The sequence below is a fragment of the Mercenaria mercenaria genome, chromosome 5, assembly GCF_021730395.1.
Source record: "Mercenaria mercenaria strain notata chromosome 5, MADL_Memer_1, whole genome shotgun sequence".
Taxonomy (NCBI): domain Eukaryota; kingdom Metazoa; phylum Mollusca; class Bivalvia; order Venerida; family Veneridae; genus Mercenaria; species Mercenaria mercenaria.
Genome location: NC_069365.1, coordinates 29,280,967 through 29,353,055, shown reverse-complemented (window position 1 = coordinate 29,353,055; position 72,089 = coordinate 29,280,967). Strand labels below are relative to the sequence as shown.

Below are 72,089 nucleotides of genomic sequence, written 5' to 3'. Positions count from 1 at the left end.
TATGAACAAAGAATGTGTGATGGACATAACCAGAACAATGAAAACTGAGAAAGAAGTCGTTACTTGGGTAAATATGTTGTTAACCTACTACTCAACACACATTTTGTTTCGCATTATAATTATGTACAAAAAACAGAACAGAGCAATATATTATTTAGGATTTGAGTATAACTACTCATCCAGACAACATTATATACAATATATAGTTAAGATACTTGAAAGATGTATATCACATGCATATCATTAATGGTTTTACTATTATAACAGATTAAAACATTAAATCAATAAAGTATTATAATGGAGAGTGATTATGTTAACAAATGTTTAATTGATATTTTGTTACAATAAATAAAACCTGCTAAATAATATAGCACCTTACTGTTATGTGATGACAACAACTAGGTGAATTTATACATATTTGGCCTCTCATAATAAGAACTGTGTATTTATCTTTTTCTCTCACCTCTATATCTTTGGCATATTAAAATGAAATAACATTTATCTTTAAGCCTCTCTTTAACAAATTCCACACAGTCTATCATGACGGTCTATTCTTTGCTGTCAGTTCTTACCACTTTCAACACGCAGCTTTCGTACACATAATACGAAACCTGGTAAATGATTGTCTGTATAATTTATTGCTAATAATATCAAGATAGTGTTCGTATTTATAAACAAGCTTGAAAGTGTTATTAACAATAAGAACTTTTTTTTCTCAAGTCACTTTCCCAAACCTGTGTAAACATCAATTAATCCTTGTTTAAACTTCAGCACAAACTTCGAGGGGTAAGTGCCAGAACCTGCTATGTGCGTTTTTTGAAATTTTAAAGGAGAGCGTTTTTTTCTCTTTTCTTTTTAATAGTAGGAGTTTTTGAGGTATCAAAACTATGGTTTTATTTACTTTATTATTATTTAATACATGATATATGTATTTTGTTTATATCTTTAGTAATTTAGGTCAAATTTAAAAAAAAAAATGTTTTGGCACAACTAAAAGTCCATTTATTTACAAATATTTGAATAACTAAAACATTCCATTGAAAGATATCTGGTTTTGGCATGGACAATTCTATTAAAACTTTCGAAACAGTACTGAGTCAGAACATGCTATAAATTGATAGCTGGTGAAGATGTTGCATGTCATAGTTTTTGTAAGTGTCGAAAACATTCTATAAAGTAATAGAATCTTCTAGCATATGCAAAGTTGACATAAATGTAAGTTTTTTGGCATACAAATATATTCTATAAAAACATAGATTCTTATGGCATGATGCATTCTTTGTCTTAGCTTAAGTCTTTTCAAGTCACAAATGGCCTATATGTATATATCTCTATTTAGCTCTTCTTAGACTGTCTTATCATGTATTAAGAAACATCTACAACGTTTTAGTTAATGTGCTTTATGTATTTCATAATACATTAATGTAATGTAATATAAACACTGCATTAATAGAGATATAAAGTTTGATACACATGTTTATGACTGTAATCTATGTAACTATCATCATTGTCACACACTTGGGAACCACATTGTCAGTCGCATTCAAAATGTAGATGTAAATTTATCTGATCTAACGTGTTAAGTTACTATCGGAATCATTGCTTGAATCTTGAACTGCATTTGGTTCTGGTAAACAATCTCTGGTACTGATTTTGCTGTTAATTAAAGCCTTATATTCAGGAATATTACCACTTTTGCATAGTTTCAAGAGATGCTTTTTCTTTGCGGCAGAAATAAGTAGCTTTGAATGATACTTCATTGGCAGAGATATAGAGAATCTGTCATTGGTCTTCGGTTAAGATCAGAAAATCCCAACCCGAGGGTTGGGATTTCCGATCTTCACCGAACACCAATGATGGATTCTATTTCTCACTTACCACAACAGAAACAATAAAAACAAGCATGAAAATATGAAACTATTTAAAACGCGGGAAATTGACGTCCGTAAGCAGAAGTGACGTCGTGATATTTCAGTGACGCACAATAACAAAGTTCCGCTTTAGTTTTATCGTTTGTAGCGTAACGGTACGTTCTTATCATAAAGTAATGAATTTTGAATCGAGAAATACACTATAAGGAACGGAGAGAAAAGATAAAGGTACCTGATTTTTAATTATTTTACATAAATAATATATATATTCAGTGCAAGAAGTAGTCCGTCACAGGAGTGCGGGATAACCCATGTGAGATAAGATTTTCCAGTATTTCTAAAAATAGAGATTTTTCTGTCCGATAAGTGAGAAATAACAGTATTTGCTTGTTGTCTTCTGGAGGGAAACATTTTCAGATTTTCAAATTTATCATTAAAATCAAATTTGAAAAGCATACATCTGGTTCCTACTTAGTATATCTAAACAATTTTGACCAGAGAACCTTGGTTCCTGTTTCTGTACCTTTATACCTTCATATTGTTACTCCGATAGTGTTTAAAGTCTATTAGGTCAGTGTACCTTATACCGTTTGAAATCTCATCTGGCAATCTCAATAACTCTATTTCAGTTTGACGGTACAAATATCCTTGTACTGAACTACATGGTCTATTTCTGGTGGAAATGACTGGTGATATAACTACCTCTGATGCTCTTCTTTTTTGCATCAACCTCAGACCAGGCAAAGCATGCTAAATGTTTGTAAAATGTATGGTAGAGTTTATGGATGTAGTACATCAGGCTCACCAAATATGGAACATTTAACACTGACTGGAGATCAAAACATGCTACATGACTATTACATTGAGATTAACATTTCTGTTTATCGTTAGCTTTCAGTTCTCTTGATCACTTCTTTCTTTGCTTAGGTTTGTCAAAAGCATTATTTTGTTCATATGTCATAATTCCTTCTTGCTGCGCTTTGTAATACTGATTACATATGTTGCACTGGTCCTTCTTAGGTACAACAATAATCTGTATCCTTCCAATAAAACTAGTTTTGTTTTAATTTTTTCACTCCTCCAGATACATTTTTGGCAGTGTGAGATGCAAATCAAGGAACTGTCTCCTTTTTTCTTCTAGTACATAATGTGAACCTCGGTGGGAAAGATTTAGTATGCTTTTTCACTGCATCTTCTCTACTTTGAGAAATTTTGTTATGAGAGTGTGTTTTCCAGTCTTTAATCACTTCCTGTAAAATGTCCGTCCGTTTTGTTCTTCAACGTATGATCAATATAGCTATGCCTTATCTATTGACGTTGTCTTTAAAAAAAACGTCTTACAGACTGAATACTTTTTATCTTTAATTTCGAAAGAAATTCTTCTTGATACCTGTTTCTGTTTTGGATTTGGCTTAGATATGTTTAGTGTCTGTCTCTCCTACACCTGTACAAACATTTTTCTGTCTATCATAACTTGTCAATGACCAAACTTTTAAAGCATGTGGCCAGATAAAAATAATAGTGGGAAGAAAAGTGACTGATGACTGTTTACTTTTTCCGCAAATTTGAGCTGAAGCTGGATGGATGGATGACTGTTTCCAATTCGTCTGACTTCCGTTACCTCAGGTAAAGTTTTAGACCCTGCCGTCTACATGGAGCTAGGAAAATCGATACATGCACATATTTATTTTACACAATAGTCACTCGTACACAGGAATCCTTAGTTCTATACACATCATAAATAACCAGTTGAAATATACATGCATATGCCTGTAAAGTGCATATGTCTATTTTATTTAAAAAACGTACCCGGGCCAAATGCGAAACTGTCCCCTGCCACTTAAACGCAGCTTTTTGTTTGATTGAATATAGGTACCTCTGGATAATATTTTAACATTCGACTCGCCGATTCATTAAGTTTACACTATATCGCGCGAGGATTTGTAAAGACTTTAAATTCGTCAAAGATAACACTTGGCTATAAATGCCTATTTAGTAGTCTACTATTTTCGCCTGAGAATCGTTTGGACAAAATATTTTCCGTTGTAAAATATTTGTAGTACTACTTTTCAAAAAATCATATATGCAATACAAGCTATTTACTTTAAGTTAGCATTACTAAGATATTGAAAATACGTGTCTACTGTATACGGAAAACGTTTTATCGGTCTTTTCTATTTGAAAATTACACTGCTGACGTATTGTGTTAATAAATAAAAATGGCTATATTTCATAACATATAGTGTACCTTGCAAGTAGATAGTTACTTGACAATCAGCTTTGCTACACATTGTGAATTATAATATCTGTTTCTTTCCATATAGCCAAACTAGTCTGTTATATCCATTATCGGTTATATCTGTTTCTTCTTAAATAAAAATACGATATAACCACTGTCTCGTATTTTGAAGACTCACACAATTATATATATATGTACAAGGGAAAATCTGATACATATTTTTCCTATTCGTCAATAAAAATCGCTGTATTCACAATTATGTCTTGAATGCTTAAGTACCTGATTGCAGATGAAGAATATAACAGAAAACTTTAAAGCGCTAAACATTTTTGTTGGGATATTTTTTTTCTATTTTTGCGCGGCGCTTAGATTATCCAAGCCTGCTAAAATTTTCGAGTCATATATAACATCAAAGACCAAGATACTATGATAATAACTAATATCGTATTTCATAAACGAAAGAAACTTACTTATTTGATGAATAGATATGTTCTGTAATTTAAGTAATATTTGTATTGTTCTAAATAGAAAAACATATGGCACACGGTCACTGTTATGTAATATTACAAAAACATTTCATACATTCTCATTCATTAAAACAAGGAAGTAAAAAACTACTTCTTGCCGCTGAAAATCAATCAGCATTTATCCCAGTAATGGTGAAACAATATATGTAGCAAGATTCTGTTCTTCCTGATTTAAATGTGCCAAGAAATCTAAAATCTTCTCTGTTTCTGCCAGTATTGTATTTCATAATCACTAAATTTATCAAACTTCCTTTAAAATATTTGAAAAAAAAAAAATTAATTGCCATGGCAAACTTACCATGGTAAAATTTTGCCATGGCAGAATCTTGCCATGGCAGAAACTTGCCATGGCAAAATTGCCATGGCAAAAACTGGCCATGGCAATTTTGCCATGGCAGAATCTTGCCATGGCAAAATTGCCATGGCCAGTTTTTGCCATGGCAAAATAAAAAAAACTGAGTTATCGATATGAAACAACATATTTCTACCAATACATTCGTTTGGAAATAGTTAAAATCACTTTTTAAGAAAAATGAAAAAAAATTGCCATGGCAATTTTGCCATGGCAAAATCATGAATTTTCTTGCAATGGCAAAAGACCGATTTGCCATGGCAAATGTAATTTTCTCGTACTGATTAACAAAAACCTAGTTATGATATTATATCAAAACATACTAACTTTAAAATAGGTGGGTTAATGTAACAATTTAAGGCAATTTTCATTTTTATAAAGCGCGTATAAATATGGGCTGAATTTGCCAAATACCGGCGTGGCAAAAAGAAACCGGCGGCTATTTTTAAAGAATTGTTGCCTTTCTTCTCTTGTTACTTTTGTGTCACATTTTTGTCTGCAGTTGCTACAGCCTACTAGCTCAACCAACTAGCAGTGTTGGGCTTTCCATCTGCTGATTTATACTCTGCACCTGACAGCCTGTAACTTTTTTCACATTTATTCCATATTTTTGGCGTTGCTTTTCCTTTTCTAGTATGGAACACCTCAGGCATTATAAAAACTGCTTTTTTCTTGATGTAGCTCTTTTCAGTGGTGTTTATTTATCACTGATTTGTTGCTTCTGTTAGTCAGAATGTCATCTTATAACGGCGAGGCAAAGTAAATTTGAGAGTCTTGATTTTCAAGGTATCCTTCAAAGTGTTCCAAAATTCCATGAAAAGATGTATAGACTTTACACTTATTTTTATCTGCAATGGCAAGTGAATCACTTTTGGTTGGTTTCATTGTGCTGACTGGCTCTTCAACATTATTTGTGTAGAATATAACATTGCGCTTTGAGTAATTAGCCAGTACTAATGGGAAAAGGTCTGCCACTGACACGTAATCAAGCCACAATTGATTCTTCATCATTCGGACGATGACAGTTGAACACAAAGGCAATTTACTCTTCCATTCTTTCTTCAAGAGTGTCGTAAATGTGAGGGATATTTGCCAGTTTGTTTCCAACTAGCTTAAAAAAGCAGTTACAGTAAGGTTTGATTTTTTCTCTTACAAGATCATTTGCTGACAGTAGTAAGTCTACTTCACTTTAAATAACTTCCACTCTTTTTTTCTAAAACATTTAAACAAGATGAATGTTTAACATTCCAGTGCAAAATACAATATCTGCCATACATTCTAAACTTGTTAGTCCATTTTCGTCACCTAATTATTGAAAAAACAGTGACAGTTGACACTACCAAATAAACCTATCGTGAAATGTCTGCTTCTTGACATGAAAATGACATACACTCATACTACAGGGTCTTCAACCAGAATCTTCTATCATAACATAGCGCAATATGGCTGTTGCACTACTGTATAACATCAGTAAGATTTAGGTCCTATCTTTATATGACTTTTTCTGGCTCAGTTGGGTTAATGCATTATATGTAGAAAACTGCTCTGCTAAAACGTGCTATCTTTACATATCATGTTTTGGATTTTTGAAACTCTCCCCCTCCCCCTCAAGCCTTAAAATGCAGTCTGCCAAAAGCAGCTATTAGTATATAGATTGTTTGGGTTCATTTCAAATAAGATAAACTTACTTTGATAACATGCTATGTAATGAAAACTGTTTTTGGCATAAATTATTGATAGGGATTCTGCAATGGCTGGTTTGATCCCAATTAAATAACTTATGAAAGAAATATGATATAATGACGCAGACTCTACCAGAAAATGCAAAAAAGTGAAAAACGTAAAATATGGTACATAGCACCTTCTGGCACTTACCCCTCGAAATATAGTTGCATTTATATCCATTTGCGCTTCCCATATGTAAATTCTTAAAGTTACTTTTCTCTCCACCTATTTATGAATTGATGCAAGATCCGGATATAAACTATGCATCTTTCTATAGGTTTCCGAGTGTGGTAGTAGGGTTTTTCTGGATTTTCAATATATCTTAAATGATGTCAGTGGTATGGCCAAATCTGTACTTTTAAGTTTTTAAATGTCAGTAAAAATACAAAATGTGTGCATGGAAATATTAAAAATAATTAACCTGAAACATTTGAAAATAATTATCTTTTGATCTTACATTTAAATTTATCACGAACGAAACTTGAATGAAACACTACATCTTTAAATTACATACTGATCAATATTAGCTTCAAAAGACAGTACAAGCTGTTTTCATGCAATTATATCTCAATAACCACCATTTACGGTATGTAATTGCACAGTACCTAAACATTCATGTTAAGCTACAGTACATCTCGAAAATGGTAACCACATACAACCTTAAAACTCTATTAAACTTATATATGATTCCTAGAAAAGAAGCACTACGATTGTTTTGAAGCTAGTTGGCTATACGACTTGCGTGCAAGTATCATCTATAAAAACATTGACACGCAAACAAATACCCCTTAAATAGCAAGTATTTGGTCATAAAAGTAATAAAATCTTATTGAAGTACTACGGAGAACATAATAATCATAACACTTACGCACACCAAACTCTCCATCTAGCACCTAGATACTGTCTATATTCTGACTGGAGAGCAATATAAAAGCCATCAGTAGTCATATATTTGAGCAGTACCATGAGAAAACCAACACAGTGCGTTTGCGACCAGGATGGCTCCAGACCAGCCTGGGCATCCTCGCAGTCTGGTCAGGATCCATGCTGTTCGCTAACGGTTTCTCTAATTGCATTAGGCTTTGAAAGCGAACAACGTGGATCCTGACCAGACTGCACGGATGCACAGGCTGGTCTGGATCCATACTGGTCGCAAAAGCACTATGTTGGTTTTCTAATGGCGTGGCTCATTTGTTACAGGATTCAATGAGTTCTACAACATCATAAATCCCTTCAATTCTATATGTCGGTATAGTATAAAAGGAAGCAAAATGTCAGTAATTAACCTGAGGTGTTTTGGAGGTTTAATTTTTGTTTTAAGGTACAGCAAACAATGGACTATTAATAATTAGATGTTTTTGAAAACTCGTGTTGACAAGTTCAAAAGGTTGAACGTCTGAAGTCCAGGAACTGAAACTTCATTAGAAATCTTAATCAATGACATAATCTGGTTCACGAATACTTTAACACGCATCAATGTAATTACTTAAATCAGGGATGCTTATATGGTACTTATATGGTACTTGTGAAGGAAAAGCATTTTATTGGAAATTAAGTTACCATGTTGCCACTAACAAAATTAAGAATAAAAATTGCATAAAAACACTGAACTGACATTTAATTTTAACAATTCACGATTTTTGCCTATCTTGAAAATCTGTTAATCATGTTTCTGTTGAAAGTTAGTAGAGTTGTCTTCCATGCTCCAAAGCCCTTCGGAGGAAATCTGCTGAATACGTTCAATCCACGCTGGAAATTACCTCGACCTCTGAACGATTGTTGACCTCCGCGTTGTACTGGGTGGCTCGAAGTTTCTTGTGTAACTGCCAACCTAAGCGTTTCAATAGATTCAATGTTACTTCCAGATGTACTTTTTCTGGGTTTATTTATGCGAGACGTTGAAATGCCATTTAACTGTTAACTAACATAGCAGCATACTCGTCCTGTAAATATTTAGTCTTAATGTGAAAAAATCCGAACAACTGCTCTAAAGTCTATTGTGTAATTGTGTGACCAGGTTCGATGGTTGACAGTAACTTTGTTGTTATCTCAATGTACCCAATACACTTCGTCAAAACGTTCAATGTTAGATGGTCAGATCTTCTGATGTGCGATCAAAGTTTTTAAGTTGTATTCGCACATGTTTCCAAAGAAATATTCTTTTTCATTACTATCTTAAAAGTTCTCTCCCGGGTGCTGCAAGTCAAGAACGATAAGTTGATGTCACTTTGTGACGTCATGATACAAGACTGTACAATTTATTTGTCGTATGACTACTGTCGTTTTTCTTTCCTTTTTCTTTCTTTTACCAGAAATCAGTATTCAAAGTCTTGGAAGTATTAAAATAACATCAGCTTATCACCTTCTGTTTGTTTAAATATAAAAGTTTGTTTTCCAAATAGGTTTATATTGATTCCGCTGAAGAAATTGATACGTCAAATTGAATTTAACCAATTTACATGTTCATGAAAACTCATGAAAATAAAATAATCACTAGACATTTGAGAGACAAGAAAATAGTTTTATTGGATGATTAATTCTTCTGATTATTTTCAAGTGCATAACATCCATGTTACGCGGTAACGTTATTTCCTGTTTATTCCTCTTTTATGATACAGTGACGCTTTTTAACATTATTTCAGTTTGTAAAATGCACCCTGGTAATGCGTGCAAGAACGAATTGTATTACAAAAAAATGTATAAATGCAGACATTCTAAGTGAAGTAACTGTTTGAGCAATAACAATTGTGATTGACAAATGGCTTTTTATCAGACAGTTCTTGGAGTATTTTATGCGTCTGTTCTTCTTTAAATGAAAATATAATTTCTTCCCAGACAAGATTATTAAACTTGATGAAATGCAAACATTAGGCAGACATTCTGATAACATTTAAAACAATATACAAGTCCAGTTAATAACACGAACCAACAAACAGTTCAGTATCTGCAAAGACTGATATTGAACCATAGAGTCCATTTCGTAAAAATGTTTTGATTTTTTTTTATATATTTCTCGATTCAAAAGCAATCGGGATGCCAATGCTGACACCAACTACGATAATAGCTGTATGTCTAACAATTCATCGAATTGTCTAGATAAAAATATATCATAAAATGAAAATCATGTCACTTGTCTCACAATAAAGTCAGTTGTTAGTTTCAACGGCTTATTACATTTAAACGCTTTAAATTGTCGGTGCTGATGTTTTAGCAGCCGTGATCTTGACAAACGATAAATCAATGGTAAAAACATCTTCAGCTCCGTTAACTCTTCATAGCGATTATGTATATTCCCTACCGGTGTGTCACTGAAGTGGACGTAACGTTTTAACCCGTATGTCTGCTAGTCCGCCATTCCGTCAGTCATCAGTGTATCCTGTGATAACTTTAAAAGTACAATATACGCAGCATTTGGACATAGAATATTTCATAGAAACAATGTGTTATGACATACATGCATGATATTTAATATGTTGTAGCTACATCAAAATGCGCTATCATGTAGTTAAAATAACTCATTCGATAAATTTCAAGGTACAAAATGTTTTGTTTTATTAAACCTGGTACATATATCAAGGCAATGTTGAAAACTTGCATACTATTTTATTGTGTCCGTTCGTTCCTTCGTTTGTTCTTCCGCTTGTGTGCCCGTGAGTCCGTCAAGAAAGGTAGATTCTGCCATATATGATGTTTCCACGAAACCTGGTACATAAACCGAAGGCACTAACATAAGTTAGTAGTTCGAAATTTATTTTGTGTTATTATCTAGAAGTTTTTGAATTATGAAAGTCGAAATGTTTGGTTACTGACTCGAAATTTTGAGCCTCTTTCTCATACTAAAATATCGAGTTGCAATACTAAATGACTCAAAACGTTGACTGTCCTGTATCAAAACTCCGAATTAGTATCTCAATTTCTACTCAATTTATAAAACTCTTACGGCATTCATGCTCTTCCGTAAATGTGTCATTACTCTTTAAATTAATTGAAGATATCTGTTTCTGTTTTGATGCTTATTTCAGTTGAAATGCAAATCATGCAACGCATTTTAATTTCATCGTTTGCGCGAAAACGGAAATCACGTCCATATCCAGCAACGGTACATAGACGTTCGACATAAAATTCCATTTCATTTTATATCTTGTAGCTTTATATACAAAGTTTTCGACTAGTAGTAACATTATTTGAATTGAGAAATATAATATATTATGAAAAGTTCTTCTACAACTTCCATCCCTGTTTAAAAATAGAAAATGATACATAATATATAAGGAAATTGGGAATTTGCTATCATTCTTGATTGTATTTCTTAGATCTTTGTTTTTAGCCCACCATCATCAGACGGTGGGCTATTCAAATCACTGCGTCCGTGGTCCGTCGAACCTTCCGTCCTTCCGTTAACAATTTCTCGTTATCGCATCTCCTCAGAAACTACTGGGGAGGGAGGGGGTTGGGGTTTGACCAAACTTTGTCAGAATGATATATTAGAACCCTAGTTGTGTCCCCCTGAAAATCAGACTTTTTCAACAATTTTTGAGTGAGTTATGGCCCTTTGTTTATTTTTATAATTTACATAGTTTTATATAGGGAAAAACTTTGAAAATCTTCTTGTCCGAAACCACCGGCATCATCTAGTGGTCCTCTCTCAAGATTGTTCAAATTATTTCCCTAGGGTCAAATATGGTCCCGCCCCGGGGGTCAAATGGTTTATATAGACTTATATAGGGAAAAACTTTGAAAATCTTCTTGTCCAAAACTACAGAGCCTAGGGCTTTGATATTTTGTACATGACATCATCTAGTAGTCCTGTATTAAGATTGTTCAAATTATTTCCGTAGGGTCAAATTTGGCCCCGCCCCGGGGGTCAAATGGTTTATATAGACTTTTGTAGGGAAAAAACGTTGAAAATCTTCTTGTCCAAAACAACAAAGCCTAGGGCTTTGATATTTGTAATGTAGCATCATCTAGTGGTTCTCTACCGGGTCCGTTCAAATCATCCCCCTAGGGTCAAATATGGCCCCGCCCCGGGGGTCACATGGTTTATATAGACTTATATAGGGAAAACACTTTGAAAATCTTCTTGTCTTACATCACAGGGCCTAGGGCTTTGATATTTTGTATGTAGCATCATCTAGTAGTCCTCTACCTATATTGTTCAAAATTTCCCCCTAGGGTCAAATATGGCCCCGCCCAGGCCCGGGTCACATGGTTTATATAGACTTGTATAGGAAAAAGTTTAACAATCTTCTTGTCTCAAACTGGAAGGCCCAGGCTTTTGATATTTGGTATGTTGCATTGCCTAGTGGTCCTCTACCAATATTATTCAAATTATGCCTCTTAGTTGAAAAGAGGCCCCCAGGGAGTCCCAAGTTTTACATAGACTTATATAGGAAAAAAAATCTTCTTGTCTGAATGTTCAAGGTATTGCCTAAGATTCCGAAATGAAATTTGACTTTGATTTTGAACTAGTGACTTTCTTTCACATTTCTCAAGCTACGTCCTTCAAATTTGGACCACATGCATAGTTGTGTGCCCAAATGAACTTTTACCTTGAGATTGACTTAGTGACCTACATTCACATTTATGTAGCTACAGCCTTCCAATTTGGACCACATGCATAGGTTTGTGTACCAAAATAACTTTGACCTTGACATTGCCCTAGTGACCTACTTTCACATTTTTGAAGGTACAGGCTTCACATTTGGACAACATGCATAGTTTTGTGTTCCGACGTGAAATTTGGCCTTGATTTTGACCTAGTGACCTACTTTCACATTTCTCAAACTACAGCCTTCAAATTTGGACCACATGCATAGTTTTGTGTACCGAAATGAACTTTGGCCTTGAGATTGGCCTAGTGACCTACTTTCTCATTTCTCAATCTACAGGCTCCAAATTTGGACCACATGCATAGGTTTGTGTACCGAAATAAACTTTGACCTTGACATTGACCTAGTGACCTACTTTCACATTTTTGAAGGTACAGGCTTCAGATTTGGACCACATGCATAGTTTTATGTTCCAACATGAAATTTGACAGTGGTTTTGACCTAGTGACCTACTTTAACATTTCTCAAGCTACAGCTTTCAAATTTGGACCACATGCATGGACCACATGCACCGTTTTGTGTACCGAAATGAACTTTGACCTTGATTTTGAGCTGTAGTCTGTCTTGAAATTTGGAACATTAAAAAATGGCTCAATGGTGGGCGCCAAGATCACTCTGTGATCTCTTGTTATTTTAAAGCTGAGAAATTTTCACTTTTCAAATGTGTCCTGGTTAATCGTAAAGGTTTATGTGAATTTCATACTAGAAATGGGACCCAACCTGCTTCGATTTTGTAGCACTTTATGCTTGTATGCAAACATTTATTAATTCATTTTATGTGTCATCAAAAAATATGTGAAGTACAAGACCAAGAGTCAATCAGAACTGTCAAAGATGTCACGACTGCGCATATAATTGTGTATTACGTTTCCATCATTAGAAGTCCCTTATCCATTTGCTGTTATTTGCTTACGGTATATTATAATAAATGTGTTCTGATTCATCGTAATTGCAGTGTATATAAAAAATCAGTTAATCAGAGGAGGAAAATGATATGTATTTGTGCATTCATCATTTTCTGGAAAAGTATCTTTTGATAAAGCTGTAAGATAACATGGATACTATTCTCATTAAAAACAGGTGATATGTTTGCCACTGTTCTTTTATTATTACTTTTTTGTTTGTTTTTGGTTTTAACGCCGCACCGACATGATTAGTGGTCATATGGCAACTTTCCAGCTTTGATGGTAGAGGAAGTCCCTAGGTACCCCTCCGTGCCTTATTTCATCACGGGTGGGTACTTGGGTAAAACCACCGACCTTCCGTATGCCAGCTGGATGGCGTTTGCCACTGTGAAACTGTGGATAGTTTATTATCTTCACCAGTATGAGTTATGTTATGTTGGCACTTGTTATATATATAATAGGTTATGTCATGAAGATATGTGCCGACTAAATACCTACATCTACTCTTCTCTGCGTTACTACATCTTATAATAATCTTTATTTTCAAGCTATGGACATCTAATGTTATAAAAGATGCTATATTGAGACATGCTGTTTGATTAAAGAAGCGGTATTAAGATAAAGTACAAATGGTGTATTTGGACTTTTAACATAGTTTCATGTTGACAGAATTGCACTAATTATCAGGGAAGAAGTTTATTTGACTTCCAACAGATGTGTCATTTTCAGAGGTGAAAATTAGAGTTAAAAGCAAACACGTAACTGTCCTTAGGTCTCAACAACGTGCAATTAGTCTTTCAGTAATGGTATCTTATCAGGAAAATCAGCAGGTCTGTGACAACATATCTGATTGTATAAAATGTCATTATTGTCTGAAAAGTGGTGATAATTTTCACTTTTATTTATTTCAGTATTTGTCACAGTCTTTGTTGGACTCTCGATGGCTGTTCCGGTTGCCATGGTTTCAGTAGGTATGAAATTAATGTTGTAAGCATTTTTTTAAGATTTGTAGAGTAGAGATCTTATCACTTTTCAATGTCTCTAGTAGCACTTGCTGGTACATTTTAAAAATGAAAAAATACCAACTCAGTAATTTTTTGGCATGAAGGTACAACATTGGTATGTATAAAGTCTTTTTCATTTACGATAAATCTCTAATATTTCAATATAAAATCCGTTCAGAGACATATACACATAGTGATAAAGTCTAAAAGAAGATCGTAGCACAGAGTGTTTCCAAGTTCCAAGAAAAGTAATAGAAGATACAGTTTGAGTCAGTCATTAAGAGTACATCACTCCCTCACCCTATAGCACCGGCTTGATCGGAATTCTATTATACTTAATATGTACTTAACGGAATCAATGATGGGAGAGACTTTGTTATTTGAACGTGACTACCCGTTCATGAAAGGTTATGATATGTGCAGCACCACCAACTCTCCTCTCCCTCCCCCACCACCTTACTTGTAGTGAAATATTTTCCATATATATATATAAATATAACTAAAGGGAATGCATGAATGCAACCTTTTTCTGAAATAAAATTCGTTTTTAGTTGTTCGCTTTCAAGTGGTATCTGTATGCGTGAATACCCTTTAACCCCAATTTATAATTGCAAAGTGTTTCATATGCAATTGACTATTGTTAATAGTACAGCTACTTACATACTCTTGTGTGTGTGTATGGGGGGGGGGGGTGTTTTTGTTGTTGTTGTTTTTTTTGTTTTTTTTTTGTTTTTTTTGTTTTGCATAAAATTTACTTATGTTTTAAACTTTACTTTAGAAAATCGTGCTTAGTGTATTTTATGCAGTCATGCATGTCCGTTAGCCACAAAAAGCTGCAGTAAATAAAGTTATAAAATAGAACTAAACAATAGGCATGTATCTCACTCACGATAAGTCAATATGGCCACTGACTGCATTGAACACGTTAGGTTACTATAATATTAGAAATTGTTAAAGCCACAAATGAAGTGTGTAAAGGTAATTGTTAGAAAATTAGGTACTTCTTTCATTAAATACAGATGTCAATTTAGACCAAAAACATGGTTGATCCCCAGTTATTGACTCTCAAACTATTATCAAAATATTTTGTAACTTTTGTTTTTGTCGACCAGTAAATTTAACTTTTTTATTTCAAAGGTTGTTCATTTATTTGATATTGACATATATTCAACTATAGATAGACCGCATGTGATCACAGGATTAGCCGTTTAATTGATACACATAAAGGCACATCATGCACCCCCTTAATTTTGTTAATAGAAAATCCTTAATAAAAGGTACACGACCTTTGTGGGGAAGGTCAGTTTTGAAGTTAACATCAGACTGAATAATTTGAAATTAGTTTATCCAGATTTAAAATGAATTAATTCATTTCACATACGCGCAATGATTGTTAAAATTATCGACATAATTATGTATTTGACAACATTTTGTGTGTATTGGAGAGAATATAAATCTTATTCCGGACCTTTATAACTAACTTTACGCGATTCAACTGATACGAAATACCTGTTGTAGCATACATGTGCCGTTTAAGTTTGGTTGAAGAAGCAATAAATGTAGATTTTTTTCATATCTTACAGGAGTAAAATATTTAGAAGATTGTCCAAAAGAACCTCGGATTCCTATATATCTGTTGGTGGGTGGTTGCTTTGGAATGATCAAACTGCTGTCTACACTATGGAGAAACATACAGACTCGCCGCTATCAAGATATTGAAGTTGTATTTGATGACCACGACTCAGACGGGGCGTTTGCCAACACTACATACCGGACAATGGATACCATACTATTCTTGTTTCTCATTGGCTGGCAAATTGCGGGCACGTATTGGACGTTACATATATGGACGCCTCATTTTGAACAATTGCTTCATGAGCCGAGTAACTGGTGTGACAAGACTGTGTACATGTTCACTGTGTACCAGCTCTCTGGTTCATATGGCGTTATGGTTGTGTTTATACTGGTGCTTTTTATGCTCATGTGCTGCCAAAGATGCTGTTATAGATAAAATATAACGCCCAAATGCCTAATTTCATATGGTACTTTTACGGAAATAAATATATTTTGATGGTTTAAGGGACCATTCGTTTGATGTGATGCTATAAAAGTTTGCATTCAATATGAATCAAATATTTATAGGTTTAGGCTCCCGCTTTCTGTACGTCTGTATTCCCTCTAGTGAGTTTTAACTCACATGAATGCACAAAATTATATTTGATGGTAGATAGTACTATAAATCTGAAAGCTTTATAATTTAAAGCTCTTCCATGAGATAACTCGTTTTTGTCAATAGATAAAATTGAGAAAAGCATTTGGTTGTGGAAAGACTATGAACACTTTGTTTCTTGTCTATCTGTATGGTATATTTTTGCAATCGACGTTTAGATCGAATTGCTAAATTCCAAATATTGAAACGTTATATATATATTTGGGAACTTTCAGAAACTGATTTTAGATTTATACAACATAGAAATATCAGCTGAATCTTTCTGAGAAACATTGTGGTTGCAATTAATCAACTAAGTGTCTAATCATGAAAACAAATCTAAATTTAAGGCCATACAATTGCGAATTTAATTCTAATAAAAGCTTTTTGATTTAGTATTTTGCATTCCAATGAAATGGGTTCTCACTATGGGTATTGCATGTAGCTTTTTTTTCCAATTAAAGTTTGAAACCATATATCTCCAGATTCATACGAAACATTATGAATTTTGTTTGTATACTGCTATGTGTTAGAAATCATTTTTTATATTTCAAAAAGATACCAATTAATTTTACAATTTCTCGAATAGTAAAGTTTTTACAGCGTTAGCCCCGCAGTAAAAGCTATGCTGTACATCATTCTCATAAATATTAACACAAATAATAGTTATTTATTACACTGAGTTATATCAATGTTTCTATTTAGAGAAATTGACATGTGCATTGGGAGATATTCCTCCTTAACTTTTAAAACCTCTAAAAGAGTGCTTGGCTCTTCGAGACTTGTACCTGATATTCATGCTGTATAGAGAATAAACTGAACGTCAAAATCAGGTAACACTTAATGCCATAGTTACACACCTATTTATAAGTCGTTTGGAAAATGTTATTCGGACAGTACCGCTGAAGACATTTGTACTCATCTCTGTTTTGCACTAGAAAGAAATCAGTTACTTACAGATAATATGTTAAATATTGTACGAAATCTTGGAATTCATTTTAAGTGAAAATGAAATAATGATGAAAAATCTAGTAACGTGGTATACATTGTAACCACAAACATTTGAGAGTGTTTCTCTTCAATCAAGAGTGGACGATGTGACCTATTATGTGTCCAAGCAACGTTTAGGAAGAAGGCAAGCTGTAATCAATTCTTTTTCACAAGTCTTGGTAGTGAATTTTGACATAATGATTATTTCAGTATACAACGATTGTACCGAGTGTACATATTTTTCATAATGGAAGTAAATAAAAACACAAATTGGTACACAGTTAGTAAACTTGTGTTCATCATTGATGTTACGGTTGTACATAAAGAAATGCTAATAAATCTAGTGAATCTAGTCCAGGAATCAGAAACCAATACCTTTGCAAGTTTTGCTACTTATTTAACGTATGATTTATTGTACATGTTTGTGTTTCTTTAAAACTCTCATGTTTCTTAAGAGTATTTACCTGTATTTCACTTTTCAATAACCACAAAAAGGTGCTATAGTGTCGTCATATGCTATTACATTTAATATTCATTACGACATGATTTCGGACATCTGAATTTTCTTCAAATGCTAGAGATCTCTTAAAATCATGTTTCACATTTTTGTTTAAGTTTGTAAAGATATTTCAAGAAATCGATTATCATACGGCCTGTTCATTTCTCTCTGCCTCATAACTATATTTCCATTTAATTTATGACGCACGCTTATTGTATAAAGGAGATACATTTTCATACGTAGAGTCACGTAATATATATTATTTACGATATTGCAGATTGCGTCCCTAATGTGTGGAGAGACTCTCATTGTTTCCAGCAATGAGAGCTTCTCTGTAATGTAATCACAAATGGGTTTCCTGACAATTATTTTAGCAACACTGAATCTAATATGTTTCATTCTTCATGTCGTACGAAGTTTTGATCATTCCGTATTTGCCTTTTGTTTCAAAGAAATGTAACGCAATTTCTTAAAATTAATATTAAACCAAATGTGATCAGTGAGCTAATGAGATTAACATTGCGATAAGTTGCTTTTTGCCTCGCGCGTTGTTCTCTTATTAGCAAATTCTTTTTCATTTTTAACTCGCCACATCAAAACGTGCTCAATTTGGGCGATTGCGATAACTCACCGTTTGTCGGTTTATCCGCCCGTTGTCCGTTATCATTTACTTCGAATATCATTTTCTCTGATCCCATTGGGTGAAGATTGATAAAAGTCCGCATCAAACGCTTTTAAAACGATTGCGCTTTGTTCCATATAGGGGCCGCCAGAGTATATACAAATTACATCTCCTTCGTATTTGTTAGTCAGAGTTGGAAATTATTTCAAAGAAATAGTTCATTGTGACTCCTGCCAAGAATGTTCGTATTGTTTTAATTCTTCGAAAAACATAGCAGTCAGAGGATGTCGTCATTTCTACCAGTATGTATATAGTGCATACTTTAAAAATCCTTTTGCCAGAAACTGCCAGTCTGATTTCAAAATATTTTGGGTACCCAAACTTTTCTGATTCGTACCAGAGGACATGTGTACCATTCCCTATATACATATAGTGAGAACTTTGCAAATCTTCGCTAGAACCTTCTGAAATAGTTTAACACAGAGGTGTCCTGGAACAACCTTTACGAAGTTTGTTCAAATATTCTGATTCGTCGAAAACATGATATCCATAACTGACAATAGATGAAATATTCTAATGACATGTCCTCTTAAGCTGTTGGTTTGATTAAAATCAACAAAAAAGTTCTTTGTGTAATTTACCAAGACTGTAGAAATTAATTTGATTTGTTAAAGCATGGTCTGTATTTGCGTGGTACATTCTTCCTATACTTGGGAAAGTAAAAATATTTTCGTCAATAGCAGCTTGTCTGTTTTTGATAAAAATTCACAAGATTGTTTTGAGGTACATTTCTACAAAACTTGTTCAGAACATGGTTGGCGGTTTCTCATAAGAAACAGTTGGCTCGATTAAGTTTCACACATATGTTCTTTTTTGGCGACCCTATACAATGTATTTTTAATTTGAAAAGATTTAAGCATAGCCGCCATTGGGCATGGTCTCTTTCCTTAAATGTATAGAGTAATAGTAAAAATTAAAAAATCTGGCAACTGCCTGTCTGATTTTGAAATAATTTTACATAAACGTTTCTATTCCACGGTTATCCCAACTATTCTGATTTGTCAAATCGATTACCACTAGAGCTTAGGAAGTTAAACAACGTGTCTTTTGAAATAGAAATAATGTACTTCATTGAATATCTACCATTCAAATGTGTTGTTATTGATCTTTTGTGTCCGAAACATGGCCACAAGAGCTAAAACAGACAAATCTGCAAACACCATCTCCTAAATAATTTCAAAGAAATGTTTTGGCTGATTAACTTAAACTGTTAAAAAGTCATCTTGATTTGTGAAAAAATAAAACGACTGCCAGGGGCCTAGATTTTCCTATGTGGCTCTGAGGAAAACATTTAAAAATCTTTTCCTTGGAATCTTCGGGCGAGTAACTGGGCAGAAATATTTCTTGTTATACCTGTCTGCGCTTGTAAAAGACCGATGAGCGATATAGGGCCACCACTATCCTCTTTTGTTGTGACTACATTTACTTGTTTCAGTGCAAAATCGAGCTATTTGAATATGTGAATTTACAATAATAGATATATTATTATTTTACAAGAAATAACGATAAAATGATTTGGAGAGTTTCAGGAGTCATATCTAAAACTCGCTATAGTACAAAATAGAATAAACTAGAACAAAATAAAAGTTTGTGTACCTTATTTTATCGATTTAAACATCATACCATATCAATTTATAATTTTTTATATTTTATAGATGTTGCTTTTTAACATATTGATATTGTTATGTATAGCTGGAGTCATGTCCCTTTAAACTGTTGCTACCGAGTATGTCCATACCGACATTGTATACATGTATAATTCCAATAACTATTAATTCACGACACTTCATTTGTTTAGCGGAGAAGTTCATACATCGATGAAGCCCTTATTTTTCGTTTTTTTTTTTTTTTTGTATTCGTGCGCGTATTTGTTGCGTCATTACCTAAACCGATAGCAGTACTATTCAAAAAGCGGCGATAACGTGTAACACACATTTTCATAGTTAGATAATTTCCTATCATGGTCATCGGTTCAATTCAAATTAGATAACAAACTGTCTTTAAATTTTTGATACGAGAGCAAAATCTTTAAATTGTGAAAAATCGGTGGGAGTTCATCTTATAGATTAATAACTTGTTGTTTTATGCTCATGTACAAACTCTCTTTGAAGCACACATTTAAAATGCTTGTGCGCGATTTGGGCGGGTTTACAGATACATGACACCAGAAAAAAGAGTTTAATCCTGTAACACATTTCTGTTTGTATTTTGTCTTACTTAGTTGTCAAATGTGCAACGATTCTTTGTAAAATTATTATCAATTTATTACCTATATGTGAACCTATTGTATACCCTGAGGGATTCTTTGATGATGAAATAAAGTAACGAAATAATTCACACTATATTGCTTTTATTTGTTGTAAGTTTGGTTGCATTCTAATTTCAAGTCCTTCAGCAGTAATGAAAATTACGTGTATAAACTTCAAGCAATCATAGATATAAATTGTACAAAACAGGCCTAAATATTCATGGAAACGATAGATAACTTTGGGATTTTCAGAAAGTATTTTTATTAACTTTCAATAGCTAATCGCTATAAGTCCTATTTTAATGTTTCCAGTATATAAATTCCTTACTATAGAGACATGTGCACATTTCTTCAGTACAGGCTTTTAAAACATCAAATATCAAAAGATTGAAGACGTTTGTTTTTTTTGAAAGAGTCATATAAGCACTGAATGGTAACTATAACGGTAGCCGCGTGTTTGGGTCTGTTCAATATGTTGAATCTGTTCAATATGGCCACTCAAAATGAAAATAAATGGAACATAATGTAAGTTTTTAAAGACATTTTGTTCAAATGTTCAGCGAGGTCAGGTCTAGTTTTATACACATCAACGCTCACCGCATACGTAATATTTGCGTTAGCACTTGTCCAAAGAAACATCCCCGTTGAATGATACCTGTTTATGTTTGTCAGAAATATATCAAGTGATAAGTTGAGTATTCAGTGGTTGCTATACAGAGCTAACAGACGCCATGTTTACCTTTTCACATATCCATGTGTTATACAAGTCTTATAAGTCGCCCCGACTTCATCTCAGTGTTGTTATATTTTCTGGTCCTTCGGGATCATTGAGATCTGAGGACAGTCTGACTAAAGAACTTGATCTTCTAAACGAGGATCTGAGAATGACCCATTCACATTCATCTTTCTGTATATTTGGATTTCCGAAACTGGAGATGTACTTTAGTCAGATTGGATTTGAGGAATAAATACTGCTTAAGCCGGTGCTAGGGGGCGTGGGCAGTGTTGCATTTTCCATTACTGCTCATGAACAGACTCGATCAAACCGGGTCTGCAATTTTCACTGTTTGCCTTGTTCTCGGTGCTTCCGGGGGATCTACTTTTCAGATTTTATACTACCTTGTTGTGGATTTGCTAATGACAGTTCCAATGTAATGTCCAGCTGTTTTTCATTATCTAATATTAATAAATTTTATCTATGCATTTTTGTGTGTAGACATACATGCATACACTGCTGAAAGGTTTGCAGTTTGAAGGGACTGCGTTTATAGAACGTGAGTTTTCCAATTAGATATTTCCCTTTTGTGTTCATTTCTCAAGCATAGCATTGAGACTTTCACGTCAAAAACACGATTCGGAGAGGAGCAATGACCAAGAAAAGAAATGATAGATACCATTCGTCATAAATGGAATTCAAACGCTCCAGTCTAGTACTTTACTGTATAATGTGGTGCAAGAATAAATGATATTGTTAATTATGCACGGAGGCTGGTGAAACAAACATACATACATACATACTACAGCTTAACAAAAAATTGTTATGTTGAAGAGACGGCATAGCTTTGTGACAAAGCCAAAATCAGTATTATGAAGCCTGTTCATTGCATGTTAGATCTGTAAACAAACAGGTGTGTGAAGTTTCAATCCATTCCAGCTAGTGGCTACTCAGGTACCTGCGTACATACAAAAACGTTACAAAAATGCCAAATCGAAAAAGGGTCAGAACATTTTAAAAAGAAAGCAAAACAGAATTATGGAGCATGTGCAAGTCAATAATTGTGTTTCGTTTCAATACAAAATATTATCAAATAGGCACGCTAAAACCAACGAACGGATGTGTGCATTAGCCCTGTGTTTTTTTTTTATAAATCTTTTTAGAATTGCAAAAAACTAACTTGTTCAAGATATTTGCTATTAAATTAGCAGTTGCAATGGCGAACTGACGTTCTTAACAGGGTCTACTTTCTATTTATTTAATGATCGTTGTTCTTAAAAGACAACTGATAATTGAGACAGATAAATGGACTTTACAAGAATATGTTTTAGATCAAAATCATAGAAACAGAAAATTGGCTCGTGAACGAACTCATGATTTCAAAAACGAAGGACTTTGATAATCTGAACTTGTTACGCGCTCAAACGTACTTATAGTCCATGTTTTAAAAGTCGTTTTGACCGATGTATCAGGATATATAATGCTTCATTTTATAAATTTTCCTGGAAATAAATCCTTGATTATACATAAGACATTCTCACGCATCAGTAACATAAATGATTTGTTACAATGTTAATTCTTGAATCGTTTATACACAGCTTTTCCTAACTAATGCTCAAAAAAAACGTATATTTAGTTATATGCACTTGTCCTGAAACGTTATTACTCCCTTCTGGTTCAAAACCAGTTTCGGGAACTATATGATTGCGTTTTCTGTCCGTCTCTCAGTCTGTCATTCCTTCATTCCGTCATTCCGTCCGCCCATCAACTATTTCGTGTCCGGTCCATCAATCTGACATCCGTGAAGGGATTTTACTTGGCATGAATGTATCCTGTAAGGAGACGATACGTCATGTGTGAAATTCGGATCTATAGCTCAAAGGCCAACGTCACACTTTGAGATCAAAGGTCAAAGGGTTTTCTTGTTCCTGACCGGTCTGTAACTCAAGCATTTGTCAAGGGGTTTTTATATTACTTGCCAATTTTTAATACTTGCCATAATATTTCCAAGAATAAGATGATGTGTCTTACAACACTTTCGTAACCATGGCTTTTAGGTCAAGGTCACATTTAAAGGTCAAAGGTTTGCATGGCATAACAGGGTCGATTTCATGTCCGGTCGAGAAATCTGCCATCCACTGAGGAATTGCAATATTACTCGCCATGAAAGATTCCAATCAAGACGTCTTGCCATGTGCAATACCCAGACTCCTAGCTCAAAGGAATGGTCACAACCGGCTGGAGGTCAATGGTCAACAGGATTTTTTCATGCCCGTTTCACAACTCTGTCATCAATGAAAGGATTTTAATATTTCTTAGCATAAATATTCCCCATAATGGGAGAATATGTCTTGCGCAACATCCAAACACAAAATATAAAGTCAAGTTCACGTTCATACTCAGATTGCAAACTCAGTACGACTGTTTCCTAGTTTTCTAGTCCATAGCCTTTTCATCCATCGATGGATTTTAATATCGCTTGTCAGAAATGCTCCCCATAATGAGATGGTGTGTCATGGACAACATCCAAATCCCTAGCTCAGAGGCCAAAGACCCACATGGAAGTCAAAAGTCAACAATTATCTTTTCCTGTCTGGTCTGCAAAATAATTTAGGTAACCGTTCTATCCTGGTTGTATTAGATGAGACTACATGTCATGCATAAAACCAACTTTCCTAGCTCAAAGGTTTATGTAACTGTTTGAGGGCAAAGCTCAACGGGCGTTTGTTCTGTCTGATCCATAACTCTGATTCGACGGAGAGATTTCATATTTCTTGACACAAATGTACCTCATAATAAGAAAACGTGTAATGTGCAAAACTTAGACTCCTAGCCAAAAGAGCAACGTCATAATAGGAGTTCAAAGATCAGTCGTTTCTTTATTGACCGGTGTATACTCAAACAGGAATACAAATTTACTTTTAACATTATTTCTTCCGCCTCAAACGTCTGAATAATGGCATTTCACCTGAATGTGTACTACATTTGGGCCTAATTTCTAGTCAAGACTACCAATGGAACATCAGCAGGCTAATTAAAACATCTCAATCCGCATTTTTGGAGTTATCGTTCTTGGAGCACCTGTCAATTATAATTCAAAACGAGGCCCTGACTTCCGGGTCAAATTGTGTATTTAAACACTATTATCGCATTTACACGGATTTTTCTTTGTAAGTTACATTATATGTTTGTTTGTTTGTTTGTTTTTGGGTTTAACGCCGTTTTTCAACAGTATTTCAATTCATTTAATGGCGGGCAGTTAACCTAACCAGTGTTCCTGGATTCTGTACCAGTACAAACCTGTTCTCCGCAAGTAACTGCTAACTTCCCCACATGAATCAGAGGTTGAGGACTAATGATTTCAGACACAATGTCGTTTATCAAATTGTCACGGAGAACATACGCCCCGCCCGAGGATCGAACTCACGACCCCGCGATCCGTAGACCGACGCTCTACCTACTGAGCTGTGTTCATTAATTTCAAGTAAGCAGTGTTAAAATAATTGTGCTTAAAGAATAACTGATTATGACTTATGTAATGTGTATCGCAATTTCTAAATGCAATGAATGCGAAGTTAATGAAATCATCCTGCTGACGTCAATAACGCCGTTTCAAGATGATAACTGTACGCAAGGCTATGTTAGAACCTAATTTCGAGGGGACATTACCTCTGACAGTATGAATATATTAAAATCAAAGTTGCAGTGAAGTTAGTGGAAATACTGCGAATAATGATGCATTTCTTGTTTTGTGTTGTTTAGGTATACAAAAGCCAGAAACGAAATCTACGTTATTTACAAAGGCCGTTTCACTTTAAAGTGGTATCACGTTTTGAATTTCCGGTGAATGATGAAAAATCAAAGAATATTCAGTTCTTTCCAAAAATCGTTATGTTATGATTCAACCAAATAGTTTCCTTTGTCTACCAGAATTGAAAAATTCTTATATCTCGATATTCAATTTTGGTACTTTTATTACAGACAATAAACAAAAACAATAGAAATTCTTACGTTACTTCATTGAGCTCAACAAAGCAGTTTCAAGCACAAATATTAATGTGGAATGTAAAGTAAGTTACACACTACAATGTCCTTCAAATATACTTACAAAAACAATGCATTTGCAGAAAGGAGAGATAAAAATAATTTTTACAGCTCGTGAAAACTAATGCCAAATTTTGACAGGTGTATGATGACTCATGACCTAATTAAAAAAATTCTTTTATTTCTAACTTCCAGTTTGATTTTCTTAAAAATAGGTCTTTTATATTGTAGCTTACATCTCAAAAACTAAAACAATAAAAGAATATATTGTTACCTTACTGTCGTTTTGTCTATCCTAATCACGTAAGAATTCCTATTGTTTCAGTCATTTGTCACTAACTAGAGCAACTCACAGTGTTGCAATCATACAAAACACATCCCTTATATTCACATACATATTGAGGATTTATCTAATGAGCACATGTATCGGAAACACAATTTTAATATCGACTGTGTATTGCAATAATGCTAAACTATCTCAGCCGTGACGTGTTCTTAAGTAGGACAGAAAAAATTGCGAGCATTAGGGCATGTTGACAATAAAACTGTTCCACGAAATGGAATGTTACATATGTTTTATTGTAACGATAACAGACATACTTTTTAATTTAAGAGATATCGTTTTTGGACACCTGTCAATCATAATTCAAAACGAGGCGCTGACTTCCGTGTCAAGTTGTGAATTAAAACATCCTCTGTGTAATAATTTCCTATTTATTACCGCATTTATACGAATTTTTTTTTGTGAGTCTGATTTATTTTAGAATATATATGTTCATTAGTTTCAAGTAAGCAGTGAAGTTACTGGAAGTATTGCAAATAATGATGCATTTCTTGTTTTGTGTTGTTTAGGTATACAAAAGCCAGAAACAAAATCTACGTTATTTACAAAGGTCGTTTTACTTTAATTGCGAGCATTAGGGCATGTTGACAATAAAACTGTTCCACGAAATGGAATGTTACATATGTTTTATTATAACGATAATAGATATGATTTTTAAAGCCCATATTTCCTAAAATGGCTGAAGAACTGTTTCGGAAAACAATCAATTAATTCGAATCTCTTATAGAAATATTTATACTGAGCCGCTTGAATTAACAAAATCACTTTTGTCTCCTGGCAAATTGTCGCATTAAAAGCAATATCTACATGACAGTAACACATTTGACTTAAGTCGGATCTCTCACTGTTATTATTGCAAGTGAAATCGTGTGATAATTAGATATAAAACCAAACCCTAAAACTACTTGCGTTCTAAACAGCATGCAATTAGTCTACCAATATTGAAACTCATCAGAGAAAAAACATAGCAGAGCGATGATAGCTCAGATACTGCATGATTAGATAGATTGTATGTTTTTGTTTGGATTCGATTATTTGTACTTTTCTTTGATCAATGGTTCAGATTTTGCTTCTGTCTACTGGATTCTGAGTCGTTGTATGATGACATTGTTACATGTGCGCATTTTAAATTTTTCCTTTTTGATGGTGCTTTGACGTTGCTGTGCGTTATAAAGATTTTAAACAAGAGCACCGCCTTGCGGGTGCTGACGCTCATCTGATTTTTTTTGTGTAATAGAAATATTGTCCTACCCATGATTTTCTAAGTCTAAAAAGGGCCATCATTCTTGCAAAAAGCAGGATAGAGTTATGTTTCTTGATGTTCAGTGTCCACTTATGATGGTGAAAAACTGTTGCAAGTTTTAAAGCAATAGCTTTGATAGTTTATGAGAAAAGTTGACTTAAACATAATACTCAACCAAGAAAATGATTTTCTAAGACCAAAAGGGGCAATAATTATTGCAAAAAGCCGGATGGAGTTATGTTGCTTGCTGTACAGGGTCAGCTTATGATGGTCAACAAGTGTTGCAAGTTTCAAAGCAATAGCTTTGATAGTTTAAGAGAAAAAGTTGACCTAAACATAAAACTTAACCAAGAAATCTGATATTTTCTAAGTCCAAAAGGGGCCATAAATCTTGCAAAAAGCAGGATGGAGTTATGTTTCTTGCTGTACAGGGTCAACTTATGATGGTGAACAAGTGTTGCAAGTTTTAAAGCAATAGCTTTGACAGTTTAGGATAAAAGCTGACCTAAACATAAAACTTAACCAAGAAAACTGAGTTTCTAAGTCCAAAAGGGGCAATAAATCTTGCAAAAAGCAGGATGGAGTTATGTTTCTTGATGTACAGGGTCTGCTTATGATGGTGAACAAGTATTCCAAGTTTCAAAGCAATAGCTTTGATAGTTTAGGAGAAAAGTTGACCTAAACATAAAACTTAACCAAGAAATCTGATATTTTCTAAGTACAAAAGGGGCCATAAATCTTGCAAAAAGCAGGATGGAGTTATGTTTCTTGCTATACAGGGTCAGCTTATGATGGTGAACAAGTATTCCAAGTTTCAAAGCAATAGCTTTGATAGTTTAGGAGAAAAGCTGACCTAAACATAAAACTTAACCAGGCAACGCCGACGCAGACGCCGACGCCGACACCGACGCCGACGCCGACGCCGACAACCGCTCAAGTGATGACAATAACTCATCATTTTTTTTCAAAAAATCAGATGAGCTAAAAATAGAACAAGCACTTGTAAAATCAGAATCTTCCAGTTTTGTTACGGTAGAAAAGGATTTTACGGTTAAGATAAATGGACCATTTGCCTGTTTTAAAACTTGAAAGATGAGTATAGAATTTAAATTATAGTTAAATGTGTTGGCCTGGAGCGTTTTCTCACTGCATCTTCCAATGAGGGGTAACTAATATGACAGCTACAAATAAATGAAGCATTAAAAATCTGAAATTCGTTCAGCCGAATGATTTTAGGAAATAACATTGCATATGTGAGCCTATAAATGCATTGGACATTTGACATTAGAATGTTCATAATGATTGTTATCCTCAGTATACATTGACCACTATGATACAGTTTGTAATTCAACTAGCTTGACTTATTAAATAATTTCAATTGGCCTCTGTCACCCACTTTATGTTGTCGAGTTTGAGCAAACAAAATAAATAAATTAAAGTATACTATTATATAATAATATATATATATTAGAGTATAAAACTGTGTTTGTTTCTTTGTTTGTTTGATGCCGTTGTTCTACATATTATAGTTATGTAACCAGTGTTCCTGACATCTTTACCAGTACAAAACTTTTCTCCTCAAGTAACAACCAACTTTGCAACATGAATGAGAGGTCTTTCTGCTTAATAAACCATTGTACATCTACGTCCTACTAGTTAAAAACAGTAGATTCTTCAGACGTACTTTTACTGTTTCTGACCGAAGATCGTTTCGTTAATAGTTAAATTACAGAATCAGCGTTAAGATCGATTTAGAATAGATGGACCATATTGTTTTTTCAGGATTCAAGCTGTGCTGGAATTTTCTAAAACTGTACATTTCAGAATATAATGAATGAAAGTTCAAAGTTCATTGTCTCAGAAAAAACTAGAATGCATTCAGGTGAAGGTCAAAGATTTCTTTTTCTGAAAGCCCTTTCTGAATTACATATTCCAATGGTGTTATGATAATGAGCTAGAGATTAATATAAATATATGTAAGATACCCAGGCGGTTCTGTGGTATCCTTTGACGATAACTATATATAAAAGCATAAACAATAAAAATGTTCCCGTTTATCCTGATGGTGCAAAATAAACATGGTATATTTGTGAGCAACAATCGTCACAAAGTATATTTAAGGTCTGAAAACAGGTAATAAACCGATATTTATGGGATATAACTGGACAATTTATCCTCGTCCTGATGAATTTGTAATTTTCTTATCAGTAATAGACGTAACGCGCTCCGGTTGAGAGAGTTTAATCTAATGAAAAAAATTAATATTTTAAATCCTGGGGAAACTTCGGGAAGACAGAAGAAACAGAATGACAAAATGTGTTTTATGGTAAAAATAAAATACTATTTTGTTTATATTAACCGAAAGAGGTGCTCGATTAGATCTCCTTGTTGATATATCATGTTCGTAGAAAACTCCACGACTGTTATAACAGTTCATTTCGTCTTAGTAAGGCAGTATGTACATCTTGAGCAAATAAGTAAATAGAAGCAAAATATATCTTTGCGCATGTACATTCTTCTCTAGTGTTAAAAGGGATCTATTTTATCAGGTCATTTAAGGCGAGACTTAAAGGTAAAAATTAATTTCATCATTTGCATGCGTGTCCGTTAGCAGTACCCGTATAAATTGATGTTTAAAGGTGGCTAATCAGATTTTGATCAAGTAATAAATTTGTCCGAAGGTTTATCAAATAATCAGTTTTACTTATTTGTGATCACTAAATGCTTGATGCATGTTAGATTTTCATTAGACGCATTTTCAAAATTTGAATTTCCTATCCTGTTTGGCCAAACCAAGATAGAATTATTTTAGCATAATTATGTACGAAGTCCATAACGATACTTTCACTAAGTACAATATGAATAGAAGAACTGTTGTGCTTTATTTGTTAATGGTTTGCATTTATCCGAAGTTCATGCAAGTTTGTTAATTTGTTGTAACTTCATAATATCTATCTTGGTTGCGCAACCAGGACAGCCTGGAAACTAATGAATTTGAAATATACACACTGTTTTATAAAACTTTCCTTTCTGTTCAAATTGTTGAAATATCCCAATATCTAACAACTGCAAATGTAAAACTAGAAATTGTATTGATATCACAAGAAATAGATCACTGTTTGAATACTTACAGATTAAAGATTAATTACAAAATTTCATGAAAAGTAATAGAAAAGACATTTCTGGTGAGGATCTAACCATGTAAATTGTCTTTTTCTGTTCATTAAATAAATGTCTAGCAGAATATATTAAACATACAAAAGCCTGAAACTTGTACTTTAAAACGCTATTTATATGTTTTATCTCTATCATACCTACATAAGTACAGATCGTAATGAAACTTTTAGCCACAGTTCAATAAGACTAAGTATACTGAGCTCTATCTCTAATTCTAGTTTGAAAATTCCATGCACATTTCCGTTAAAACTCGACAATACTGACGTAACATCGACGCTCTCAGTTTTGATCTGTTACTTTATATAAAAAGGCAGACGTTTCAGAATTACACTTAATTCATATCACTCTGAATCGAAAAATCAATCAGACGTTTCCGCACGTTTACGTATTTTGCGGGCCTTGGTGCTTCCCGTATTTTAAACTTGTGTGTTGACGTCACTTTGACCTACTATATTTGGCGTATTACATGCGCGCCTGGAATTGTATCTACCTGTTTACGTAAATGACATATTTAAAAGAAACTAAGGCAGAACCATGTTTTAACATATCTCAGTACGAATAGGATACACGCCGCATGAATAGTTATTAGTTTATACATAACTGATTTAGATCGATTGTGAAGGAAGTTCTACAACTTATATCAAACACTCTCGACACCTCATTCCTGATGGAATCCATTGCCACGAGGGTATGAGAGAAGAGGCCAATTTCGCTTTTAATGCTGAGCGCCAAGCAAGGGAGCTACTGGAACCATTTTTCACGTCCTTGGTATGACGCGGCCGGGGTTCGAACCCGCGACCTCCCGCATTCGAAGCGGACGCTCTACCACTAGGCTATAGAGGCAGTTAAATATAGTTGACTCGAGCTATAACCTCTTGATATTATTATGCAAGTGTATAACCTTACCTTTTCGAACTGTTTCGATATCTTAAAACATGGTTCTGCTTTCTTTTATTTTCATGGAAATAACCAATGTGTGCGTGCTCAACAATGTGACGAAAGCCAGCACATACGGCTCTAAAACTGGCAATCCAAAAATCAAGTAGAATTGAAATTCTGGTGCTTTCCTAATTGCATGGTCCATGAAACCACAGCAAACAATACGATACAAGTTTCTTCACTGAAATGATCGCTATATGTGACATTGTATATTATTCCAACCAAAACCTGAAACTCTTCTTACATAGGCGAAAAAGTAAGAAACAGAAGGTTGATGTGGGGTTTATATTCATGCGGAAAAGGGACCCAAGACACAGAGTAAAGTGTGATTACTGGGCGTGTGTTTATGTATAACAATATCATAATGTGTAACAATTCAAAAATGTTGGAAAGAAAGAGAGTGACTGTTTTTCTGAACGATACAAGAGGCCATCCAGATCCCCCGCCTGAGAACACAAACTGGTTCTAGGAAGGAAGTCATGTGCTCTGCTAGGCGTACGATCCTCTGTTAGCTGCTGTCGCCAGTGACAAGAGGAAAAAAACTCTCAAAGTGCTTCCTAGTCGGGTGATTATGCTACTTACTTAAACAGCGAAACATCACGGTAAAAACAAATTGTTAGCAGTTTCCAGTTTATTTAATTTTGAACAATTAATCGGTTTGAAGATATCATTCAGAGAAAATGACAGCGGTGTGCTGTAATTCGAAAATTTATAGGGTTTGTTAGATGATTTTCGGAAATTATCGAAATATTAGAGTGAAATATATTTGGTATTTTTAGAGTGAAAAATATCAAATATATTTTTCACTGTTAAGAACCTATAAAATGGGTAAATTTAGTCAAAACATGAAATAAAAAGAAAATTTATTTGTCTTACATGTAAGATCAAAATATCATACACACATCTTATGTTTTCACTCGTGGCTATGCCACTCATAAAAACATTGTATCTGGTGTTCAGCCATGACAGAAATTTCAATCTTACACTTATTAAAACAAACAAAAAACAAACAAATATCCTCTATATAATAAAACCACAAAGCAGCTGTTTATACAGTCAGCTGGTTCGATTGCTAGTTTTTTTAGTCATTTAACGTCTTTGTCTGGCTGCTCCTAAAATTTCAGACGTCGATATGTAAAATAACATTTCCAGTTTCCTGGAAACTCATCTAACGACAGTTATTACCAGTGAATTGAATTTTATCGACTAGTGAATAATCCAGATTATTTTCAAAGAGAATGGCACGCACTTTTTAAGTGGTATTTTATGCCTTGTTCATATTGCCTTTATTACGTTATGTCGTAAAATGTTTACATTGTTATGCATCATGGTAATGTTTGTATGAACAAACTCTTTCCTCACAAGAAGAATTCAGCGAAGACAATTATGAAAGCAATAGCGCTTTCGGTACCAGACTGGTTCTATTTTAACTTTTCTTATGCTTCTGTTTTTAATAAAAGTATAATATTTCCCCAGATAAAAGATTCGATAAAAGATGTGACAATGAGCAAATAAACCAGCATAGTTATAACCTCTTGATGTTTACAGACACTCTTCATTTCATTGTTCTCTGATATATTTAATGAAAATGCTAATTTCGTGATTTGAACGCATATGTGTTTGAATTAACGTAAGTGCAATCTTTTTAGGTACACCTTGCATATATATTTGAATCATTTACTTGTGTTACAGTTAAAATCATTCACTAATCATCCCTTTGAATAATTTACTTGGAGACTCGTCCAGGTGGATTTGAATTAAAAATTGTTCGGTATTTGATCAATGTATAAGTGATAGGAGATGAATGACCTTCTCATTCCAGCTCAAAACGAAAGGAATTGGATTTTACCGAAGTAAATATTGTTATTCAGTTTATTGCAATTCAGTTAACATCAATAAACACCTGTTTATATAAAATGTGTGATAGACTTTTGTGTTTTAAAAAATATCTTCATCAGTGATAGAGAATCAGTACAATATTTTGTACGCAAGAATTTACTTTTGAAATTCAAAGGTATACTAGACCCAAATTTCATATTTGAAAATAATAACAAATACTAGCTGATATAGTTTATGTAAATATCAAATTAACAAATTGTGCATTAACATTAGTATTGCCTAATTCACATTTGAACCCGGCGCCGTGTGATAAATTAGTCTACGATCTTCCATGCATTTTTTGGCATTGTAGGTGGCTACGGGCTACGGCGAATGTGTTCATATTATATCGTGCCATTTTTTGTACAGGCTCTCGGGGAAGACCGGGAGAATTCCGTAAGGACGCTGCGCGGAGATTATACGGAAATCGTGCAGTTTCAGTGCAGTTGACGTGCAGTCTCCGCAAGCTTTCCACGGAAATCGTACGACGCCCATACTGTTCCATGCAGAGGCTGCGCGGAGAAGATACGGTGACGGTACAAGCCTGGACGGCAGTCTTTGTACTTAGAAATTCTCGGTGTCAGTCTGTCCACCATCTCCCGAAACATAAATGGCTCGATTCTTAGGTAATCTTACCATGCGGTTCCCGCATCAATTCCTGCATAGGGTGTTGTAGTGTTCCAGGGTGACCCGTCTAAGCAGCAAGGGCTTCACATACACCGTCCTCTTCCTGTGCCTCTGTCGGGCCTGCTGCTCATCAAGGACGGCCAGGGTTGCAATCATTGCCTGCTCTCTTCTCCTGACCTGCTCAGCTGCAATCGCAGGTATGCCGCTCTTAGTGGTACTATCATTTCTCTGAAGAGACGAATAATGAAAACATGTTGGAGATATAAATAACCATCTGAAAATGTCAAGGCTACCGCACGGCAACGGTGCGGCTGTTGTAGGATTGCCGCGCGATAATTGCTCAATATCCATGCGATTCACGGGTACTGCACGGGCAGCAAGCAATCTTGCGGAACCTGTGCGAGGGCCGAGCGAAGGTCCCATGAGTCTACAATCGCAGTACGATTTCTTTTGGGCATTAAGTCCACGAAAAATCGTGCGTTGGCTGCACGATCAGCGCACAACCTCCTAACGATGCCCGTGCGGTGATTGTTTTATGCCACCTGCGACATGTCTACGTGCTACGAGTTAAGATTTTTCAAAACTTTTCGCTAAACAATCCGTACGAAAATCGCACTGCCGCCTTCTGCTTCCGCACAGATGCCACATGGAAAGGAGGATACGGTGCAGTCTACGGGCTCCGCATCGCAAGCCAAATTTGAACTAGGCATATGCGTTAGGTTAGAAATATTACACGCTGTATACTTATATGTATAGTTGAACAAAGTATAAATGTGTACTACTACTAAAAATGAAAGTTTATTTAAAGCATCGACTGTTACTGAATGACATTTTAATTATGAATGTAGCTCTGCATTTGATTTATATATTGATGAGGATTTCGTACTTTTGTCGTAAGTATCTAAATGCAAAATATTTTATTTCTTTAATTCTATTAACAGTGGAATTTATTCTGAAAAATTAAACAAGCCGTGCCCATATTCTTGAAAGAAAGTAAAAACAAATACCCATATCCTTGAAGGAAAAAACTGTTCAAATATCAGAACTATTTTAACTGAAGATGAAACTGCATTAAAGCAGTATAAAATCTGCTATCCGCTGGCAAGTCTTCACGCATTGAAAACACTGATATACTTGACTTCACTTTCAATAGTGCAAGGAACTAGGATGATTAGCAAACACTAAACCCTCTTGAGATCTAAATAACATGCAATTATTCTTGCAGTAATAATATGTTATCAGGAAAATTGGTAGGTCGGTGACATCTAAGATTTAACAAGACCTCATGGTTTCTGGTATTTTTTGTCTAAGGGGTGGTGATTTTTATGTGTTTTATTGCATTCTTTTATTTGTATTCTGGTGTTTTCGAGGTCTTCCTTAGAGTCCTAATTCCTGTGATTGCCAGAGTTTTCCATTGTTATGGGCAAAAGTCTTGTGTTGTCATGCCTACTGAGACGGTAAAAATGTATGTTTAAGATGAATTTAATGAGATTAATTTAAGATAAATGAATGACTGTTTATATAACGATGTTTTCTCATATCATAATATATTCGTAACTTGTAAGAAAGACACAAATGACGATGAAGGAATTTCACATGACACATATTTGATCTTTGTCAGTGTTTAAGGTTGTTGTTGTTGTTTTTTGTAATTGTTCGTTTTTGTTTTTTGTTTGTTTTATTTTTTTTTTGTTCTTTTTCCGTTTTTTTTTAATTTTGTAGCGATGAAAGGTTGAAAGATGCTTTCTGTGACAAGGTAGATCATACATTTAGACACTTTGTAAGATTAATATAAATTTTTCAAGAACAGTTGGTGAAATCATAAAAATGGATTATGACCCGACCATTTTATTAGGAAACACCATATGTGTGCCCTTTACAGTTGTACACTACGCTTTCCTCTTTTATTGAGTCTGACGAAACATGTGAAAAACACTATGACTGGCAATTCTTGCCTTTTGGTCCCTTTCGTATGGCCGCCTGAATAATATGTACCAATCGAATTGCTTGGTAAGGTATTCTCGGTATTTTCAGCCATAATGAGAGATTTTGTAGGAGTGGCGCTGATTGAAGGACAGACTGAAAATGCTTCACTCTGGGTCATGTGTGACACCGAGTGAAATGATAACGCGTTCGTCATCTATAACCTCTATAAGTACAGCACCATCGAGTTGTATGCGTACCACTTGGACAGGTGTGCGCAACCAAATACTTAGTATTCTTCTGCTCATCCGGACATATTTCTGTTTTGTTAAGTTTTCTTGCTAAGTTATTTCTGTTTTCTTAAGTTTCCTTTCCTTAAGTTTTGTTTTTACAAAAAGGTTATTTGTTTTATACAGTCATTAACTCTTACCCTGCATTACAGCAACAATTTCTGATCAGTGCAAATCATCACTAACCTGCAACAACATGTCCGATACTGTTAAGACTCTAAATTTTAAATTAATCTTTCCGGTGAAATCAGTACTGTACATATTCTGAATGATTGACAAATTTGATAATAAGCTGAAGTAGGGTAAGGCTTCGTGTTGCTTCCAACAATTCCAGAAATAAAGTATAGAATGTATTTCAATATTGTTTGTTTACTGTCACCATCTTTTAAGCACCAAAGGCTCAAAGTGAGCTTTTGTGATTGTTTGGTGTCCGTCGTGTGTCCCTCCACAATTTCTAAACACAGTTTTCTTCAGAACTACTGTCCTCATTTATACAAAACTTCACAGAGGCCCCTTTCAACATTGCCAAAAGACTTAAAATACAGGTTTCTGCCCACATATAACTTGTGCTTCAGTTACATCACGCCGACCATATTTTTTAAAGATATTTCTTGTTTAGGTTTCTGTTCATCCTTATTTACATGTGCAATATCTTGCTTGAATTGTACATTTTACAGAAACGTTCGATTAAAAGATTGACAGATTATCGTTGACAATAAACAAGAAGTTCAACAAGAACAGCAGATTAAGTCACAAAATTATCAATTCCACTAAAGATACATCAACTTTCTCAAAATGCAAACATTCTAGGTGACCTGTATATTTAAAGTCCCATAAGGATTTTAATCTTATGTTATAAACAGATGTCCTATTGAAGAGTATTCATAATGACATGGTTAGAAATGCACTACTTATATAATATTGCATATAATCTTTCATGATCAGTCTTATAGTGGGAGGTAATCAAAAAGTAATGGAATTCAATTATACTTGCTAACATTAAAATCATTTCAAAACTTTGACAAACTTATGATGAATATAAAATTCGACAATAAATCAATACATTTTATGTTCATTACAAAAAAATGTGAATGGCATTTTACAAACAAGAGCCTTCAAGAGACCGGAATGGCAAAATGTATCTCCTTCAAGATTTAGTTCGATTTCTTCCGAGCAGCATTATTCAGATAACAAAATAAAGGTAACACAAACTTCATTGTTGTATCCGTTTTTGAGCAAATGAAGGTCTTAGATTTGACCTCTGAAATATAAATTAGGATTGTTTCGTGACGCGAAATGGAACAAGCTTACTAAAAGTACTGTATCAGCCTTTTCTCCAAATTGCTCTTATACCATGTTGCGGAATTATTGTTGTGTTTTAACCACTACTCTAAATTACTCTGAAAAGATTTACAAATTAAATAGGATATGATACATGCAAATATTGTCATTGACGTTTTGGTATCCATGCCAGATATTTTCCCTTGTGAATGTATTGACACAAATAATGACTAAAAATCAACTATAGCCAACTATCAGTCTATGAACAAAACGATTTCTTGAAGAGTTTCATGCATGCGTAATATATTATATGCTTAACTGTTACTTGATGTGCAACACTTTTCTTAGGACAAACTACTTTTAGTGTATTTTGAACAGATTGCAATGTTTGTATCTTTAATGTGTGAGTAGATTAGTTGCTAAATTTCGTTTTGTACTGGTGCAACTGCTGTAAAATCATCAAAGGGTTACAAGTGTAAATAATTTCATTTTTTTCTCAGCGTCTGCTTATCAACCGAAATATATATTTCTTCTGAGGGAGAGAAGGGTAGTTAAAGTCTGTATTCAAGAATGGACTTGAGAAACTCGTACACATATCGAGTGCCCGCAGTCCATGCTAAATCAATGGATACAAATAAATATCCAAGGTGGTTATCTCATGTGACATTTTCTGGGACGGGCACTGGATTATTGCTAATTCTAGTGTTGATTCTTGTTACAAATGGTTGTAATTGCTGTTTTTTTTATATTTTTGTTCAAGAGTTTGTAAATACTAAACTGTTAACCACCTATACGAAAGTAGATCAAATGATTAACAGCTGAATAGGCCGCACTAAAACACTAACATTGTCTCCGTAACAATTATATTAAAAGATTATCGCGCTCATCACTTTCAGTTTTCTAATCAAATGCATTAATGTAGAAATCAATGGATATTTTTCTACTGAGAGATTGACGATTATTCACGCAGCGTGAAAACAACTTATGAAAAATAAATAATTCATTGTGCTATTGATACGTAAGTTATTAGACTGAGGCAGTGTGACAATGTCATGTAATCTTCTATAAGAATTTCTAATAAAGGGAACTTGAAAGGAAGGTATCAGTAAATCCAAAAGTGTATATTTTTCCCGGAAGATCTTTGAGGCATTTCCATCGTTTTCTTCCTGCATTCATTTGTGATATATAGAATACCATCCGCGCTTCTTCGAGAAATTTCTTTTCCTTGAAAAACAAGCTACACAAACTACAGAATGTAGTGGTCTTTTATTTTCACAGTAATAGGGGATGAAAATCCCCGAGACGGTAACGTCCGTATATAGTTATTCGTCTTTGTTATCTGCATATACTGAGGCAATTTTTTCGATGTTTTCCGGTTCCGGTTTATGTAAACAACGCAGACTGGTTGTCTGCAAGAACATCCGAGCACCCCGAATCAGTCACAGAAATTCGTAAACCGCGCCAACATGATTCTGTACATGCAACTGAAAAACACTTTTAAAACAGTAAGGAAGTGTAAAGGCCGTCAAGTTTCTACGTGGAGTGCAAACAAACAAACAAACAAAAAATCCTAATGCCAGTGCGAGAACGCGGTGAATGACGTCGCCGTCACGGCTTCCCATAAATTTTGCAAAGTATGATATTCGCTGTAAAAGGTATGATGGCACTAAATGTAAACTTCACTGTTTAGAGAGAAGTTTCACTTTCTTTTGAGTGTTGATTATTTCTTCGTAAGTAGATATATAAAAGATAAATCCCCATGCTAGGCAGTGCCATAGTTCATATTACTTCCTGTACAACACAGTCAGACCTTTTAGGCCGAGTCTGCCAGCATGCTCAGTATCGTCCGCTAGATTCTTGTCAAGGTCTTGCTATATCACCTTTCGCCTTTCTCAGAAGTATTTAAGTATTAATTTTAAAAATTCTGATTTTAAGTATTCGTTACGCCTTTTGTGAAAATAATACTTATTAAATCTATTTTGTTCTTTTATTTTACTTCAAACATGACATGTGGTTTAGATTTGATTAATATTAGCAACAGGTGGCTTTATGTGTCTGCTAAGACCGTGCAGAAGGAATTCATTGTTATTCCCTCTGGTATTTTAAAATACTGGAGTCGATTAAATGTTATGATATCCATTTCGTCTCATGAGCAAACTACACCATAATGATCCTAGTATGCCACGCTGTTGCTTGACTGCGTTCTCTCCTTGCAAAGGTTCTCCTTAAGGAGGTAGGTTACCTTCATATTTGTATGTGTGCATGTCCAACCGGAAGCTAACGTGACGATTTACGACGACGTTTACGACAAACTAAATGTGTTTGTATATCCATTCTTCTGAAAAAAATCATGAACCTGTCTTCGATCTGATGCTTTATGGCTTAATAATGCAGAAATAATGAATAAATTGCCGCAGAAACGCTTCAAAACAATGTTGCTTTAAAATGACGTCATTGACGTCATGACGTTACGTGTCAGTTACCGCGCAAAATTAATAGCTTTAATCTTCAAGTTGAAAGTACGTAATTCTGTATTTACTTTATTTCAACTATTTTCAAATAACCATCATTTGCTCAGGTTCCGTTGATAATTTGTTACTTATATACTTAAATTAAGATCTAAAACTGTTCAAATTTCAGTAGAAAATTGTGGTTTCTTGAATTAAATTGATGTTACCATGGAAACGAAGCCCGTGACCTATATATCTAAATGTGAAATTCAATAGCGTTGACACTGGTCTATTAAAGAAACACAGCTTCGGCTTTTTATTTTCATATCCATGAGAATAATAACAGCATGCTGAACGATTTTTCCATGAAAAATGCCAGACGAGGGGTACTGCTGTAAATATTCTAAGCTGTGAAATTTGTTTGAATAAATGCAAATAACACGAAAATATAACTTACGTTAGAAATAATATGTTTTAAAGCTACATTAACTAGAAAGATAATCTTATTCAATATTTTTTATGAGATATTACGACAAAAAGCAAGATATAAGCTATTTTAAACATCTCTGTTGCCATGGTTACTTTAAACTTTGAGAAAAATAGGGTACCATGTAAAGTGCTTGGTATTTTGCTGATAATATTATCCAAATATTCCATTTTGGTCATTAACAGAATGGCACTGAAGCCGTCGAAAACCCGTATTTTTATACAAAGTTGTTTAAAAATGAGAGAAAATGAGTTACCATGGAAACACGAGCTCCGCGACATATACATTTTAAGCTTATATTAGAAAGCTAACGTGCATACTAGTAAAATTATCAATTATGCAGACTTTTACGGATATCAATGAAACTAAAATACACTGAAAAGTGTTAAATATCCGTATTTCCTTCTTCTTTCGATATGAAATACCTTTGGAGGGTCATGTTCCTCAAACATGGATAAAAACTGAACTTGAAGAGACAGAGACAGACGAAATTGAGATTGTAGCAGTTAAAACTTCGTATTACACGAAATACAAAAAAAAAATCCTGCGGTTCAACTAATCTGAATTTACCCTTGTAACAAGGTAACCTACCTCCTTAATATACTATGCAAAATTCAATTTATTGTTACTTTGAATTAACTCCTAAAAAGAGAATGCTATGTGTTATGCAAGTATATATATATATATATATATATATATATATATATATATATATATATAGCTACATCTTTTAAATGAGCAACACTGTGTTTGTTTGCTTTGCTTTGAACCTACATTGACACAATGCGAACTTCCCGCTTTTTACTTGTGGAGGTAAGCCCCATGTGTAGCTCAGATCATCATATCAGATACGGGCTTGGCACCTGCCTATAACCATCAACCTTTCTCTACGCCAGGTGCTGGATGAATCCCTCACCACCGGAGTTAATATCTCAATTGCTTTCAGATTCATTAGTTCATTTACAATGCACAGGAATAGACGTTTAAACTAGTTCTGCTTCTTTCTGGCATATCTCATATCTCTATCTGTAGGGTTATATCTAATATGTAATATAATTTATAATGATATACTATAAAGCATATCTAGACAGGTTTTTTTATACAATTGTAAGTCATTTAATGTTAGTATTTGTAACATTTAATGACACGATAGCCGCAGCAAATAAACCTTTTGTCTCATAATCATATTTCGTACTCTTCATGTCATACGTGTTCAACAATGCGGGTGACATACATTTAACAAAGGTTGCAACATTTGGAAGGCTAAACAAAGCTGCAGAGTCAGTTACTTCTTCTACTGAATTTCATACGAAACTTATGGATCAAGATAGAATATTAGATAACATTTGTTTCGATGGTATTTGATTCAAGTCTGTGGGCGATTTGAAAAAAAAACATCTATATGAAGTAAAACTAGTCACTAGGTGTATTACAGGTTATGTAGGGTAATTGTAAAGGAATATCTGTTAAATACTGGCGGTGCAAGGAATACACTATTTTAGGCTATAAGCGTTGTAAATTGTTTAATGCTATACAGTTATATTTTATTGTTTATAAATGAGTGGGCATTTCTATGATTTTAAAAATGTTGATTGATTTTAATTAAATTGTTATTTTGGGAGCTGTTATGTTGTTGTTCATTGGTCTTTGTTGCATTTGGCCAAATTGTAGACCAGGGCAGGGTCGTAGCTGGACCAAACCCAAAGTATCTGTGGATGTAACTACGGACGTCATGATACAAATCCTAAAGATTTCACAGTTATACGTAATTTAATACCTGTCATATACATATAGGTTAAACGAAGTATTAATATACATATCGTAATGGATATACGTGGATTACCACGTCTCAGGTGGTTTAACAGACATAATATCTATAACGTTAGGTTACTTCCCTAATACAAATGTACGTAGTTCGGTACTATTGTTTAATAAATAGAAACTGGGATTTCCCCTACAATCTTTACGATTATGTATACTTTAATATTAGTTTATTACGTAATTCGTTGAAGATGACGGTAGATGTGTCTGCTTATTGTGTAACTTTTCTCTCATTGTTAATAATAGGACAATTAATGTTTAACACTTCAACTGTAGAGTCGGCGGCGCTGGTAAGACAATTGATTTATGTCATAATGTATCTTTATATCAATTATTCATAGCATTTTATTTCCGTTCCGACAACATCATATTAAATGTCAATATAGCCTCTCAGGTGAAGTTATTTTGGTGAGTGAAGGAACACCACTTGCTTTCTTTTGTTTATTTGTTATCGATGTATTAATAATAAAGGAATTTAATCTTTTGTCTTTCAGATATCTTAACTACTTTCAGATTCATTTTTTCCATAAAATTTCACCAAACTAAATTAGTTCTGCTTCCTTCAGGCATTTCTCACGTACACATGTGTTTTACGGCTAGTGAATACAATTATGACTAACATATACATGTATTATCATTTGTCTATCAAAGCATATACACATATTTTAATGCATACAGTTGTACGTCATGTAACGTTACTATTTGTAACGCTTTATGAAAAGACCGTTACAGATTCATATTTAACACTCTTCTTTGCATATGGTTTAAATCTAATCAATGTAGGTGACATACTTTTAAACAAAGTGTTACATTTGGAATACTAATAGTAACTTCAGGGTCAGTAACTTCTTTAACTGAAGTTCATGCGAAACTAATTGATTAAGAATACTGGATAACATTTGTGTCAAGGGTATTTGATTCATATCTTTAGGTGACTTTTAGAAATCTGTGTCAAGTAAAACTAGGCCAATATATTTAGTAAAACAATGCCAATATTCCAATGTTATGGAACATGAAATGCAAGAAATGCAAGAATTAAAATAAATTATTTTTTGAACAATTTTTGTGGCAAGAAAATATTTTGGGCGGTATGTATATAATATAACACTATAACAAAATTCACATTTCAGCAACAGCGAAAGCTGAATTGATGTACAAGTGGTTAAGTAATTAATGCACTAAAATCCCTAAATCTCTTACGTGCGAAGAAATAAGGTAAAGAGTTGTTTTACTTAAAAAACATTATTTTGTATTTTGATCGGCAAGAAATTAAATACTTGTAATAAAAAAAATAAACAAAATAAGATATAACATTAATCAAATAAAAATGAAAACATTAGAAAGATAATGTCAATGAGTGAAATATCGTATAGATGAAATATGCGTCTATATTCGAACTAAATAAAGCAACATGTTACGGCATTATTGATATAAGAATTATATACAACTAGATAGACAAAAAGAATATCACAAAGACAAAGGAAACACGTACAGTTATCAGAAACAGTGTAAAAGAAATTTTGATTGAAAAGAAATGTAGTATGTATTTTAAAGGATTTTCAAGCAATTTAAAATGAAGCAGTTTATAAAAAACGTTGTTTAATTACGAAACAATGAATACTTTGTGTAACTTAAGCTGTCCTCCTTAAAACAGACATAAAACAGAAAAATAAAATACAAATAGCCAGTTCACGTATTTTAATAAAAAAAAATTAAATGCTTGAGGTATAAATTTACAAACATGGAGAACAAAAGACATGTTGTACCAAACTAAACACAGAACACGTATACCAGGTCAAAAATGCGGTTAAAACTCCTCGTATAACAAACTCGGCGCCAAGAATCCCGACAGGTAATTGTTTGCGTAATAGATCATTATCAATGTAAATAATACATTCTTTATCGCTTAAACTATTCTCGTCTTAAAAGGAAGCGGTTATGCACAATGCTTCAAATATATGCATTTCTTCTTTAATTAAAAAAAAGCACTGAACACAGATCAAGAGCCATTTTTCTGTTATCTTGCAGTACAATCGTATATCAGCAGTTTCCCGGCCTTGTCCACGGAACAAGTACGTCGCGGGTTATACAAATGGTACCATACGATGTTCAAGATGTTCCCACTGCCCTAGAGGATTTCAAGTACAGGTCAAATGTAGTGCATACAGCAATACAATATGTGAACCTTGTCCATCCGGTTGGTACAATGACGTTAGAGGTAGTCAGTGTAAACCGTGTTCCGGATGTAAGTTGGGGGAATATATTCGGCGCAGTTGCATCGCAACACGAGATACAAAGTGTCGAAAATGTCCTAGAGACACGTATTCTCTTTCGTTTAATTTGACGACATGCTTGAGATGTAAGAGATGTCGGCACAATGAGAAAATAGTTTCCAAATGCAACCGCTTTAGAAACACTGTTTGTGGAAACTGTTTTAAAGGTAAAACTTTATTATTTTGTAAAGTATTCTTCATGATTATGTTACGAAGTTATAAGAAGCTATATGAAGACCTTATTCATTACAGGCGTGTATATTAGACACGAATGATCTTATATTTACATTAACACCTGTAGTGCATTTCATGTAAAATGAGTATTAACAGAATAATAAACAAATACAATGATTTTATATAAGGTGTGTACTTTAGAGATTTTGGTCTGTGGGCCAGTTCCTGTAAGTCCTCTAGTTTTTCGATTTCGTAACCCAGAGATTAGGCAAAGGTTCACCCATTCTAGCCATTAATACATTCATTCCGGGATTGTTTAAGACCGGATGTCGCTTTCTATCGTATGTCAAACAAAAATTATGCTAATTTGAGTAAAGCTTGTGTATGAAAAATGCGGAACTCTCCCTCTTTGAATGTATTGTTGGCTACACACAAATTTTTCGTAGATTGTTTCAATACTGACGTTCAGATATTAGCAGTTTGCTTATGTAACTAGTCTAAATAAATTAAAGGCTCACTGTAACAATTTATTCCAAATTTTGACGATTTCTTTCAAAATTTAGGGGTTAAAATACCCCACCCACCCGAGTTACATTTTCGCCATTTTTATACCTCGTACACTAATCAAAATTACCATATTTCTTAATTATATATCATCAAATAATTGTGTTAAGATTCACAATTTTATATATTTTCATGATAAAATATAATATTTTGCAATCAGTTTGGGTTATAGACAACGTGCATAAAGATGTAATACCTATACATTACATAATGTTTCTCAATAAATCGAGCTTTTTTGTGTTTCATTCAGAAAGGTTTGGTGTACCAATAGTTTCCTCCTATTTAAGATGTCAGAGTAAGTTTACTTGTATGATTTTGACTTTTAGTTGATAATGTAACATACGTAACAGTCGCCACTCAAATTATCCACCTTGAAGAATTAGCAACATTGGAAACACTCTAACAATTGCATTTGTATGCTTTTGATTTCAATAAATCATGTTTACCAAACGTGCACACATGACCGTTTTCATTTTGTTGGACTTAACCCTGTTACTGTTCTAAAATATAGGATGTCGACAAACTATAGTAAAACAATGATGCCTCTTTCAGCATTACTGTAAAAAAAGCATAGATTACCAATTTGTATGGCTTCTGCTTCAAACATAAATAGCATATTGATAATTACCAGTATGCTTGGTTACAGTGTGTGTGCAGTCTGAATACTTTTGACTTTCATTCAAATGAAATACAGAACATGAGGGTATCTAAAAACAGAATATACGTTACCAAGTTTTAAAGTTCACTTATTCAATTTCATATTTCATATATTATTATTATTATTCCAGGCTAATGCATAAATCATCCTTTTTGGCATTGCAAAGCACCAACTTAATTAGTTTTTATACCATTACAAAGAAGAAACATACGTTACCAAGATTACATTAAGTAACATTAAAGCTAGTATATCTTTGGAGTTTAGATAGACTGTGATGGTTTAAAGACAGAGGTTGTTATATTCGATGTTGCTGATGTAATTCCTGATGTAAATAACATTTTGAAGTTATAGAGCATCATACATATGCAGTACAACATTGGTAGAGAAACAAATTAATTCTGTTAAAACATGTTTCTTCAAGTAGTTCTGTTTCTCTGTCCATAATACTTAAACTGTGGGACGGAATCACTGAACTATCATATTACATTTCCTTAATGAAAGCAAAGATGAGACTCCGTGTCCATATTGTGGAAATGGTATCATTGTTGTCAATTCTGAGCTCTTAATAAAATTCAATATTCTACTTTAAAACTATTAACAAGCTCAAACAAACTAGTTCTTTCAAAAGACGGTTTTATTCAAATGTTACGTATAGATTATCTCGGTATAGAACGGAGATTAAAACATTAAGTCTAGTAAATACCTGCATCTAAATTTGGTAACGTATGTTTAAAAATTACACACGATGACATATTATAACACCAATGTATACTATATGACAAAAATATGCTCTAAAATTTGATGCGAGAGGTTGCTAGAAGTCACTTTTTGGCATTAGTATCAGAATAAGTTCATCATACATGCATACATGCATATTGTACACAATTACAGAGTCTGCACCATTTGCTTGGAACACGCCAGTGGTGCACTGATTTCTTTGTGCCATATTTGTAAAAACCTTTTTGGTTGAGGGCTTTATTCCGTAGTTATATTAAGCTACATCCTAAAATGGACTGAAACATACGTTACTTTAAATATCAATTACAATAGGAATTAGTATTACCCATATGACCAAACAACAAACAGATACGATACACGACTTCTTGATTCCAGGACGCTTAATTTACAGAAGCTCTGTGCTTCCTGTTCATAATGTCAAGCAAATGCATGACTTTAGATGTATTCATAATAGTTTGACACGGTGATATATGACCATTTTGTGTCGATTCGCCGTAAAACGCAACACACTCACTCACTATTTCAAGAGCATGCGTATTGAAAGGATTTTGTTGAAGGATATTGAAGGGATTTGGTATTGTGATATATCTGAAAATTTCTATGTCAAACAAAATAAATAAAACGTTCAAGCACCACCAAAAGATACATCAATATACATGTATCATAAATTGCTTTATTAGGTTTAGAACTGTCTAGCTCATTTTCGTTTATGTAATCAGGATTTTGTCCTCTAAAAAGACGTCGTAAATACTTATCTTAATTGTGACAGAAAAATGCAGTTTGCATTAGAACATAAACTTTATAAATCCTTTCGAATGTTTTTAAAAAAAACATAACTGTTTGTACAAAGATCTTTTTTACTTGACTTTTAAAAGAAAATGACAATTTCATTATATGTTCGATTCTCCATTCTCGTTATTTTACTAGGATACACTAGAATATGTAACATCTGTCAGGCATCCATTTTGATATAAATTAATATTACATTGAAGCTACATTCAAAATATTTTGAATGAAATTTGAGAGTAACATGTTTAATTTTAAAAGAAATAAAAACAGCATTTAAATTATTTTACTGTAACGTCTGTTACGTACACATTTTGAAAATGGCGCCAATCTAATTAAAACAAGAGAAGTAGCTCATATTGGTAACGTAGTTTTCAACTGAAATAATTCTAAAAAAATCAGATGACTTCTATCATATTAATGATTACTTAGATCTCATCCGTATGTTTGCAAAATTATTTTTGAAAAGAAACCATCTAAATCAGCGTTATCCCTATATAATGCTAAATTGTATTCATTAGACACCAACAATTTTAAAATCGTCATTAAATTTTACTGAATGTTGCCCAGACCGACATCCATCCTTAAAAGTTTGCTGAATAATAGTATAACATCATGGTATAGCTCAACATTTGCCTTATTTCTGGATTACGACTTTCAAATTTTTTGGCCTTGGCCCACGGACCATTTGTTTTCATTTTAACCTCTGTTTCTCTAACCCCCAGAGATCTTGTGTGTAGTCTACTAGGTATTGAGCAAATATGCTAATTGTTTTGGATATTTAGACCATTTTAGAGAGTCATCAACGGGAAGCTGTTTGCGGTGCTCTCCGTGTCCTTACAAACAGCAACATCTGGTTGTTGTGCCAGAATGTCGTGATAAACTTGGAAAACGTCACTCAAATATATGTTGGCCTGGGGAAACAATGGTTTTATTCAACAGTGGAGATGAAAATTACAGTTATAACTCAGGTATAAGTTTATTTACTTGATAGCTTCTGAAACTGAAGGAAAAGGATTCGAAAGCATTTTGTACTATTTTGAAATATAGAAAGCGCTTTTAACAACCTTCCTTAAAATAGTCCTTTTAATTATTTTGTCTAATGAAGTTTTCAGATGGAGATGGAATTAAATTCAAGGATATTATTAGAATTACGTAGAACAGATACATATATAAAAAGACAGTTCTACAGGCATGATATATAGACATAATATCAGTATGTATTAGGGAGTAATCAAAAGATAAAGTTAACATTACCAAATTTTACAGACAATTTACGCATTGCCAAGAAATAGTTAAAGTTGTTTTCATAGAAAACTATCGAAATTGGAAGGTTCAAATGGACAAACTAATTGAATTACTGCAGCGTCTTTCATCTCCGTTGTATGAATTAATTTAAAGCGTAATATATCCATTATTAACCATAAGGACTGTCTAAATAAAATGATGACTATGTGATGCTTTTGTCATTTTTTGTTATATCTATTTTTCAGAGATTACAGAAAAGTTACTTGATGTCGAATTAGAAGACTACACTTATATGCGGAAATATTTAACTGCTATACCTATTATCCTAGGGTCCATTTTAAGTTGTGTCGTTGTTTTTACATCAGTGTATGTTTTCATGCATTTTACAAAGTGTGAACAGGTTTGGAAATTAACAAGACTAGTAGGGTTTGTAAACGACATAATAATTAAAATAGCAAGCGTAAAGTCGCTTGAAAATCGTGCTGATGATTGTACACAATACGAAGATTATGCTACCGTTGGTACTGACTCAGTAAAATCGACCGATGGTTTTAACTCTGACTTTAAAAAAGACAGTGAAAGTGTGTCTCAAATTGAAAGCTTGCCTTTAAAATAGACGTTAATACACCTTAATTTAGAAAAACAAAACCGATTTAATTCTAAACAGTTTGCTAGATTGCCTCAGAGAGATTTGCACACGCACCGTTAATAGCTGACATGGATAATTTAAAACTTCACACTTTAGCAAAGATATTAACATAAATCTTTTAAAATGTTATGTATGTGATAATATTACTATAACATTGTACTTCAAGGCCAATCATCCAAAACAAATCGTCTATAAAAATACGTTGTTGAATTTAAATTACGCCGAATAAGATTAGACGTTGGTACAGTAACATTGCTGACAACTTTAATAAAGCTGTGCAAAATATTACAGATTGGTTTCTGGTGAAACAAAAACAAAGTCATCACAGACATTATAAATCGTCATTTTCGTATCGATTGCTGTTTACAAGTGAGGCTTCTCTACAGAGCTGATATACATGGTTTGAAATGAAATGTACCAGAAAGAACAAAATGAAAACCTATATTTTCACACTTACCCTGCTGAATTTCTATAATGAACATGTCAATCTTTCAATTTTGACAGTACCATTAACTGTTAAAAGAGATGCTTTCAAAAAAGATACTGACTCGATGGCGAAGAGTGCAGATGATGGTCAGACTGCGTCAAGATCTGCACTGGTCGCAAAGTCAGAATCAATCGTGTCCAGCATGATGAGGGTTAAAATTTTCATTAATTTCATGTACATTGTATATTGTTGGTGAAACTCTTAAAAGGGTCTTAGACTTGTTATGTTGTTTCGATGAATACTTGCAGAAGATGTATATGTTCTACACTGTAATTAAAATAAGACTAGAATCTGTAAAAGTCTTGAGCACAGGATTTACAATTAAATGTCTACTTTTATGTAACATAATCAACCTTTGATACTTTTTGAGAAGTTTTCGGTTTGCAATGACTGAACGAAACCAAACAATGTTTTTTCCAGTACTTTTAATATACTAGACAGCAAAACTCTTCTTGCCGATCAATTAACAAAAAACATCCAATGCGCATCGTTCACTACAATACTACATTTTTACAAAACAACTTGAAATGTCGAGAATCCTTATCAATTCTAACTATTTAAGCTATTGTTGTGTTTGAAGAGCTACATTCACAATTAAATGTCACGTAAAACAGTCTGTTGTCAAGAAAAGAAATATACTGTGCTTAGCTGTGTGCACAATTTAAAACTTTACACACAGCACTACTTATACCCATAAACATGTTAATTTTGTATTTACATAGATACTATAGACATAAACTATTTGTTAATATTATATTACTTTGAGTCTAATATACATTGAATGTTGTTTTGTGCATAATATGCAGTACTCTAAGCTTACTGTGAGTTTGTTTTGTCTTCTTTCCCGTGTTTATGATTCTTTTGGTTACACTGGCAGTGATAGATGTAAAACACAAACTGACTTTTCTTTTTTTCCGTCAAATCGGGATGCTGCAAGATTCACTAGTATCCTGTCATACTACAAAACTCACCGGTTCCGCCGTGACATTTGAAATAATGTCTGGACGAACATTCATTCATGACAAAGATCGTATCATGCTTCCATGCACAGTATATACTAAAAGCGGACAAGACCTCTTCACATAACTGCCAGTACTCAAAAAACAGAAAAGTGTTGAAATGAATTTATTCGGTAATTACTCTAACAACAAAAAACAAGTGCCCTTTCTCATATGAGACATTCAGAAAGAAGAACATAAATATTCCGTCTTTAAGCGCTATTATTTCGCCAACATGCGTTAAAGTTGGCTACATTATTACAAAAATAACCATACACATACCGAATCCTCAGCTAAGCTTCTTTAGCAGGTGATTCCTGTAAAATGTTCAACTTTCAGTTTTAACTTTGAGCACTGCTATGGAAGAACCGGACCATATATGCTAACAAATATCGCATAAAGTACTTTCTGAACACAGAGACTTCTTCTTGCAAAGGCTGGTCTACGACAAACTTTTGTTGCCCAGATTTTGTTGTTTACTTTTCGAGTTGGCTGAAAAAAAAACCACGTCTCATTCCTAGTGACAAGATTAGAAAATTATTTTTGGCAAATTTACGATATAATTATTTTCAGTAGTTGTTTGGCCGAGCAAACCCTGGTGCGTTCCTGCTCGTCTGCCTATTCTTCAGTTTTAATATACGCCTCAAAATGAAAAAAAAAATCAGAATGATATACCAACGAACCCTGCTATTTGACGAACAGTAAGTCTGGTATCAGATTACACAACATCAACAACTTTCTTGGTGATAGTTTCAGACGTTGCACTGAAAGTGCGCCATGATTTGGGGGGCATTTTAACGAGTCAGTTCCATATTTAAATTTTTCATCCCCCAACTCCACCTTGTTTAAATGATAAATGACACTTTATTCAGCCATATGTATACAAATATCCAGATATACCTCTTTGGCATAAATATTAAGCAATCAATAGATTTTTATATAACGCTTCCCACCATTGTTTTGAGAAAGCTACTATACGTGTATAAACATGCATTTGGTATCAATGTGTCGATGGTGAAAGGAAGTGAATAGCAGTATATGATTTTGTACTTTACATGCAATACAAGAACTTAGCACGATCAATAATATTCCATATGAAGAACTTCTCGCATAAGTAATGAACAGTCATATTGCGGAAAAGAAAACTGCAATAAAAGGTAGAACTATTTTAGTCGTAATACGCCAGTATTAATAACGTGGCGATGTAAATTGCTAAATAATATACGAAGAAGCTCAAGATAAGGATATTGACCGCACGCACATTCGAGTGATTTTGTCAACATGCATTCTTTAACTTACATACGAAACAGTAACATTCCAAAAGACACGTTTAAATAGCAAAGGAGATGAATGCTTACATTTGGTTTTGGAAGTATTTAAGGAATATCATATAATGGATGTGGACTCTAAAGATGCCGAGCGTCGAAATAAAGCTTGCTTTCTCCGGGAGAATGTGGTAAATAAAAATATTGAGGAAATGGCAGTTTGATTAGTGCGTTGTAAAGTGGATGTGTGCTAATTTACCATGATAACAACATTTCTTCACTGGTCAATGTGTGCTTAATTACCCTGATAAACAAATTTCGACAAGATCACAAAGATAAAGTTATTGCGTCACAAGTGTCAAGTGTGTTTTGTCTTTGTTGTGACGCAGAGATTACCAATCTGAAACCTTAGATAATTCAGAATTTACAGACCTCCGGTTGATCGTAAACAAACGCAAAGCTTGGAAATACAGCAATGACTATTCTTTGTACAGATAAAGGTTTTAGGTTATAACGGATCACATAAATTTGATATTGGCTTTTCTGAAAATATATTTTGATGCCTAAATATAATTCGCACTGAGATAAACGGCTAAAATACATTGTGAGGACGCTTTTTTGTGTAGAATAAGTGGCTTAGCATGCCTATTGCATAAAGACCTTAATTGAATTCCCGTCTGGAGACACTTTCTTGATTTTTTTCTGTCTGACAATAAAAGGTATTACCCTGGAATATGCTGATATAACACTTAAATGTATACGAACATATTGTTGATGAGCAGCTCACAGGAACCCTAAAAAAATGATACTGACAATTTTATTTTGTGTTTTATTATTGTCTACCAATAGTTTGGTGTTTCTTTTATCAATATTAATGGTATAATGAATTCTCTGCAAACAATTTGGATAGTGGCCACCACTTTGAAATGTGTCTCTACTTGAGCTTGAGGAACTACCATAAATTTATAAAAAAAAAAAACGGCACGGTAAAAGTTGTTTAAAAATTGCAACACAGTGCGAAACACGGTGGACTTTAAGAATAAACCAAGCAAATGCCGTTTTTAAAACATTACTATTAGGGGTCCAATACCTTAAGTTAACTGCCCGCCGTTGCATAACTGAAATACTGTAAAAACCCAAAACAAACAAACAAACAAATCTACACAAGGTTTACATAAAATCGTCAATATCAATTGATTCACAGCTGTCGCATCTAGGGAAACCTCATTTTCCTTGTTTTATTTTTTTAATTCTTATGAGATTGTACTGCTCTAGAACGCATGCTTATTTCACCTGCTTGTATAAAGGAGCATGGTCACTAGATAAACATCATTACAGTCAACTTCTGTCATTTAATTATTTGGTCAAATATTCCATCTTGAACACTTTTACAACGCTTATATCTGTATACACCAGAGCAGGCGCGTCAAAAACATATTGTCACAATTCCAAAATGAAATCCTGATTTATATTCATATATGACCAAATTGCAGGTAAGACAATTTCCAACATGTGCATATCCGAAGCGTTTTTGAAGTACATTGTCATGATCCTCCTCGATACAATTATCTTTGACATTGAAATTATTCATAAATAAATATTTCAAATTTTCAACGTTCAAAGGAGAAAGGATTTTTCATAATACACGAATTTTGTTGTAATTGATAAGCGTTGAAACAGGCTTACCTAGAAAAACGTGCATGTATGAACCATATTGCAATACTAGTACAACGCACAAGTGGAAATACACTTAGATGACTATCTAGATACACACAACGGTGCTATGAAACCCGTAATCGTCTGTGCTGCATAATGTAGGATCGATAAGAATGTATAAATGACGTAAAATTACCTTGTGCAATGTTTAACCGTGTATCAGTCTTTGCTGTGTAAGTATTACTTTTAACATTATTACTGTTAATACTGTAGTTTTGTTCCGAAAATCAATTTATGAATTGTCTGGAGGCCTTCCTATATATTGTAGGACGTTGAATGATTGTTAATTTTTACATCCTCCATGTTAATTACAATGAATGTTTGATTTCATTTTGTTTGAACAAAAAAAAAAGAAACTCGTTTACGATTACGCCACTTAAGGAGCACGTGCCGCTGTTTTGACGACGTCCACATGCCTTAGATTGCGTCGCAGTAGGGGAGACCGGGGATAGTTGTTACATGGGGTAGGTTGTTACATTGCAAATATTGAAGTGATGACGCATCATATAAAGTCACAGATTATGCGTGTTTGTTAGTTTTAAAAGTCGCCATCTTTTACGGATGCGTTGTTTAACTTGGTGACAATTATTTGGAAAATAGAACAAAAAGCTAGATTTTGGGGGACGTAAGTAAATTTTCGAGTTTTTCATACATTTTTGGTTCATGTGCACACTTGAAATATATATAAAACTTTAAAAATGTTGTTGGACTAAGCAAGGAACTGTGCTAAAAATCGCAAAATCTCAAGAGGTTACATGCTTTCTCTGAGTTGTCTACCTTAGATATTGCCACGTGTTGTGGGGTCGGGGCATGTTGTTACAATTAGTGCGGGGCACGTTGGTGCATACTACCAGTTGACCCCAAAGAGAAGATTCACAAGAGAATCTTTATTTGAGACTGGAACAACCGTATTAGACCTTCCTGTTTGAGACGAGGGAAACCAGAACACTACTTTTGTTATAGTAAATGCCAGATTGAACCAGGAAGCTGCATATGGGGATGGACATTGTTGGCTCTATGCTGTAGTTACATTGAATAGCAGAGATGACAACTACCCCATGCGCATACTACTGAAAATGAAGTGAAATGACCATGCCAGTTACTATACAGATTTTTCAAATGGCCAAAATGTAACTGACGATATTAGGCGCTACCTTATATTGTCGACTTTGTGTAGCTGCCTTTGCACCTTTGCCATCTTAAACTATCAGACTCCTCTGGCGATACAAACATTATTGCAATTTGTCTGTGAAGATGTCGTATTCAGCGGAGATATATATATCTTGTTCTGATTGGTGTGAATAGAAATGACCATTACAGTGGCGTCAATAAAATCTAATAGTGCAATAAGAGCAGCGAACAACTACAACAGGCCTGCGTTTTCTCCAGGTAAGAAATGCCAATTTTGAATGACTGCTGGATGGCGAAAGAATGTAAAAGAACTCTTCTGACAGATACGCCCGAAAAGAGTGCTAACATAGTAAAATAAGAATTCACCATGAAACTGTGGAAAATTTGCTAAAAATGAGCAAAACAAGTGCTCAAAACTAAAGAACAGAAAGCAACAAAACAAAAGAAAAATGCAAACAGATGTAAACATCGGCCTGTTTGTCATCATTGTGGATATGATGGAAAAATGGAAGAGATGTTTTGATTTAACCATATTGTATTACCTATATACATGCAAATAGATACAAAAAATACAAGAAGCTGTTTCAGTAAATAGTAGGGGCCTATAGCATTGTTCAGGCTTGCATTAATGCTGAAAAAATGGAGTATGGACCTGTACGGTTTGAAATTCGCAAGGTTTTGTTTAACTTCCAAGGCTCTACTACCAACTCGGTGAAATGATTCATTTTTTGAAATGAAAATGCTGCGTTATACATGTTATAAACAGATTGGAAAGCATTGTATGTTTACTGTTGTGTTGTAAAAATGTAAATTCTTTGTAAAATTGTAAAATTGCTTATTGTAACAATTTGCCCCAGACGCTGTAACAATTTACCCCAACGGTGGGGTAAGTTGTTACATTTCACCAACATGATACAACTACCTTTATCGGATAGAAATATTCTTCGTTTTAGAATTAATAGTACAAATTTGAAAATTGCAATGATTGAGCTTTACAAAGATAATAATCTGGACAAAATCGGTTAAATAATTCATCCGACACAATATGAAATATGAAAAATGTAACAACTATCCCCGGTCTCCCCTAGTTTTGTCAGGTGAACTGAATAGTCGGAGAGCTGATATCAATGTTAAATACAACAAAATGTGTTCGATTCATATAAACCCTTGTTAACAAATAGGAACTAACATTTATTCTTTTCAGAAGTTTTGTGAAAAGAACGATAAAATATCCATAAAGTAAGATTTGTAATTAACGATTATACGACTGTTTGATGTTTTGAAGTGCGCTCATGATATTGACAAATATACATGCGCGCTCACACATATACATTCATACACGTGAAAGAGAACATTTATACAAACAAACCATCACAATAATATTATACCAAACCAATTTCGATACAGCGTCTAGTGGTACAGGCGAACGTGCATATTCCACAAAAATCAATAAAGCTGGGTTTTAGTCCTGCTTTACATACACAACCGCACTGCACTACACATTGTAGCTACTTCAACATTTGCATATATACTCAAAGCTCTTTGAAGGAAAGTAAAAGGCACTGACCTCCAGATTTTGGCTAAAAATGATTGTTCTTTAAATTTAAAGATTGGGTTATATCATGAACATTACAATATGAGTTTTTGTTTCTAAGTTATCTTTGAAATATCAACAAAAGAAAAAAAACAAGCCCTAGTCGGGAATCAAACCCGGGTCGTCGCGGCAATAAACATTTTCCTGTGCTCTTTACCGAAACAACACGGAGGAATACGTACTTAACAGTTGTTGAATATAAAGCTTCGTAATTAAGGCCTTGTATCTCCTTTACATCGTTACAAACAATGGCAAAAATTAGTGATAACAACTAACGCTGATGTGTTTTCATTTGCAACTTATGATCTATCAATAACTAAGTTTCAAGGCCTTCTTAAGAAATATAGCAATAGTTTTCTGATTTCTAAAAAGAGTTATTTTATTTTCGTTGTCGCACATCTGGATCAGTGCCTTTAACAATCAGATGTGTCACGCTTATCCGTATAAGGAAGTGGTCTGCCTGTACCACATGACCGCATGAATTGGGAGCGAGATACCAATCCCCACTGGGGTCGCGACCACGCCTTCTCATATAACAGCAGTACTTGTTTTTCCAGGAAGCGGATTCTAGAGTGATTCAAATAAGTTTGAAGCTTGAAGCTTTCATCACAATCGAGCTAAAATAAATCAGTATAAACTAAACTAAGTTGGAATTCGAGCATAGAATCATTCGAAAATATGTGTAAATCCTTGTCTACATGACTATAACCGATTTTATTCAATGACTAAAACAGAACTGAGAACTAATTGTGCATTAAATGATTTGCTATCAAGGACAGAAGTCAAGAAAATGCAGAAAGACGGCGGACGTGAAATAAGATGTAAATGGTATAGTAGCGGGACTGTCACAACGGATACCGTCTGGTAATACAAATACGGATCGAAAATCGGATTTTCCAAATGGTACATGGGCGAGCCGGATAATAGCACCGGTGATTTGTGCTTTAGTCGTCGCTACTTATAGCAGTGGCGGTATTGTTTGGCAAGACTTCTCGTGTACATACGCTTGTTACGCAATGTGTGGGATTTTCAAATGTAATAACGAAAACGTTATAAAGCCTCTAGATTATTGCCGAATGTTTTGAAGTATAATAATGGTAGGCAAAATGGCTACTTGTAGTTATTTCCAGGTTGCATGATTTTACATTAAAGTATCTTCACATTTAGTCATTTTAATTAAGAATTACCATATACATTATTAGTATGATTTTCTTAACTGAAATTGATTATTAATCGCAAAATTTTATTTTTCATTTAACAGCACATAGATACAGCGATTTTTTAGATTATAAAGGTCGCATTGGATTCATATGAAAGCCTGCATACATAACAAAATAAACACGTAGAGAGAGTCGGTGTATACTGAGTCAGTAAACAAATTGAGGCTTTGCAACGGTGTAAAATGACAATGCTTTTTATTTCAAATTTTGTTCGCGTTTTATTTCCCGATATTGTTTAGCTTTTCCTTACTGGTTGTTTTCACATTCAGTATATAATACAACTATAATTGTTTTTATTCACAAGTTAGGGACGTTTATGATAATTGAGAATACAAAAATTCGTATGGAGCTCAAGTCAGTCAAAACGTTCCAATTCATAATGTACTTGCAGTTAATAGGTAAAATTTGGCACATAAAAGATAAAAGATAAAGATAGTAAGTTAGTATTAAGTGTACTCCATTCACCTTATTTTTCAACAAATTACCCAGTCTTCGAAATGATGCCGTACAAGTGGATTACAGTATCTCTTGCCTTGAAAAATAAAGGTGTACAAACTATCTGTAGAAACATTTACAGGTTACAGGTTACAGGCTGTGTGCCAAGTTTAAAATTCCTCATTTCCAAGTTACAGCTAAGGCCCGAAATCCGAACACATGGACATGTACCATACCATAGTAATCATAGATTAAAATTTATTTTGGCATTGGCCGGTCCGACGGTGACATCGCCTAGTAATAAAAAATTCGGCCGTGCAACCAAACGTTTTCGCAAGTTAAACTACATTAACCAAATTTTACATTGATAATGTGAATTTATATGTCACACCAAAACCTGCATCGATCACAAATTCACAGGAAATGTGAAATATATGACTGTGTTGTCCCATTCCTCACAGCTGTGGCTAATGTGATCCTATTTTTCACATATGTGAAAACTGTGATCTTGGAAAAATAAGGTCCTACTGTTGTGTCGTGTTTATGGACGATATTAACATTGACAGAAACATGTACTAAATTTACTGCTGAATAAGATCATTTTACAGGAGTGTTACCTGCGTTTAACCAGGTACAAAATTAACTATATATAAGCATGCTATATAGAGAATAAAGAAAGAAATTTGATAAATGCAGACGAACGAAGTTAACCAAATAAAGTCGGGTTAATCCCATTGAAATACGCTGATACATGTAATGTCTGGATGGGATCGGCTGTAGACATATTTTGCTTTACTGATTTGCATGTTTTAATATAATGCATTTTAAATAGAACAAAACATTTCACATTATCGCGAGCCTATATCGATTGACAACAAATTGAAATATACTCGCTTATTACATGCCTCTAATATTGTTCTTGAAAGGGTATATAACAATTCCACAAACTCATGATTTTGATTGAAAAAAAGATATTCAAGCCGAAACTAATTTATAATCCTATAAAATCATGCATTTAACAAGTAAGCATGACTACTCATAGAGCTATATTAATTTCAACTCATTGAGTGCACTAAATTAAATTTGCCTGGCGGCCACACCATCATTCAGGAAACATCCCGTTTGTATTCATAAAGGTGAGTGACGGTCAAGTCAGCCCCTGAGATTGAGTATATGTTGAGGGAGGTACAGACGACACTTGAGTGTTTCTCAAATCTTATAATGCAGGTTCAGATGATGAATTTATAATATTTAATTCATTTGAAGGTAAGAAACAAAGTCGTTTATGTGTTTGAAGCGAAAATATAATTTATAATGTGTAAAGCAATTTGGAAGATGTACTTATTAAATGAATTTTGTAAACTATTAGGACGATGCAAACACAACAAAAAAAACAGACTGAGAAACTTAAATTCATGCAAACTACCTTTAAAATAGATAAAGATGATCAGATATAGGGTTATATTCATACACAATACTACAACTCCACTCATTGAGTACACTCAAATAAATTGCCTTACGGATTTGTATTCATAAAGGTGAGTGACAGTCGAGGTAACTACCAAAAGTTAGTGAATGGTGAGGGGGTCCTGAGGACACTTTAGTGTTTCTCAATGTCTCATAATTTAAGTTTAGATAATAAATTTACAATATTTAATCAATTTGAATTTAAGATAACAGTGTCGTATATGTATTTAAAGTGAAACGAACCGTTGTAACAAACATTTGCATTTAGCATATTAGCAAGCTTTCGTAGATATCAGTAAATAAAACCCGCCCGCTTAGCTCAATAGGGACAGCGCAGATCTACGGATCCACTATGCTCTCCGTGACGATTTGATAAAAGACATTGTGTCTGAAATCATTTGTTCTTCACCTCTGAATCATGTGGGGAAGTTGGCAGTTACTTGCGGAGAACAGGAATACTGTTGAAAAATGGCGTTAAACCCAAACAGTAGATATGAATATTCCGTCTTTAGAAGAGCCTACATTTATTAAATCTCATTTTAAATGGTATTTATTTTATAAATGATATATTTGTAATAATTAAAATATACACTGGATTTAACCATTACTAAGATGAGTATAATCCAGTTACGGATGAGTGAAATTCAGTTTTGTTAATCATCACAGGTTAAATCTTATTAACTTAAATTTAGCGACTTGTGAGCTGGAACAAATGCATCAATCAAATTATGACCGAGTGGTTATATCATTCTCTGACAAAATACAGATACTGACTACAATATCTAATTTATTTCTGTTTTATATCTAGGAAAAACAAAGAGGACGACTAAAGATTGACCCCAGTGTATATAAGGCAAAAATATTTTCTTTTATAACGTGCATTTACAGTATATTACAGTTCGAGAAGCACGTTCATTATGTGAATTACCGGTTCCTTACCTCTATGAATGTATACTGGACAATTCTGCATGATTAGTTATTATTTATAATAAGAAGCCGTGTTAATATACATACTGGTTATATTTGATTTTCATATTATTAAAATGTTCTAAATTAGAGTAAATGATCTCCCAAGATTTAATTGTTTCCTCGAATAAAGATGGGGAACTGAGTTTGTATAATGTAACATTTGGCCGAACCTATGTATTTATAGTTTATCACGTGTCTGTTGTCGTGTGAATGAAATAAAGCTTTACTAGAAGGTTAATGTACGGCTTGACTGCCTTCTTGCCATAATGACACACCTAGTGTCAAAATTGCCCGAGCCTCGCATTTTATTATTTTATTCAACTCGTTTAAAAAATTCAATATGAAAAGACGCTCATGTAATATCCTCTATTTATGCAACCCACAAGACCAAGATCTATAGGAACAGTGATAGTAATCCGACGGGAGTGTCTCCATGATGCACTCGATGTAGTCCATATCAAATATAGTTCCATTCTCCCGCCACGTAAAGACCATTTTACGATTTTTCAGTACTTGCAAAAGAATGACAGAAAAGAGAAACTCGAACTGTAGGATGTTTAACTAATTTAAGGTTGGCATATTCTTTACATTTGACACGGTTTTTTCATGTATGGTCCACGTATATTAATTCCGACAATAGCCATTCTATCAATCTGAAAGTTTGGTCATAGTTAACTTATGTACAATAACTGATAAAAAAAAGATTTTGAAAACATTGACATTTCTTGTAGGTAGATGGTAATAATTCCCTGGGTGTGCCACCGTGATCCACTCGAATGTAATCCAGATAAGTATATAATGACATTTTCATGCCAGACGTAAGCTTTGTTGATGCTTGATTGTAAAGAGCTGAAACTGCTGGATAAATTGAAACTGAAAGTAGGTATTACCTAACGTCTTCCTACGCAATAAATGTATTGGCATTTTTATCACGTGTCTAATTCCTTGCATTACAATTATAATTGCGGAGACATCTAGTACCACCGTCTACCCTATACCAGCATATATGTAGTAGTGTAAACGACTAGTTCAAGGTTCATATAAAATGTTTTATCTTCTTCTGAGTTAATATTGAACTTTAACGCTCACGCTTTATATATCATTTAAAAAACACCATTCCTTGAAGAATGAGTTCGCGAAGATTAATTTCATAGCTCGATGCAATCACAGAATCCACGAAAACGAGCCACTTACTATACATTTGTCATAATACAAGCATGTCGTTATGACTATATATAGACTGGAGTTAACAACGAGCAGTAAACTTCCCATATTATATATAGATCAGTGTTACAGTATATAATCTAAACCGGGATTTCCCCATAATAATTTTGTGAAGGTGTACTTCTATATATGTTTATTACGTAATATCGCCATGATGGAGTTAGACGTCTCTTATTATGACGTTACTTTTCTTTCAGTGTTGAATCTAGGACTATTTCTGTTACCGACGTTTTCTGTGCAGGCGGCGGCGCCGGTAAGAAACCATTTTTTTATTGTGATTTATCATATTCTGTTGTATTGCTAATCATACATCAATAATTTTATATCATTCATTGTCAGATTTAACGTCAAATATAGCATCTTGGTTTCTTTCTGTAATAAATAGAAAATGAAGGTTATTTCAACTATAGTTTTGCCTTATAATAAACTTTTAAGAAAAAAGTATTTTTATCATTGAACTAATAATGATTAAAATCTTTGGGAGTTATTATTGGATCATAACGAAATACAGAAAACACTAAGCTTTAAACAAATATCATGCATAAATCACGCATCTATTGGGCTTGGTCATTATATTTGTAAAGTCCGTTATACATTAACTTTAAATCGTATCATACATTTTAAGATGTTAGATTTTAAACGAAACAGCAGAATCAGTTACATCGTTGTTTGAATTAGATGCGAAACTTAACAAATAATCAAGGCCTTCGAGTGGTTTATCGTCTAGCTTACCACGGTTCAGAGTTCAGATGTGTAGGGATTGAACCACGTGGGTGTTAGCCCGAGTGGTTAAATACTGAAGCATGTGAACGATGAACCGTGGTAAATTAAATAGCATTGATTGTTTTCATTCTGACATGCCCATTGACATATTTTAATAAATATCATGCTGGACTTCATTTACCCGAGGAGTATGTATCGGACGTCATGCGGTAATTTGACGTCATAATTGACGCCATAATGCTCTCTTACCGGTCCGCGCGTCAATCGTGGTTTCTCACAGAATATACAGAACTTGATTTCCTTCTTTGTTTAATTGGAAATCAAATCGAGCCACGTTAGAATTGAGAAATAAAAAGTTCCCAAGTGTCGTTTATCGTAGAATAACCCGTGTTTTGAGTTCTTATGCGTAAGAATATAGGCCTGAGTGATATATTGTTTCGCATAAGAACGAAACAGTCTACGATAAATCACACTTGGGAACTTGTTATTTCGATTCTAACACGGCATACTAGTATCAACAGTGTTAGAAAAAAATGGTAACTACTTTTTACGACCGTGCTACGCACCTGGATCGGATGACGTCATTGCACGCGAGTGGTTTATTGCAGAATAACCCGATATAGATTTTGCTCTACATGTATGTAGGTTATTCGCTAGTCGTGTTAGAATATAAAATAATAGATCTATAAACGTCATTATAGCGTCCGCCGAACGTGCCCCACCGAATGTCGCTTCGCCAATATCACCCCGCCTAACGTCGTTATGGCACCCCGACAAACGTAGCCCTGACAAACGTTGCCCTTACCAAAAATTGCCCCGCTGAATGTCGCTCTGAAAAACGTAGCCTCGGAAAACGTCTCCCAACCGAATGTCGCCTCGCCAAATGTCGCCCTGCGAATGTTTCCCCTCCATGACACTAGCTGTACATTGGAAAAAAATCTAGGAGTGTTAAAATGACTGATCAAATAAGATCTGACACGACCCTTGCCCAACCCACTAAGTCAAGTGTGACATTACCATTTCAGTAAACTGCACAAAAATGGACGAACGGACGGACGGGCGCATGCACGCACGCATATTGCCGTCTATCTATCTATATGCAATACAAAAGTCTTGTATTTTAAAAATGTCACTGACAGACTCGCTGATGGATTGAAGGTTGTGGTTGGGGTGGAGGTCAGGAGGTGGTGCGGTGAGGGTGAGGAATTTCCTCTTTATTTTTCCTTTAGTGACTAACAAATATACCATAGCTATTAAATCTTACTAACCTTTATCTCCAATTTAATTAATACTATCATGTCATTTCGGTACGCGAAAAGATGACGTTTGGCTGGGCGACATTTGCAGGGCGATGTTCGGCGGAGCGACATTCGGCGGGGCAACATTCGTTGGAGCGACGTTCGGCGGGTCGACATTTGTCAGGTAGATAGGTAGGTAGGTAGGGGTAGGGGTAGGGGTAGGGTAGGGTAGGAAGGTAGTTAGGTAGGTCTTTTATTCCACCATAAGGAGAAGCATACAATTCACACCATAATAAAGAAACTATATGGACATTTATATAGAGACACACATTTACTGAACACAAAAAATGATAAATGATAAAGTATAAAAGCAGTTTAAATGGACATAAATGGCAATAGCTAGTCCGTGATATTATTTTTAATAAACATAAACAACAATAATAGTGTAAAGCATAATACATGTATATATTTATCTTTATCACAGGTTTGACGTCGCGGGAGTGTAATAAAACCATTACATAAAAATGATAATACACTAGTGTAATAAAGCTTTGACGTCGACGTCATTTATAGTGTAGGAGACGTCGGTCAAATTGACTTGTTTATATAGTAAAAGAAAGTAGAAGTTTTTATGTTTAAACAGGAAAAGCTAACATGTGATAAAAAGAATATTACATTCGTGACTTTCCACATTAAATTTATTAAACTCGTTGAATAAAATTGATAAAAGGCTCGGCAGAGCCTCGCATTTTATCATTTTATTCAACTCGTTTAATAAATTCAATATGAAAAGACACTCATGTAATATCCTCTATATATACAGCTGTTTTCTTTCAGTAAGAAATGTGTGCTAAATATATTTGACCAAATATTCATTAATATATTAAACAAGAATGAACTCACATTATTGTCTTTCTGGATATTGCATTTAAACTGAGTTAACAGTGACTATACATGAATTATGTTTCGTTTTTCAATAAGCTCTTAGACTAACAAATTCGCTTTAACGATAGCCTAATCTCGAAAGTCGAAAATATTAGACCACGTACTGAAAATGTTTAACTGAAAATGTTAAAGTATTATCTCATTAGTCATAAGTAAATCCGTGTCTTATATGTCTTATAGCGAAAACAAAAGATAAATAATGCACGAATTGTTGTGTCATATAAATTTTTTATCGTAATAATGTAGAGCTAACATTTATGTTTACATAAGATAAGTTAGGCATTACATATGATTCTTAAAGGATGTTTCATAATATTAAAACTAGATAGTGTGTGACACACATACCATTCCAACAGAGTTAGTTGTAATACATAATTATGATTTATGTATACTGTCTATATTTTTAACGTATTGCTTTAAGTGAAAGATACCTGGAAATTCAAAGATTTCTTGAGACGATGAGTAAAACGCACAACTATTTTATAGCAGGAAATTCTTTGAAAGTCGCTGATACTCATAGTTGGGAAACCTGATAGCATTTGATTTCAGAAATCTAATTGGCAAACAGTTCGTTTGTTAGTAATTCATGTACTCTTCTCCAGAAAACTTGCCTCAATGCATCGTTTTCAGTATAGAACAAAATCAGATGTTCGGCAACGGTTTCTGTACACAGTTTGCAGAGTGGGCAAATAATAATGTATGGCCTGGAAAATAATCTATTTATCACTAATACCACCGTCTTAGAATATTTCAGTTAATCCCGGTATGTTTACCTAAAGTTCCATAAGACACATGGTTTTATTTCACAACGTGTACAACGTGTACTGAAAAATTCGTGCAAGCTTCTGTCACTTAATGCACGTGCATCAAATTCCGTGTATGCTATTTTGTGTACTGTATCTTTCACTGGGCGAGTGTGGCGGGGCCGACGTTCGGCGGTGCGCCAAAATGACATTGGGATGACGTTTAGCGAGGCGACGTTTGACGGGATGCGACAGAACGAAATATTGAAATGGCAAAAAACAGCCACCATACATGATTTAGAATAACGTATTATGAACAAACTAATACTTAGTGGCATTAACAGTACGTAGTAGTTTAAATTACTTTTCGATTAGTTTTAACCCTAAAAACACTTACGTTGGAAAAGTAGAAGAAAGCGTTCTGTAGTTAGATCGAATATTCAACAATAAGGTGTGGCTATTCAATTAATACCTCATAGGTAAGAAATCTATATTCCACTACACTATTACAAAATTAACAAAAATATAGTAAGCACATTGAAATAACCTGTCAATACAGTAAATAAAGCGTGTTTGAATTGAACAGAGCATTGGTAGCCGTTCAAACACGTTGTTTAATAATAATAACACAATGCGTTGGTAAAGCGGATAGTCTCATAAGGATCTATTCATGTACAAAATGTATAAAAACTCGAACTTAAAATATTTGACATATAGACTAACAAATGTATAATGTAATGGTTATTCTTGCTTACCAGACAGGGGTTTCCGGTAATTTCACCGATGCTGACAAAACAAATACGTCATGACGTCTTTATTGTTTATTGACGTTGATTTCCCACGCTTTGTTTAAATACGCTACTGTAAAGAAAAAGTGCTACGAAGACAGTCATTTGTTTAATTTTGCCACCTAAACAGTTACCATCGAGCCGGATATTCCAATCTTCACCTACAACCAGTGAAAGAATCTCATAATTTTTAATCTGGTCTATCACACAATGAAACCAAAGTCACTCATTCGGCTGTACAGAACGACAAAAAATCTTTTGTGTTGGTAAAATGTAGTATGAAAATGAACAGTTCATATTACAATTCCGTCCATGTAACCAGCCGTGTGCATAACTGTAGATCATTTTCAAAGTTAGTAAAACATTTTGTATCAGCTTACTTTTTTGCGCATCTCTAACTTGAATATGATAACTTTGATGATGTGGAAGTGTGCTGAACATCGCTAAAGAACCTTTTCTTGTTAATTTTTAGTACATTCGTAAAGTAGCTGTTTCCCAGCCTTGTCCACGGAGCAGGTACGTCGTGACAAACGCAAATGGAACCAAGCGATGTTCAAGATGTTCCCATTGCCCCAGAGGATTCCAAGTACAGACAAAATGTAGTGCGTACAATAATACAATATGTGAACCTTGTTCATCCGGTTGGTACAATGACATTAAAGGAAGTAAGTGTAAGCCATGTTCCGGATGTAATTTGGGGGAATATATACGGCGCAGCTGCATTGCAAAACGGGATACAAAATGTCGTAAATGTCCCAAATATACATACTCACCCTCAGCAAACGTGACAGCATGTTTAACATGCACGAGGTGTCGGCAAAATGAGAAAATAATTTCTAAATGCAACGGCTTCAGAGACACTGTTTGTGGAGACTGTTTTCATGGTAAATTGTTTGTTTCTTTATAAAAATATTCTCTAAAATTATTTGACAAAACTATCGGAAACCAAATAAATGCCTTATATTATAAAAAGTGAATATTCAAGAGGTCTGTTTTCATCTTAACATCTATTTCTCTTGTTGGATTTAAGCCCAAAAGATCTTGCGTGTAATTTCTTGGATCAGTATTGACATAATCAAATATGCTAATTGTTTTGTCGTTTAGATCATTTTAGAGAGTCTTCAACGGGAAGCTGTTTCCGCTGCTCTCCGTGTCCTTATAAACTGCAACAGCTGGTTGTGCCGGAATGTCGCGATAAACTTGGAATACATCACTCAAATATTTGTTGGCCTGGCACAACAACGTTTAGATTCAACAGTAAGAATTACAAAAATAACTTGGGTAAGTTTTCTATGCAAAGACATTTTCTTCCCCCAGTTTATAAAAACCGAAGTAAAACAAATCGCTCGTTTTTGTCTTTCAAGATGGAAAAAATTATAGTCCGCTACTTTTTTCCCACAGTTTTATTTCTTTTTTTTTCTACAGGAGGACTCCCAGAACATTTCTATTTTGCAAATTCAAACTTCAACTCCAATAATTAATGAAACGTTTTGTATTTTTTCAAAGGTTTACCTTAAAAAGATCCGTTTTATACCAAGTTTTACATTTCCCAGAAAAGGCTACAAGAAAAATATGATTAAACCGTAAACGTATGGACAAATCCGCTGGACAAATGAACGTGCATTTAATTCGTAATATACTCTTTATTGAACATTGTATTGATTAGTATGTGCTGTGTTTTATCCTTTCATGCAATATAGGGTGTTTTTTTTTTCAGAAATTACAGACAAATTACTTGACGTCGAATTAGAAGACTATACTTACATTAAGAAAAGTGTAACTTTACCTGTCATTCTGGGATTTGTGTTAAGCTGCGCTGTTGTATTTATATCTGTGTTTATTGCCATGCATTTTACAAAGTGTTGGAGATGGACAAGACTGGGAGGATTTAGGAATGAAAGAACGTTTGGTATAACAAGTGCAAAGTTGCGTGAAAACCGCGATGTCACACAGAACGGAGACAATGTGACCGTTGATACCGTTTCAATAAAATCAATCGATAGTTTTAACTCTGACTTTGAAATGAACAGTGAATCAAATAGCTTGCTAGACTGTGCCTTAGAGGTTTGCGTTAAAACGTAAATGTCGGACATACATAACAACAGCAGTTTAAAACAGTCTGTAAGGAGAGTAAGACTATATTTTGTATTGATTAGAGAGTGATTTCCTCTAATTCTCTGTCTACATTATATTTACTTAAAGGTCTTATCGTGCAAACTTATCTCCCGTTTCTAAACGAACAAGGAAGATCTGTTTCACTAAAATGACACTGAATAGAAAGGGTTTCAAAAACTAACATTGTTGAATAGTTTAAATATTATATAAAGATTTACATTGTAAGTGTGTCTTACTACCTTCACGCCTTCTTATTTTTTGTTATGTAGTCTGTTGTCGTGTACACTATTCGACATCAAAAACACTAGTAACAACAAAGAGAGCATCCATATGTATGATATTTTGGAAACATAGATTAATTGCAACCGAGCGAACAAAAAGCAGACTCGTTTAAAAGGAGTCTCTTTATGAGGGGTAAAGGCATGCGCAACAACCCTCGAACATTTGGAAGTCTTTTTGTTTAGCAAAATATGTCAACGAAATTCAACAGAATTTCATTTCGGTACTTTCATCATACATGAAAATATACTCGAACCGCACAGAAAATGAGAATAGTTCCTACCGGAATTGGTTATTAAATCCACGAAAATAATTTTGGGATCATTAGAATATCTCCTTTAGTAACTGAAAACAAATACTAATTAACTGTAAAAGAATACACGCCAAATAGAATAATTGGGAAAATCAACCAAGACATAGTTACCGAAGTTTTCATACTGAAGTTGACAAAAATATGACAGCCAGTAAAATTTCTCTTCAATCATTCTTTTTAGTGATCTATGAACCGGACGCTGAATTTGTCAAGTGCGTTCATTCGTTGCCTTGTCTTTTCTGACGACTTCGCGACGGATATTGTAAAAGAACTTACAGACAAACTTGTCACTGTTGCTAGATGCATACAAATAAAATCATAAAGTAAACGACGGATATTGTAAAGGAACTTACAGACAAACTCGTCACTGTTGCTAGATGCATACAAATAAAACCATAAAGTAAAAGACATTCAAAAGAACACAATTATTCTAATTGTTGGCACTATTTTTCTTCTCATGTCCGTTGAATTTTCTACCGTATTATGGAACTTATAACGTTGTGTGTTAATTGCGACAGCCAAAACAATTTCTGGCTGTAGGGCGTGGGAGGTTGGAAAGAAATTTGTCCATAACAAACTAGTAAAAGCATTACAGGCTAATTGTCAGTATACATTGTACTTGCAAACGTGAAAATGAAGCTCTCCTCTTTATGTAACCTTTAGTTTCTATTATTGCATAAATATGTGTTTATGTATAAAGGTTGTAAGTCGGTGCATACGTGTCCACATTTACATGTATCCCGGTTGCAATGAGGAGTGTTCTATTGGTGAAAATGTTGTCCTGTTGGAATTTTGTCCTTGAAATCGTTTCACAACAAAATCGTTTTTAAATTATTCCTTTGTGTATTTTGGCTCATCAAATCAATCTAAAACAAATCCTCGAACTTCAGTGCTCAGTCTTCATTTACAGCTTACATCTGCGCTAAACACACACGGTCTAAATCATCAAAGGTTTAAAAACGTTCCTAGAAAATAGTAATTCATGCTGAATATCGGTGGCATGGAGAATAATTATTATGATTCTTTTTCAACCATAACATGCATTCCAGTACCATGCAGACACGAAATTGAAGATCATGAGGAGGTGTTTCATCTAAACCTTCCATCTGCTCTGAAAAAATATTTTGGAACACATATCATTATGCAGTGAAACTTTATCACTTGAATGAGTGGTTTTCAATTTAGTAACTATTAAACTTTGTATTTTTTCGGTGTGTCTCGTTTATATCTTGTTTACATGGCGTTATGCTTACACCTATGGCTCACCTATATTTGTATACGACAGTTTTTCGGCGAAACTGAAACAAAAATGCCAGATTTATATTAAGATATACAGTAATTATGTCTGTATTACGTAAAAAACCTCGGAAAAGAAGATTAAGTGTTCAAGATGAATTCTTAGGTACTATTTTACAAGAATTTTGAATATTTGATATTTTTAGAAGTTTTGATGACTTTTACATTTTATTATTTTTACATTTCATGGTTTGTCATACATGTTTTCACTAATTTTATTATATCATGTAAAATGTATATTTATGTATACAATAGGATCATGGTACATTTCTCTTTTTTCCCCTTGGAAAAGGACAGGGATCAGGATATGTGCTGTACCACAGAATTTATTATTTAATTACGTAGCGATTAATATGAAATAAGGCACTGCCTCAATCGGGAATCGATCCGACTTCAACTCATCCCGTAAGATTTTAAAAGAACTGTCTAACGACAGAATTAATTCCGTATTATTTTAAAAGTTATATTTTGGAATACAGACAACACTGCCCATATTTGTACTGATGTGCAAAACGTTGCGGTTCGTACAAGTTACGTGGACGCTTATTAGGCACAAGGACAATGCGTATTCTTCCAAAGGAAGGAAGGACACACGTTTTAATTCAATAGTATATATCTCATTCGGTATATCGCATGTTACCGTAGAGGGATCGATCCCGATTCCCTATTATATAAAATGTAATTGTAATAAAGGGAACTATTTTAGAGCTTTTATGTCTTGATTGTTCTCAAACATTGGCTACATGATTTTTTTCAGTAGAACACATTTCACAAAAAATGCTGGAGTTATTAAAATGCAGGAAGATTCCTAAGATCAGGACAGTTTCCTCTTGTCATTGTTCGCATGACTTGTCGCCATGCATTTTACGTTAGTACAGAAGGGGGAACACCTCTCCTTTCAGTCGCCTTGAGGTTCTTTTAGTAATATCATATAATTAGACTAAATACGCAAGTGTTCGTCGTCCGCCACGTATATAGACAATGTCTCTTGTTGTTGTCAGGAGACACTGGTAAATAAAAATGTTGAGAAAAGATAGTTTGATTATTTTTCTAGAAAAGCGCCTCGTAAAATGTCTATTTAGACTGGTCGATATGTGATAGTTTACACTGACAAACTAATGTCGACAAAACACAGAGATAGATTAAATTATTACGCCGCTAATGTAAGATATGTGTAGAGGTGCACCCCTTGGGAATCCACTTAGATAATACGGAATACAAGTACGAACGTTGTATTTAGTGACCTAATTATTGACTGATCATGAAACATATGCGAAATTGACTTCTAAGTTTCGGAATGAAATGTGTTGCACTTAAATTCAGACTTACGTAGTTTTTCATCCGAAATGACTGAGTTTCAGACTTAGTTCAGATGTTATTAAGACCATTATTCTATCAGGAATGTGGGCTCTATATGATAATTTCAAGTTAAAAGATGAGGAAGCACTAAGATGTACAATGAATGAAACACAACAAACATCATTTTATCCCGCCCAGGGGCTGAAACCCACAGTTTATAAGGAACAAGAAAATTATAATCCAAGTGTTATATGTTAGTATGAGTAGTACTTCCAGGTCACAGCAGTGTGATTGTAATGAGATTTTACAGTAAGCAAATGTGACAAGAGACATCTTTCTTAGAAGATACATGACCCCTACTTTTCTCTTCATTTTGTATCAGTTTTATCATAACTCTTTAAAAGCTATGAATTTTTTCTCTGAAATGGATCTTGCTATGTTTGGGAGCTACCAAATGTCAGTTTTATATAGAATGTATAGGGAAATCTATTTACTGGTGTGTGACCTTCAAATTTTGCAAATCGAAAGGGAAAAAATCGTCATTTACGACATACACTGCACTGCACTCACAAAAAACCATCACAAATATTCCGCGCCTGTGTCTTTGGCTGATCGTAAACAAATGCACAGCTTTGATATAAAGCAATTATCATTGTTAAATATTCAAGGATATTTA

General features: G+C 34.0%; 3 protein-coding genes and 1 long non-coding RNA gene across 5 annotated transcripts in view; 3 read left to right on the top strand and 1 right to left on the bottom strand.

Annotated features, from left to right (window-relative positions):
* Window positions 1-20,947, top strand: part of LOC123556738 (transmembrane protein 272-like) — a 24,538-nt gene extending 3,591 nt beyond the window's left edge. The window contains exons 3-4 of the mRNA XM_045347677.2: window positions 14,140-14,199; window positions 15,816-20,947. Of these exons, the coding sequence (XP_045203612.2) occupies window positions 14,140-14,199; window positions 15,816-16,243 (488 nt within the window). The 3' untranslated portion in view covers window positions 16,244-20,947. The remainder of the gene's footprint in view (window positions 1-14,139; window positions 14,200-15,815) is intronic.
* Window positions 20,948-31,793: 10,846 nt separating this feature from the next.
* Window positions 31,794-61,491, bottom strand: LOC123556737 (uncharacterized). Its single transcript, XR_006687519.2, has 3 exons — window positions 61,341-61,491; window positions 50,936-51,145; window positions 31,794-34,054 (listed from the first exon to the last, which is right to left on the bottom strand). It is a non-coding gene; the product is annotated as an uncharacterized LOC123556737 (long non-coding RNA).
* LOC123556733 (uncharacterized) lies at window positions 42,190-50,474 on the top strand. The gene is made up of 4 exons (XM_045347671.2): window positions 42,190-42,368; window positions 44,107-44,518; window positions 48,057-48,242; window positions 48,765-50,474. The coding sequence occupies exons 1-4, from the start codon at window positions 42,270-42,272 to the stop codon at window positions 49,133-49,135; spliced, it is 1,068 nt and encodes a 355-aa protein (XP_045203606.2). The 5' UTR covers window positions 42,190-42,269; the 3' UTR covers window positions 49,136-50,474.
* LOC123556734 (tumor necrosis factor receptor superfamily member 1A-like) lies at window positions 61,182-70,368 on the top strand. Of its 2 annotated transcripts, XM_045347674.2 has the most exons (5): window positions 61,182-61,329; window positions 61,872-61,927; window positions 66,584-66,995; window positions 67,216-67,392; window positions 67,829-70,368. In XM_045347674.2, coding segments are annotated over exons 1-5 (1,011 nt in total). In that variant the 5' UTR covers window positions 61,182-61,328; the 3' UTR covers window positions 68,194-70,368. The 2 variants fall into 2 exon arrangements, with proteins under 2 accessions (XP_045203609.2, XP_045203608.2); XM_045347673.2 differs by lacking the exon at window positions 61,182-61,329 and having other exon boundaries at window positions 61,692-61,927.
* The last annotated feature ends 1,721 nt before the right edge of the window (window positions 70,369-72,089 follow it).

Coding starts and splice junctions, on each gene's coding strand:
- LOC123556733 (XM_045347671.2), top strand. CDS start 42,270: ATGACGGTAGATGTGTCTGCTTATTGTGTAACTTTTCTCTCATTGTTA. Junction 44,519..48,056: donor TTGTGGAAACTGTTTTAAAG/GTAAAACTTTAT, acceptor TTGGATATTTAG/ACCATTTTAGAGAGTCATCA. Junction 48,243..48,764: donor AAATTACAGTTATAACTCAG/GTATAAGTTTAT, acceptor TCTATTTTTCAG/AGATTACAGAAAAGTTACTT.
- LOC123556734 (XM_045347673.2), top strand. CDS start 61,826: ATGATGGAGTTAGACGTCTCTTATTATGACGTTACTTTTCTTTCAGTG. Junction 61,928..66,583: donor CTGTGCAGGCGGCGGCGCCG/GTAAGAAACCAT, acceptor GTTAATTTTTAG/TACATTCGTAAAGTAGCTGT. Junction 67,393..67,828: donor GAATTACAAAAATAACTTGG/GTAAGTTTTCTA, acceptor TTTTTTTTTCAG/AAATTACAGACAAATTACTT.